The sequence below is a fragment of the Taudactylus pleione genome, unplaced genomic scaffold (genome assembly GCF_031769625.1).
Source record: "Taudactylus pleione unplaced genomic scaffold, aTauple2 ptg000101l, whole genome shotgun sequence".
In the NCBI taxonomy this organism is placed as follows: domain Eukaryota; kingdom Metazoa; phylum Chordata; class Amphibia; order Anura; family Myobatrachidae; genus Taudactylus; species Taudactylus pleione.
The window spans coordinates 400,898-472,986 of NW_028284503.1; the positions used below are offsets into that span (position 1 = coordinate 400,898).

At 46.4% G+C, this 72,089-nt stretch overlaps 2 protein-coding genes across 3 annotated transcripts; both read right to left on the minus strand.

Annotated features, from left to right (window-relative positions):
* Positions 1-293: 293 nt before the first annotated feature.
* USP18 (ubiquitin specific peptidase 18) lies at positions 294-41,159 on the minus strand. 2 transcript variants are annotated; one of them, XR_015878257.1, is made up of 12 exons: positions 41,115-41,159; positions 30,044-30,192; positions 28,956-29,052; positions 23,221-23,366; positions 22,967-23,046; positions 20,563-20,709; positions 19,644-19,736; positions 18,374-18,544; positions 17,313-17,444; positions 16,453-16,502; positions 6,498-6,598; positions 294-721 (listed from the first exon to the last, which is right to left on the minus strand). XR_015878257.1 is itself a non-coding variant. In XM_088470609.1 (11 exons), exons 2-11 carry the CDS (start codon positions 30,162-30,164, stop codon positions 6,550-6,552), a joined length of 1,086 nt encoding a protein of 361 aa, XP_088326735.1. In that variant the 5' UTR covers positions 30,165-30,192; positions 41,115-41,159; the 3' UTR covers positions 3,549-6,549. The 2 variants fall into 2 exon arrangements, 1 of the variants encoding a protein (XP_088326735.1); XM_088470609.1 differs by lacking the exon at positions 294-721 and having other exon boundaries at positions 3,549-6,598.
* Positions 41,160-66,864: 25,705 nt separating this feature from the next.
* On the minus strand, positions 66,865-71,225 carry TUBA8 (tubulin alpha 8). The gene is made up of 5 exons (XM_088470579.1): positions 70,866-71,225; positions 70,229-70,451; positions 69,555-69,703; positions 68,786-69,466; positions 66,865-67,225 (listed from the first exon to the last, which is right to left on the minus strand). Exons 1-5 carry the CDS (start codon positions 70,887-70,889, stop codon positions 66,932-66,934), a joined length of 1,371 nt encoding a protein of 456 aa, XP_088326705.1. The 5' UTR covers positions 70,890-71,225; the 3' UTR covers positions 66,865-66,931.
* Between the last annotated feature and the right edge of the window lie 864 nt (positions 71,226-72,089).

Below are 72,089 nucleotides of genomic sequence, written 5' to 3' on the forward strand. Positions count from 1 at the left end.
CCCCCCAGGCTGTGCTGTTACTTTATGCTATGGTCTCCCGCTGTGTATTGCACTTATGTTGTGCTACTCTGCCAATCATTGGGGTATCTACAATGGGTGCAGGGTGTGCAGTGCAAATGGGCCCCTGGGTCTAGGGGGGCCCCGCACCGCATGAACTCACGATAACTTATGTACAATATCCTGAAACCATGAACGGGCATCAGCTGCTTTCTTGCACCATAAACTGTTTGAAAAACAAAAATGTCACCAAATTGCTGCATATGAAACATTTTTATTAATCTTAATTCACAGTATACACGATGCAATATTGGTATTTCAAAGCAAACTATAAATACTCCGCAAACATAAATTAGAACAGCTGTATATAATAATATGGCTCCTCTGAGCCCCCCCCCTAATAAGCTCACACAGTGCTGAAATGTAAAATGTCCGATGTGCGCGCAAAATCAGTCCTGGACCCCGTGGAGCACCTTGATGCGCATTGGGCGGGCCATCCAGGCGCAGCCGAGGACCGCAAAGGCCATTTGCGGAGCACATCGAGTCAGCTTGGCAAAGAGGCCGATTTAGACGTCCCGTTTCCCACAAGGCTGCATGGATTGAGCCCCGCGCTGCGTGCACATGACAGGAATCCGTCTTATAAAAAGCATTATACAAATATTCAAACGTATCTGTGTGTTAATTGTACCAGAAGAAAAGTCTGCAAATAGTCACATATCATGTCCTGCGAAATGAAGACGACATAAAGTGCATCATTAATTAGTGCGCAATATTGAAGTAAACATGTGCCTTTAGGGTATGGTAATGGGGGCACCGGACATACGACGTAACATCCCAGAGTCCAGTGCTAGCACCGTTATAACACTGCCCTAACCTGAAGGCATTTACAATACATTGTAAGAGCTGCGCTGCCACCTTGTGGCTGAGCATGGTAGGGTTTGCCAGCTGGCAGAGTATTTTGGGACTTGTAGTCCTAAAGCAGCTGGAGAGCCACTATGGACTGTTTTATTGGTCAGCAATTACACAGTCACTGCTACTGAAATCCGTACAATGACTGGTATCTGCTGGCTCACATTGTAATATGGATTACAGCAAGTATTCCTTCACACACCAGTGGGCCCTGGAGTCGTCGTATTCACACCCTCACATACATATGCCGATGCGTGGGTAAGCTCGCCCTTACCTTGTGGGCAGGCTCACCAAGCGCCAAGCTGCCTCCACTCCTTCCCGCTTGCCCTACAGGATAGTCAGTGTGTAATATATATATATATACAGTACCAGTCAAAAGTTTGGACACACCTTCTCATTAAATGGTTTTTGTTTATATAAATTATTTTCAACATAGTAGATTAATACTGAAGACATCAAAACTATGAAAGATCACATATGGAATTATGGTGTAAATAAAAAAGTGTTAAACAAATCAAAATATGTTTTTTATATATTAGATTCCTCAGAGTAGCCCCTTGTGCTTGGATGACAGCTTTGCACACTCTTGGCATTCTCTCAGTCAGCTTCATGAGGTGTCTCCTGGATGGTTTTCCATCAGTCTTGAAGGAGTTCCCAGAGGTGCTGAGCACTTGTTGGCTGCTTTTCCTTCACTCTCTGGTCCAACTCATCCCAAACCAGCTCAGTTGGGTTTAGGTCGGGTGATTGTGGAGGCCAGGTCACATGACGCAGCACTCCATCACTTTCCTTCTTGGTCACGTAGCCCTGACATAGCCTGGAGGTGTGTTTGGGGTCATTGTCTTGTTGAAAAACAAAATGATGGTCCCAGTAAGCGCAAACCAGATGGGATGGCATGGCGCTGCAGAATGCTGTGGTAGCCATGCTGGTTAAGTGTGCCTTGAATTTTGAAGAAATCACCCACAGTGTCACCAACCAAGCACCCCCACACCATCACACCTCCTCCTCCATGCTTCACAGTGGGAACCATACATGCAGAAACCATCTGCTCACCTTCTCTGCGTCTCACAAAGACACGGCGCTTGGAACCAAAAATCTTAAATTTGGACTCATCAGACCAAAGTACAGATTTCCACTGGTCTTATGTCCATTCCTTGTGTTTCTTGGCCCAAACAATTCTCTTCTTCTTCTTCTTCATCCTCAGTGGTGGCTTCTTCGCAGCAATACGACCATGAAGGCCTGATTCACGCAGTCTCCTCTGAACAGTTGATGTTGAGATTTGTCTGCTACTGGAACTCTGTGAAGACTTTATGTGGTCTCTAATCTGAGGTGCTGGTAAGTAGCGGTTTCTGAGGCTGGTAACGCTAATGAATTTATCCTCTGCAGCAGAGGTAACTCTTGGTCTTCCTTTCCTGGGGCGGTCCTCGAGAGAGCCAATTTCATCATAGCGTTTGATGGTTTTTACAACTGCACTTGAGGATACATTCAAAGTTCTTAAAATTTCCCGTATAGACTGACCTTCATGTCCTAAAGTAATAATGGACTGTTGTTTCTCTTTACTCAGTTTAGTGGTTGGTGCCATGATATGGATTTCAACAGTAGTCAAATAGTGGTGTCCACTGTGTACTAACCCTACCTCTACACAACACAACTGATGGTCTCAAACACATTAAGAAGGCAGTAATTCCACAGATTGACTCCTGACAAGACACACCTGTTACTTCCAAACCATTCCAGGAGATACCTCATGAAGCTGATCGAGGGAATGCCACGAGTGTGCAAAGCTGTCATCCAAGCAAAAGGGGCTACTTTGAGGAATCTAAAATATAAAACATATTTTGATTTGTTTAACACTTTTTTATTTACAACATAATTCCATATGTGTTCTCTCATAGTTTTGATGTCTTCAGTATTAATCTACTATGTTGAAAATAATTTAAATAAACAAAAACCATTGAATGAGAAGGTGCGTCCAAACTTTTGACTGGTACTATATATATATAATATATACATACACACACATAATATATAATTACTGATGATGTTTATTTATAGTACTGGATACCATGACAGCTATAATACATTTTGATTGTATTACAGTTGACACAATCTCCATAAGCAGCAGTAACAATAAGTCAGCATCACCACCTAGTGGACACCTAGTGGTACTGCACCACCTAGATCACAATGTATGTACAGTAATGGTATCCAGAGCCGTAACTAGACTTTTTGGTGCCCTTTGCCAGAGAGAGCATTGGCGCGCCCCCCCCCAATTTTTTAAATAGGGACATAAGATAGTGCACCTGAAAAAGGGCCATGGCCTCATGGGGAAGGGCCAGGGAAGAGATAGGGGAGGCCAGGAGATGCTGGGGATAAATAGGGACATAATATAGTGCACCTGAGAGAGGGCCATGGCCTCATGGGGAAGGGCCAGGGAAGAGATAGGAGAGGCCAGGAGTTTTGGGGATAAATAGGGACATAATATAGTGCACCTGAGAGAGGGCCATGGCCTCATGGGGAAGGGCCAGGGAAGAGATAGTGGAGGCCAGGAGATGCTGGGGATAAATAGGGACATAATATAGTGCACCTGAGAGAGGGCCATGGCCTCATGGGGAAGGGCCAGGGAAGAGATAGGAGAGGCCAGGAGATGCTGGGGATAAACAGGGACATAATATAGTGCACCTGAGAGAGGGCCATGGCCTCATGGGGAAGGGCCAGGGAAGAGATAGAGGAGGCCAGGAGATGCTGGGGATAAATAGGGACATAATATAGAGCACCTGAGAGAGGGCCATGGCCTCATGGAGAAGGGCCAGGGAAGAGATAGAGGAGGCCAGGAGATGCTGGGGATAAATAGGGACATAATATAGTGCACCTGAGAGAGGGCCATGGCCTCATGGAGAAGGGCCAGGGAAGAGATAGAGGAGGCCAGGAGATGCTGGGGATAAATAGGGACATAATATAGTGCACCTGAGAGAGGGCCATGGCCTCATGGGAAAGGGCGCCAGGGAAGAGATAGGGGAGGCCAGGAGATGCTGGGGATAAATAGGGACATAATATAGTGCACCTGAGAGAGGGCCATGGCCTCATGGAGAAGGGCCAGGGAAGAGATAGAGGAGGCCAGGAGATGCTGGGGATAAATAGGGACATAATATAGTGCACCTGAGAGAGGGACATGGCCTCATGGGGAAGGGCCAGGGAAGAGATAGGGGAGGCCGGGAGATGCTGGGGATAAATAGGGACATAATATAGTGCACCTGAGAGAGGGCCATGGCCTCATGGGGAAGGGCCAGGGAAGAGATAGAGGAGGCCAGGAGATGCTGGGGATAAATAGGGACATAATATAGTGCACCTGAGAGAGGGACATGGCCTCATGGGGAAGGGCCAGGGAAGAGATAGGGGAGGCCAGGAGATGTTGGGGATAAAAGAAGAGGAAGCTACAAGTGAGAATGATAATAAACAGGAAAATTGACAGGCCCAAACAGTGCCCTCTGCCCTGCGGTGCCCTGTGCCATGGCACTGGTCGCACCACCCTAGTTACGGCCCTGATGGTATCATCCTCTGAGTTCTGGCGAGTCCTATTTTCCTACAATCTCCATAAGCAGCAATAAAAAAAAAAAAGTCAGCATCCCCACCTAGTGGACACCTAGTGGTACTGCACCACCTAGGTAAGAATGTATGTACAGTAACAATGGTGTAAGTTCATCCCCAGACGCCCGGAGGCAAGTTCTTATTTGGTTCCCCTCCATCACAGCCACTGAGACTGTATGGAGGAGTGAGACAGAGAGATGTGGGTGAGGGGGGCGCCGGACGTGTTACACTGACAAAGAAGCTGCTGAGGAGCAGTGGCACCAATGAGAAGGGACAGGCTATAGACAGATAGAGGCGGCAGCTGATGGTCCGACACGGAGCTCTGCACTAGTGTATGGCGGCTACCCAGGTGCCATGTATTGGGCGGCCATAACAGTACACTGTAGGCTTGCCTACCCTCCCGATTGGTCGGGAGCCTCCCGAATATTGGGTGCTGCTCCCGTCCCCCGGAAAGGCAGGCAAGCCTCCCAGCTGCCGCCTACCCCCAGAACTACTAGTAAAAACCCCCGCAGTGTGGGTGGGTGGGCCCGATGACTCGATTCGCGCTGAATCGCGTCATCGTGGCTCCGCCCCCTGCTTCACAGTGCCTTGTTTTTGGCATTGTGAAGAGGGGGCGGGGCCACGATGACGTGATCATGTGGTCACGCCCTGGCCCCACCCCCAAACGGCATCATAGGAGGGAGCTGAATGTCGGCAAGTATGGTACACTGCAGCTCTAAGTGGGATGAATACATTGTGGGCAATGGAGGAGGGGCCCCTTCAGTGCTGGAGCCCGGCGGCAGGCGCCTCCATTGTCTCCCATAGTTCTGCCCCCTGTAATGGTATCATCCTCTGAGTTCTGTGAGTCCTATTTTCCTGTCTATATACATGACGCACGCTGTGACTATAGCAGTCGCTCTAAAACAGTGGTTATCTGTATACATGTAAGTAAGTGGAGGTCGCTCCACCCCGTCTGCCAGGGAGACGATCTCACAGACGCTTTCATTGTAAAATGTATATTTTCAGCAAACTTTTTAAGCTGTATTTTGTCAAGTTTCCCCATTTACATTATTTACCTGAGTAATATGTGGGAAAAAGTTTCCTATTTTTATACACTTAGGCCCTCATTCAGAGCCGCTCGCTATTTGCGGTCGTTCGTTATAGAACAAGGGGTGGCTATTCAAATGAACCGTTCGCTAATTGCGGTCTGTTCACGCATCTAAGTCTGAACGAGCGAGCAAAACTTGCGGTTGTAATTTTGAAAAATATGCCCCCTTGCCGCTCGCACCATACGTCATGTCCGCTATTTATTAGATTAATCGAGTACATCGTACAGCGTATGAACTGCTCGCTATTCTTGTGGTTGGTTTTTTCAACCGCTATTTTGCGAGCAGTTCTGAGTAAAAAAAAAACAAGTGACGTGGTCAATGACGCTGCTGTATTAATTATGCACTCCCTTAAAACGCCCGTTTTGACCTTTAAGCACACCTGCGTTCGGATCTCCACTCCCCGTTTTCAAGCACCTTCCCTTGTTACCACCCACATACGCCTCCTTCTGTCACTCAAAATAGCAGGCATTCGCTATATAGCGAACAAACGATTTTCGGCCGCACTGACTGGTTCGCGCATGCGTATTAAAATCCGTACGCATGCGCAGATGTGCGAACATCGGTCAGAACGAACGAGCGGCCGCTTACGAGCGGCTCTGAATCAGGGCCTTAGAAAGGGGATGACCAGAAGCCCTGGGGAATTTTGCTGAGTATATAATATAATATACGTCTGCACTGGGATCAGGCAACAGGTCGCTCACTTTGGTGCCAATTTATCTAGGAAATAATTTTCTTTTTAAATGATAAATTTGCACCCAGGATATAATGCTGTAAGTGATAGCACCAGAGTCGCAAACATCGCCCTAATTAGTGATCTCCAGAACATGTCACACTGTATTACACGTGACCTGTATCACATGAGACCGAGGCTCACTACAGACCTGTCCATATGCTGTTAGTACATTCATATATACATACAGGTTAATATCTGGCTGGATAACACATGGCTCCCCCACACTGTCACAGTGTGTTACTTCATGTCGGACTGTACATAGACCAGCAGGCAGGCGGTGACCCCCCTGGAAGACAAGACAAGAGCGCATGTTATATACTCGCTAACCCACTGCACTTTATATAATAAACTTAGTTTATAAAAAGGAAAAATCACAATTATATAAGGTTAGCAGGTGTTGTCTAGACTCAAGTTACTGTCATTCAATCAGTATTGGTTTTATCAGGGAGGAAATTGTTATATTACACTCGCCAGGAATTCATAAGCTATTATCTGTATTGCTCTGCGGAATGTACAGTTCTCACCCGCCGGCGTCTATTACCTGGTCACAGATGATATAATTATCTCTCTGGGGACATCTGTGCTACTTTAATACTGCTACTGTATTAATGTAATAACACTGTACTACTATATAGTGTTTACTGTACTATTGTAATAATACTACTGTATAGTGCTCACTGTAATAACACTGCTACTATATAGTGCTCACTGTAATACTGTAATAACACTGTACTACTGTATAGTGCTCACTGTAATACTGTAATAACACTGTACTACTGTATAGTGTTTAATGTTCTAATGTATAGCGCTCACTGTAATAACACTGCTACTGTATAGTGATCACTGTAATACTGAAATAACACTGTACTACTGTATAGCGCTCACTGTAATAACACTGCTACTGTATAGTGCTCACTGTAATACTGTACTACAGTATAGTGCTCACTGTAATACTGTACTACTGCTAACTGTAATAACATGTGCTACTGTATACTGCTCATTGTACTATTGTAATAACACTGCTACTGTATAGTGCTCACTGTAATACTGTAATAACACTGTGCTACTGTATACTGCTCATTGTACTATTGTAATAACACTGCTACTGTATAGTGCTCACTGTAATACTGTAATAACACTGTACTACTGTATAGTGTTTAATGTACTACTGTATAGCGCTCACTGTAATAACACTGCTAATGTATAGTGCTCACTGTAATACTGTACTACAATATAGTGCTCACTGTAATACTGCTCACTGTAATAACATGTGCTACTGTATTCGGCTCACTGTACTAATGTAACACTGTGCTACTGTATTCTGCTCACTGTACTAATGTAACACTGTGCTACTGTATACTGCTCATTGTACTATTGTAATAACACTGCTGCTGTATAGTGCTCACTGTAATACTGTAATAACACTGTACTACTGTATACTGCTCACTGTAATACTGTAATAACACTGTTCTACCGTATACTGCTCACTGTAATACTGTAATAACACTGTACTACTGTATAGTGCTCACTGTAATACTGTAATAACACTGTTCTACTGTATACTGCTCACTGTAATACTGTAATAACACTGTACTACTGTATAGTGCTCACTGCAATACTGTAATAACACTGTTCTACTGTATAGTGTTTAATGTACTACTGTATAGCGCTCACTGTAATAACACTGCTACTGTATAGTGATCACTGTAATACTGTACTACAATATAGTGCTCACTGTAATAACATGTGCTACTTTATACTGCTCACTGTACTAAAGTAACACTGCTACTGTATTCGGCTCACTGTACTAATGTAACACTGTGCTACTGTATACTGCTCATTGTACTATTGTAATAACACTGCTGCTGTATACTGCTTATTGTACTAATGCAATAACACTGCTACTGTATAGTGCTCACTGTAATACTGTAATAACACTGTACTACTGTATAGTGCTCACTGTAATACTGTAATAACACTGTTCTACTGTATAGTGTTTAATGTACTACTGTATAGCGCTCACTGTAATAACACTGCTACTGTATAGTGATCACTGTAATACTGAAATAACACTGTACTACTGTATAGTGCTCACTGTAATACTGTAATAACACTGTTCTACTGTATAGTGTTTACTGTACAACTGTAATAACACTACTGTATAGCGCTCACTGTAATAACACTGCTACTGTATAGTGCTCACTGTAATACTGTACTACAATATAGTGCTCACTGTAATACTGTACTACTGCTCACTGTAATAACATGTGCTACTGTATATTGCTCACTGTACTAATGTAACACTGTGCTACTGTATATTGCTCACTGTACTAAAGTAACACTGTGCTACTGTATACTGCTCATTGTACTATTGTAATAATACTGCTACTGTATACTGTTCACTGTACTAATGTAATAACAATGTGCTACTGTATAGTGCTTACTGTGCTACTGTAATAATACTGCTACTGTATACTGCGCATTGTACTACCGTATTAACACTGCTACTGTAAACTGCTCACTGTACTAATGTAATAACGCTGCTACTGTATACTGTTCATTGTACTTCTGTAATAACTACTGTATAGTGCTTACTGTACTACTGTAATACTAGTGTATAGTGCTTACTGAAAATACTGCAATAACACGGCTACTGTATATTGCTTACTGTACTACTGTATAGTGCTTACTCTACTACTGTAATAACACTGCTACTGTATAGTGCTCATTGTACTACTGTAATAACACTGTACTGCTCATTGTACTACTGTAATAACACTGTGCTACTGTATACTGCTCATTGTACTACTGTAATAACACTGTACTACTGTATAGGCTTACTGTACTACTGTAATAACACTGTACTACTGTATAGGCTTACTGTACTACTGTAATAACACTGTACTACTGTATAGTGCTCACTGAAAATACTGTAATAAAACTGCTACTGTATAGTGCTCACTGTAATAATACTCTACCACTGCACACTAATAACACTGTACTACTGTGCTACTGTATAATGCTCACTTCAACAATACTGTACAGTGCTCATTGTAAGTCTGTACTAATGCTTACTGTAATAACACTGTACTACTGTATAGTGCTCATTGTACTACATAATAGCACTGTGCTACAGTATAGTGCTCACTGTTCTACTGTAATAGAGCTCACGGTTATATTCTTATAACACTGTACTATAGTATAGTGCTCACTGTACTACTGAAAAAAAACCTGCTACATTATAGTGCTCACTGTACTACTGTAAGAGCACTGTGCTACTGTATAGTGATCACTGCTATATTCTTATAACACTGTACTGAAGTAAATACTCACTGTACTATTGTAATAACACTACAGTGCTCACTGAAATAACACTGTACTACAGTATAGTGCTCACTGTTCTACTGTAATAACGCTCACTTCTTCTAACACTGTACTAAAGTATAATAGTCTCTGTAGTAGCACTGTACTATTGTAATAACACTACAGTGCTCACTGAAATAACACTGTACTACAGTATAGTGCTCACTGTTCTACTGTAATAACGCTCACTTCTTATAACACTGTACTAAAGTATAATAGTCTCTGTAGTAGCACTGTACTATTGTAATCACTGTAATAACACTGCAGTACTGTATAATGCTCACCGTAATACTGTAGTAATATTGTAATAACACTACTGTACTGCGCTCACTAATACTGTAATAACACTGCAGTACTGTATAATGCTCACTGTAATAACACTACTACAGTATAGTGCTCACTGTTCTACTGTAATAGAGCTCACTGCTATATTCTTATTACACTGTACTGAAGTAAATACTCAATGTCCTACTGTATAGCGCTCACTGTAATAACACTGTACTGTATAGTGCTCACTGTTCTACTGTAATAACGTTCACTGTTCTATTCTTATAACACTGTACTAAAGTATAATAGTCACTGTAATACTGTAACACTGCAGTACTGTATAGCGCTCACTGTAATAACACTGTACTGCTGTATAGTGCTCACTGTTCTACTATAATAATGCTCACTGTTCTAAACTTATAGCACTGTACTAAAATATAATAGTCACTGTAATACTGTAACACTGCAGTACTATATAATGCACACTGTAATAATACTGTACTACTGTATTGTGCTCACTGTAATAACACTGCAGTACTGTATAATGCTCACTGTAATTCTGTAATACTGTACTACTGTATTGTGCTCACTGTAATAACACTGCAGTACTGTATAGCGCTCAATGTAATACTGTACTACTGTAGTGTGCTCACTGTAATAACACTGCAGTACTGTATAATGGTCACTGTAATAATACTGTACTACTGTAGTGTGCTCACTGTAATAACACTGCAGTACTGTATAATGGTCACTGTAATAATACTGTACTACTGTAGTGTGCTCACTGTAATAACACTGCAGTACTGTATAATGGTCACTGTAATAATACTGTACTACTGTAGTGTGCTCACTGTAATAACACTGCAGTACTGTATAATGGTCACTGTAATAATACTGTACTACTGTATTGTGCTCACTGTAATAACACTGCAGTACTGTATAGCGCTCAATGTAATACTGTACTACTGTATTGTGCTCACTGTAATAACACTGCAGTACTGTATAGCGCTCAATGTAATACTGTACTACTGTATTGTGCTCACTGTAATAACACTGCAGTACTGTATAGCGCTCAATGTAATAATACTGTACTACTGTAGTGTGCTCACTGTAATAACACTGCAGTACTGTATAGCACTCACTGTAATAACACTGCAGTACTGTATTGTGCTCCCTGTAATAACACTGCAGTACTGTATAGCGCTCAATGTAATAAGACTGTACTACTGTAGTGTGCTCACTGTAATACTGCAATAACACTGCAGTACTGTATAGCACTCACTGTAATACTGTAATAACACTGCAGTACTGTATAATGCTCACTGTAATTCTGTAATACTGTACTACTGTATTGTGCTCACTGTAATAACACTGCAGTACTGTATAGCGCTCAATGTAATACTGTACTACTGTAGTGTGCTCACTGTAATAACACTGCAGTACTGTATAATGGTCACTGTAATAATACTGTACTACTGTAGTGTGCTCACTGTAATAACACTGCAGTACTGTATAATGGTCACTGTAATAATACTGTACTACTGTATTGTGCTCACTGTAATAACACTGCAGTACTGTATAATGCTCACTGTAATTCTGTAATACTGTACTACTGTATTGTGCTCACTGTAATAACACTGCAGTACTGTATAGCGCTCATTGTAATAATGTACTACTGTATTGTGCTCACTGTAATAACACTGCAGTACTGTATAGCACTCACTGTAATAACACTGCAGTACTGTATAGCGCTCAATGTAATAATACTGTACTACTGTAGTGTACTCACTGTAATAACACTGCAGTACTGTATAGCGCTCAATGTAATGTACTACTGTAGTGTGCTCACTGTAATAACACTGCAGTACTGTATAGCGCTCAATGTAATAATACTGTACTACTGTAGTGTGCTCACTGTAATAACACTGCAGTACTGTATAATGCTCACTGTAATAATACTGTACTACTGTAGTGTGCTCACTGTAATAACACTGCAGTACTGTATAATGCTCACTGTAATACTGTAATAACACTGCAGTACTGTATAATGCTCACTGTAATAATGTAATACTGTACTACTGTATTGTGCTCACTGTAATACTGTAATAACACTGCAGTACTGTATAGCACTCACTGTAATAACACTGCAGTACTGTATTGTGCTCACTGTAATAACACTGCAGTACTGTATAGCGCTCAATGTAATAGTACTGTACTACTGTAGTGTGCTCACTGTAATACTGCAATAACACTGCAGTACTGTATAGCACTCACTGTAATACTGTAATAACACTGCAGTACTGTATAGCGCTCAATGTAATAATACTGTACTACTGTAGTGTGCTCACTGTAATAACACTGCAGTACTGTATAGCGCTCAATGTAATGTACTACTGTAGTGTGCTCACTGTAATAACACTGCAGTACTGTATAGCGCTCAATGTAATAATACTGTACTACTGTAGTGTGCTCACTGTAATAACACTGCAGTACTGTATAATGCTCACTGTAATAATACTGTACTACTGTAGTGTGCTCACTGTAATAACACTGCAGTACTGTATAATGCTCACTGTAATTCTGTAATACTGTACTACTGTATTGTGCTCACTGTAATAACACTGCAGTACTGTATAGCGCTCAATGTAATACTGTACTACTGTAGTGTGCTCACTGTAATAACACTGCAGTACTGTATAATGGTCACTGTAATAATACTGTACTACTGTAGTGTGCTCACTGTAATAACACTGCAGTACTGTATAATGGTCACTGTAATAATACTGTACTACTGTAGTGTGCTCACTGTAATAACACTGCAGTACTGTATAATGGTCACTGTAATAATACTGTACTACTGTATTGTGCTCACTTTAATAACACTGCAGTACTGTATAGCTCTCAATGTAATACTGTACTACTGTATTGTGCTCACTGTAATAACACTGCAGTACTGTATAGCGCTCAATGTAATACTGTACTACTGTATTGTGCTCACTGTAATAACACTGCAGTACTGTATAGCGCTCAATGTAATAATACTGTACTACTGTAGTGTGCTCACTGTAATAACACTGCAGTACTGTATAGCACTCACTGTAATAACACTGCAGTACTGTATTGTGCTCCCTGTAATAACACTGCAGTACTGTATAGCGCTCAATGTAATAAGACTGTACTACTGTAGTGTGCTCACTGTAATACTGCAATAACACTGCAGTACTGTATAGCACTCACTGTAATACTGTAATAACACTGCAGTACTGTATAATGCTCACTGTAATTCTGTAATACTGTACTACTGTATTGTGCTCACTGTAATAACACTGCAGTACTGTATAGCGCTCAATGTAATACTGTACTACTGTAGTGTGCTCACTGTAATAACACTGCAGTACTGTATAATGGTCACTGTAATAATACTGTACTACTGTAGTGTGCTCACTGTAATAACACTGCAGTACTGTATAATGGTCACTGTAATAATACTGTACTACTGTATTGTGCTCACTGTAATAACACTGTAGTACTGTATAATGCTCACTGTAATTCTGTAATACTGTACTACTGTATTGTGCTCACTGTAATAACACTGCAGTACTGTATAGCGCTCAATGTAATACTGTACTACTGTATTGTGCTCACTGTAATAACACTGCAGTACTGTATAGCACTCACTGTAATAACACTGCAGTACTGTATAGCGCTCAATGTAATAATACTGTACTACTGTAGTGTGCTCACTGTAATAACACTGCAGTACTGTATAGCGCTCAATGTAATGTACTACTGTAGTGTGCTCACTGTAATAACACTGCAGTACTGTATAGCGCTCAATGTAATAATACTGTACTACTGTAGTGTGCTCACTGTAATAACACTGCAGTACTGTATAATGCTCACTGTAATAATACTGTACTACTGTAGTGTGCTCACTGTAATAACACTGCAGTACTGTATAATGCTCACTGTAATACTGTAATAACACTGCAGTACTGTATAATGCTCACTGTAATAATGTAATACTGTACTACTGTATTGTGCTCACTGTAATACTGTAATAACACTGCAGAACTGTATAGCGCTCAATGTAATAATACTGTACTACTGTAGTGTGCTCACTGTAATAACACTGCAGTACTGTATAGCACTCACTGTAATAACACTGCAGTACTGTATTGTGCTCACTGTAATAACACTGCAGTACTGTATAGCGCTCAATGTAATAATACTGTACTACTGTAGTGTGCTCACTGTAATACTGCAATAACACTGCAGTACTGTATAGCACTCACTGTAATACTGTAATAACACTGCAGTACTGTATAGCGCTCAATGTAATAATACTGTACTACTGTAGTGTGCTCACTGTAATAACACTGCAGTACTGTATAGCGCTCAATGTAATGTACTACTGTAGTGTGCTCACTGTAATAACACTGCAGTACTGTATAGCGCTCAATGTAATAATACTGTACTACTGTAGTGTGCTCACTGTAATAACACTGCAGTACTGTATAATGCTCACTGTAATTCTGTAATACTGTACTACTGTATTGTGCTCACTGTAATAACACTGCAGTACTGTATAGCGCTCAATGTAATACTGTACTACTGTAGTGTGCTCACTGTAATAACACTGCAGTACTGTATAATGGTCACTGTAATAATACTGTACTACTGTAGTGTGCTCACTGTAATAACACTGCAGTACTGTATAATGGTCACTGTAATAATACTGTACTACTGTAGTGTGCTCACTGTAATAACACTGCAGTACTGTATAATGGTCACTGTAATAATACTGTACTACTGTATTGTGCTCACTGTAATAACACTGCAGTACTGTATAGCGCTCAATGTAATACTGTACTACTGTATTGTGCTCACTGTAATAACACTGCAGTACTGTATAGCGCTCAATGTAATACTGTACTACTGTATTGTGCTCACTGCAATAACACTGCAGTACTGTATAGCGCTCAATGTAATAAGACTGTACTACTGTAGTGTGCTCACTGTAATACTGCAATAACACTGCAGTACTGTATAGCACTCACTGTAATACTGTAATAACACTGCAGTACTGTATAATGCTCACTGTAATTCTGTAATACTGTACTACTGTATTGTGCTCACTGTAATAACACTGCAGTACTGTATAGCTCTCAATGTAATACTGTACTACTGTAGTGTGCTCACTGTAATAACACTGCAGTACTGTATAATGGTCACTGTAATAATACTGTACTACTGTAGTGTGCTCACTGTAATAACACTGCAGTACTGTATAATGGTCACTGTAATAATACTGTACTACTGTATTGTGCTCACTGTAATAACACTGTAGTACTGTATAATGCTCACTGTAATTCTGTAATACTGTACTACTGTATTGTGCTCACTGTAATAACACTGCAGTACTGTATAGCACTCACTGTAATAACACTGCAGTACTGTATAGCGCTCAATGTAATGTACTACTGTAGTGTGCTCACTGTAATAACACTGCAGTACTGTATAGCGCTCAATGTAATAATACTGTACTACTGTAGTGTGCTCACTGTAATAACACTGCAGTACTGTATAGCGCTCAATGTAATGTACTACTGTAGTGTGCTCACTGTAATAACACTGCAGTACTGTATAGCGCTCAATGTAATAATACTGTACTACTGTAGTGTGCTCACTGTAATAACACTGCAGTACTGTATAATGCTCACTGTAATAATACTGTACTACTGTAGTGTGCTCACTGTAATAACACTGCAGTACTGTATAATGCTCACTGTAATACTGTAATAACACTGCAGTACTGTATAATGCTCACTGTAATAATGTAATACTGTACTACTGTATTGTGCTCACTGTAATACTGTAATAACACTGCAGAACTGTATAGCGCTCAATGTAATAATACTGTACTACTGTAGTGTGCTCACTGTAATAACACTGCAGTACTGTATAGCGCTCAATGTAATGTACTACTGTAGTGTGCTCACTGTAATAACACTGCAGTACTGTATAGCGCTCAATGTAATAATACTGTACTACTGTAGTGTGCTCACTGTAATAACACTGCAGTACTGTATAATGCTCACTGTAATAATACTGTACTACTGTAGTGTGCTCACTGTAATAACACTGCAGTACTGTATAATGCTCACTGTAATACTGTAATAACACTGCAGTACTGTATAATGCTCACTGTAATAATGTAATACTGTACTACTGTATTGTGCTCACTGTAATACTGTAATAACACTGCAGTACTGTATAGCGCTCAATGTAATAATACTAACGCTGCAGTACTGTATAGCGCTCAATGTAATAATACTGTATGGTGTTCGCTATGATGTAGTATTGCGGTCAGTAATACTATATTGTGCTCACTATAATAATACTATATGGCGCTCACTGTATTGTAGGTGTCAAACAGCAGATGTCATCCAGCTCACAGCGCCCGGTTGTCGCACTGTGTCAATACACAACAGACTGTAACACACTCACCAGTGGAAGGAGCTGTTGCCGTATGTGCACTTTACGTCATCCCAGGAGACCTGGAACACACAGAGGATGAGGAGAGAGCGTCCTGATCAAGTTATTGTTACTCTTCCCTATCGGAGAACAACTTGTTACTGTAACACACGGCCCCCGCGGGCTGCACGTCCATGCCTCATATAATAATCTACAGTATACTACGAGGTGTTATACATCCATAGTGGGTAATAGTATAAATACGTACAGATACAGATATTGGGCCTGGTGCAGGGTTATGCGCAGTGCCGATGTTTTAGTAAATGGAGCGATTTATTGCCACTGCGCATGTGTCGCAATGCATTACCATAGGAGCACGCTGCGTGTCTGTACTCGCAGTGTGATTGACAGGCGGGAGGGAGCGTTTGGGGGAGGCAACGGGGAGTGTCGGCTAAAAAAATGCAGGCGTCTCTCGACCGTTTCAGGGGCGTATTAGTTATGTGGGTGGTTCCTCCCGAATCTATATCTAGGAGAGAAGGAAGGCACTCAGGGACTTGCTGTGTAATTAAAGGTTATGTATTTAGAATAAATGCAGCACAATAGCAAGGCCACGTTTCAGTGGGGTCAGACCCACTTTCCTCAGGGTACTGAGCGCAATGTGTAACTCGGCGTGACAACAATGCGTTGTGCAGCGCTGTGTCGGCTTTACAAGTTTTAAACATGAGGCTTTGCCGACGGTTACAATGCTGCACATTGCATTAATAACATGTCGGCATGCCGAGTTTGACGCTCAGCACCCTTCTGATATTCGACCCTGTGAACGTCGATGAAGCATACCCAGCCCCCGAAGTGGAGCGACCCTATCATCGTAGACAGGAACAGCAGCCCCTCACCTTGCACACGCTGGAGTCATTGAAGAAATACCATTTTCCGTCCTTGCAGCAATTGATGTAGGTGCAGAAGTAACCGACACTGGCAGCTCCGGAATGTGCGATGACGGCAAACAGGCGGTAAGTATAGTGTGGCTGGAAGAGGAGGAAACCGCACAGGTTACAATTACTGAGCTCGGGGAGTGCAGAATGGAGACACAGACAGACCCTCAGTCCTGGGTGTATTATCCCTGAGACCCCACCTCCAGGAGGAATCGGTACGAAATACCGCCGGCCCTGTGGCCGACAGTTCGAATCCCGGCAGCAGCAGGCCGACAGAAGCAGAGTTCCCGGCAGCGGAAGCCCGCTATTGCTGGAAATCCCGATCGTTTCTAAGGTAAGTATCTACTAACCTAACCCCCTAACCCTCCTTAGGGGTGCCTAACCCTAACTTCCCCCCCAAGTGCCTAACCCTAATCCCCCCTCTAAGTGCCTAACCCTAACCCGCCCCTTCCCCGCTCCCTAACCCTAAGTCCCCCCCGGGGGTGCCTAACCCTAACCCTCCCTCCCCCTAGCCTAACCCTAACCCTCCCAGGGGGGTGCCTAACCCTAAGTCCCCCCCGGGTGCCCTAAACCTAACCCTCGCCCCCGCGGCTGTCCGCTGGCGGCGCCCGGCATCACTTCGATCGGGATGCCGGGCGCCGGTCTCCCGGCGTCAGGTAAATGACAGGCGTCTAGATATAGACGCCGGTCATTTATCCCACGCCAGGATAAAGCAATCGGGAAGCCGGCTGTCGGGATTAAGACAGTCGGTTTCCCGATTGCATCCCCTCCAGGATAGACTACATAACCCTGGGATGTTAGAAGTGGTGGAAGCTACAGTAAGGTCGGATGGCCCAGGCAATAGGAAAAAAGTGCAGGAAATAAGTGAGGCCTAGTAAAGGCCGCAGCCTCCACTAGTTTATAACGGCAAAATAAGAACAACCATAACAGGCCGAGCGACAGTTCCCGACGTCGTCCCATTTAGAGCCTGTAGTGACTCGTAGGTTATTCCCCACAATACAATCTATCAGCGTCTGCCGTACCGTAGTGTCGTCCTCTTCTGGCAGATGTTCTGGATCTAGGACCTCCAGCAAGTCTAGAACCGGCGGGAAGGACAAAGTCCTGTTTATCTTCAGTAAGCGGGAATCCTTCTTTTTGCTGAGGCGTTTCACGTGAATGTTTAGCGTACGCGGCAGCGACCGGAGCTGTGTAACCTACAAAATAAGAACTCGTTTACCGTACCTGCAAAAAAAAAAAAAAACATTTCACCCCCCACACCCATCGGTACTTAAGTGGTCTGTATCATTACAGAGTTGGCTTCTTATAGATAACGTCCTCACATGTTATTATATATACAGTAATCGTATTATTATTATTAGAGCGACAGGACAGACCCGATCTGGAGAGGAGGAGGACCTACCTGGAACGAGAAAGTGTACAGCCGCGGGAGAGAGGGGGCGGGACAGAAAGGTGGGGAAGGGGGCGGAACTGGACAGAGTGGGACGGATTAGTGGAGGGGCAGGGTGATACGGAGCGCGGGGGGACGGACGAGCAGAGCAATAAACAGAGGGGTGCAGGCCGGGACAGAGCATGGGGTGGGATGGGGGAACAGTGGACAGACTGAGGTGAGATAATTCAAGGATTGGGGCACAATGCCATCTCCATACATGGATACTATGAATTTGTTATTTATCAAGCTTTACAAAACTTTTACCTTTCGGAGATTTGTTCCGATAGCGAACGCCATCTTCGGCTATCATTAGGGCCTATTTATCAATTAATAATTGCGGGATATTCCCAAAAAAAGACAGCAGTGTACCCACAAATATTACATTTCCCCCTAATGTATATACAGAGATTTCTGCTTCAGTCTCCCATTTTCAATCGCATAAGTGGCCAATAGAGGTTTCATAGGGGCTGAATTATTGCGGAATTTACCAAAGTCCCGCAATGCGAAGCCCCTGAGCTTGGCCCTGGTAGGTGGCGCCACACTGACTGGATCATTTACCAGGAGAGGGATGCGGAAGATCTCTCCCTGGCAATGTCCGCCTGCGAATGCGCTACCACCATGGGGTACAGAAGAAGAAGGGATATGATCGCATTTTGTACGCCGCAGACCGGGGCGGGCTCCTCTCAGAGTCCCTGGATGTGATTTTTTTTTTTTTAATACATCCCGGTGATTTTTATTTCCTTATTGCCAAGAATAGTTGTGATAAGAAATGATAATTATTGGCTATATACATTATATTTAACACATAAAGCTGTGCATTAAGGTCACAATGTAGGGATTATCGTATATTGCCCACGACGTACCTTGACACTCCGGCTGTGTCGCTCACACTTGGGGCAGTAGTTCTTGTCCTCGTTCATCTCTTGGGGCCTGAAGTATTTCCAGAGAGCGCGCTCCTGATACACACAGAACAATGGCCACATCTGTTACAATGAACCTTTCACATAAACACATCCCCTGCCTTAGAAACCATTGTAAACCGCGATGCCCCCTAAACCTTGGCGCCCCAGGCAGATGCCTAGTTTGGCCTAATGGTCCATGTGCTATAAGGAGACGTATTTATGAAGCCAGTCAGTGGGGCTGGGGCTCATTCAGAGGTGGATGCTAATAGTGCAGCCGCCGCGTTTTTGAAATTATGCAAAAGATGCAGGAGGTGTCTTAAGTAAAACCAAAAAAATTTTGGCTGCCGGCTTTTGTGATCCGCTGCTGCGTCCGAGGATGCCGCCATCGGATCAGCTGCGTGACCATAGGCCATCTGAGTTACCCTCATGTTACTCGGGATGCCTGGTGACATTGCGCAGCCGGGAGCCAGTGAAACTGCGTAGAAGGATGCAGCCACCTGCTTCAGCGCACCCAAAAAACGGTGCAGACGCGTCTCCGATTCCTGGAATGCTGCCCGTCGCCGCTCCCAAACGCCAGCAGCATGGCGATCATGCTGCAGCATTTGGGGCCCTGCGAGGCAACATCGCAGGACCGGACCTGCACGTGCGCAGATCTGCAAACATCGGATAATCGCATGAAAATCGATTTAACGTCCACCTGTGAGAGACAGGTAGGTAAACGCCTTGGTACTTGTACTAAAGGAAGAGAGCCAATGGATAATCTGGTCACGCAGCGGTCAGCGTAAGACGGACACAGCGAGACGACCAAGACGCAATTGCAGCTGGTGTAGCGCAGCGAGCCCCCTCTCTGACCCCCCCTCTCCCCCCCCCACACACTCACCAGGGACAGTTTGCTCTGATATTTGGAGTAAGACACGGAGATAGAAATAGATAAGAGGTCGCTGTGGCTGGACCGCTGGTAAGAACACCGCTGGCACGTGACGCGCTCCTCCAGAGAGACGGAATAAAGGGACCTCATCGCCTCTCCCTACAACAAGAAGAAAGTTTCATCTTAGTCCCTCTAATTCTGTACAGTCTTTTGTCACATTTATGGGGGAAGCGATACAAACTGAACTAGGGGCCTGATCCAGCTTTGGGAATAGAGGCCATGATTCAGAGCCGGACGCTCTGACATAGCGCTCACTCTGAATCAGGGCCGGCCTTCTGGTTTTTTAGAACGGCCTCCTGGCCGCTGGCATAGCTGTGGGTGACCACCCACAGCTATAGCGAGCGGCCAGGAAGATGGTCGCGATGGTCTTGACCATCGCGACCATCGGGCTTGCGACGAGACCCTTGTGGTAGGGTCTCGTTGCCTCAAGCCCCAGAGAGATTTCGGCTCCAACAGAGCCAGAATCTCTCCACTGACATCACTCGTGATGTCAGTGGGGCCGCCCCCAAACGGAGGCGTTCACATGGGAACGCCTCCGTTTGGGCAGCCACTCCCCTGGCCCGCCCACCGGAGCGACGGTTTGCCCGTCGCTATCCGGGTCTCGCGCATGCCCGTCGTGCACATGCGCACTGGCCCACCATCGACCCGGTTGCGAGCGCACAGCGCTTGCGACCGGGTCTGAATCAGGCCCAGAGTGAGATATAGCACGTAACTGATCATCTTGGTGACACCAGGCTGCACTGCAGGGGGGGCAGATGTAAAATGTGCAGAGAGATTTAGATTTGGGAGGGAGGTGTCCAAACTGACATCTAAATGCAGTGTAAGAATAAAGCTGTGCAGTATTTGTGGGCTACATGTAAAAGCAGCCAGTATTTACCCCACATGCAAAATAAAATGTATGTATTTACACCCCTTGCATTGCAACATGGTTTGTCCTGGTTCACAGTCACAGTACGTGCTCTTTCTTATCCTCTGGAGCTCATTCAGACCCTCTCGCTAGATGCGTTCGCTCACTACCAGCGTATGCCAATCCAACGCACGCCCAGCAAGGCAGGCAATCGCACGGCTAGGCATTAGCATGCCCACTATGTCTTGGCGTGCGATCACTTTGTGTATGCAGACGCCCACCAGCCATTCATAAGACGCCCACTTGCGCACGTCATCTCCTGGAAGTGCATGAAAACATTGGTACATCAAGCACCATCGGTTGTGCTCGCAGCGCTTGAGGTTGACTATATCTTGCCGCAAGCACCGCGATCACTTCAGTGTGAAATACAACCAGGTGACGTGTACAATGGCGCTGCCTGTTAATTATGCACGCCTATGAAACGGCGTTGAAACACACAGGCACGCCTGCGTTCGTACCTCCACCCCCCCCCCCCCGTTTCTAGTGGCCTGCCCGTTACCACCCACAAACGGCCTCTCCTGTCACTCATTCCACTGGGCTGTCTATGCTGAGCGAGGGAGCGCTTCCCGATCTTTCGTAGTGGTTCGCGCATGCGCATTGCAAATATCGGCCAGCTACGAGAGATCGCATCCTAGCGAGCGGGTCTGAATCAGCTCCTCTATTCCCAAAGCTGAATCAGGCCCTAGGCTCGTTGGCGTCCATGTAATGAGCAGCCTTTGCTGTTGCTGGTACTCTTAGTACTGTGCATCTCTGTAATAACCCGGGTTATATCCAAGTAACTGACTGAGGGGGTGATTCCGCTTAGGACTGAATTGCAAAGCCGCACGCAGGCAGGTTTGCAATTCCGTTCTTGCTAATATGCAAATGTGTGTCTGACACCCCTTCTATGTATGACACCCCCTGTATGACACCCCCTGTATGTCTGACATCCCCTGTATGTCTGACACCCCCTGCTGCATTTGCGATCACAGCACTTCAACTGATGGTTACCATGGTGGACAGTGTCGGGCCGTTGGCCAGCTGAGTAAGCCTCAGCTTACTCAGGCTGCCCGGCACGTGAGGCCAGGAAACTGCATCCGTGGATGCAGCCCCTGGCCTTGCCACTCCTGGAAACGGGGCCGACGCGTATGGGTATGGGGTTTGGTGGCAGTCAGTTTGGATAGGTATGGGGAGCAATCAGTTTGGGAGTTGGGTGCCGACCAGTTCTAGGGTAGTTTGTGTGAGTTTGTGGTGTTAAATAGTTTTTTGAGGAGTAATCAGTTTGGTAATGGGGCGTCTAAGCCTGCTGTGGTAGTTGGTATACAGGGGTGGGAGGTGCAGCAGTTTTGGGGATACCAGTTTCTTGCCAGATTACAGCCCCCACATATTTCCTTGGCAAACGCTTGTTAGACACATATTTGGACATCATTGGAGCTAGGTTACTTTGTGCCCCTTCTCCGTGGTACGTACCAGGCGCGGATTTGGCAAGTTCTGTAGGAGCAGAGTCAGGAGTGTGGAGAAGACCTCAGCCACATCGTTCTGAGAAGATACTGCAAGACAAGAGGGTAGGGGGCTTATTCCTCACTGTACCCCTCTATTGTATTCTGTGCTGCTTCAGAAACCCACGGCGCCCCTCATTTTCCACCTCCAACTCTCCTGTCCCTCTCTGTACTCCAACTTCCCTTCTGCACCCCCCCTCCCCCCCCAAAAAAACCCCAACTCACGGGTGACATTGAGAGCCTGCAGACAGCGTAGGAGGCGGTACGGGGGAACTGAGTCTTCTTGGCTGTTCTGCATTTCTTCAAAGAGTGTAAGTAGCTCGTACGGGAGTCGTTTTTCTAAGGGTACGTTGTCGTCTGGACCCTCGATCCTGCCGGGTGAGGCGTAAAGGGAATAAAAAATAAATAAAAACAAACTAAACATAAACTTTCCCACAGTCAGATATATGGGTGTCAGCAGGGCTATAACTAGGGTAGTGCGACCAGTGCCATGACACAGGGCACTGCAGGGCAGAGGGCGCTATTTGGGCATGTCAGTTTTCCTGTTTATTATCATTCTCACTTGTAGCTTCCTCTTCTTTTATCCCCAGCATCTCCTGGCCTCTCCTATCTATTCCCTGGCCCTTCCCCATGAGGCCATGGCCCTCTCTCAGGTGCACTATATTATGTCCCTATTTATCCCCAGCATCTCCTGGCCTCTCCTATCTCTTCCCTGGTCCTTCCCCATGAGGCCATGGCCCTCTCTCAGGTGCACTATATTATGTCCCTATTTATCCCCAGCATCTCCTGGCCTCTCCTATCTCTTCCCTGGTCCTTCCCCATGAGGCCATGGCCCTCTCTCAGGTGCACTATATTATGTCCCTATTTATCCCCAGCATCTCCTGGCCTCCCCTATCTCTTCCCTGGTCCTTCCCCATGAGGCCATGGCCCTCTCTCAGGTGCACTATATTATGTCCCTATCTATCCCCAGCATCTCCTGGCCTCTCCTATCTCTTCCCTGGCCCTTCCCCATGAGGCCATGACCCTCTCTCAGGTGCACTATATTATGTCCCTATTTATCCCCAGCATCTCCTGGCCCCCCCATCTCTTCCCTATCCCTTCCCCATGAGACCATGGCCCTCTCTCAGGTGCGCTATATTATGTCCCTATTTATCCCCAGCATCTCCCGGCCTCCCCTATCTCTTCCCTGGCCCTTCCCCATGAGGCCATGGTCCTCTCTCAGGTGCGCTATATTATGTCCCTATTTATCCCCAGCATCTCCTGGCCTCCCCTATCTATTCCCTGGTCCTTCCCCATGAGGCCATGGCCCTCTCTCAGGTGCACTATATTATGTCCCTATTTATCCCCGGCATCTCCTGGCCTCCCCTATCTATTCCCTGGTCCTTCCCCATGAGGCCATGGCCCTCTCTCAGGTGCACTATATTATGTCCCTATTTATCCTCGGCATCTCCTGGCCTCCCCTATCTCTTCCCTGGCCCTTCCCCATGAGGCCATGGCCCTCTCTCAGGTGCACTATATTATGTCCCTATTTATCCCCGGCATCTCCTGCCCTCCCCTATCTCTTCCCTGGCCCTTCCCCATGAGGCCATGGCCCTCTCTCAGGTGCACTACATTATGTCCCTATTTATCCCCGGCATCTCCTGGCCTCCCCTATCTCTTCCCTGGCCCTTCCCCATGAGGCCATGGCCCTCTCTCAGGTGCACTGTATTATGTCCCTATTTATCCCCAGCATCTCCTGGCCTCCCCTATCTCTTCCCTGGCCCTTCCCCATGAGGCCATGGCCCTCTCTCAGGTGCACTATATTATGTCCCTATTTATCCCCAGCATCTCCTGGCCTCTCCTATCTCTTCCCTGGCCCTTCCCCATGAGGCCATGGCCCTCTCTCAGGTGCACTGTATTATGTCCCTATTTATCCCCAGCATCTCCTGGCCTCCCCTATCTCTTCCCTGGCCCTTTCCCATGAGGCCATGGTCCTCTCTCAGGTGCACTGTATTATGTCCCTATTTATCCCCAGCATCTCCTGGCCTCCCCTATCTCTTCCCTGGCCCTTTCCCATGAGGCCATGGTCCTCTCTCAGGTGCACTGTATTATGTCCCTATTTATCCCCAGCATCTCCTGGCCTCCCCTATCTCTTCCCTGGCCCTTCCCCATGAGGCCATGGCCCTCTCTCAGGTGCACTATATTATGTCCCTATTTATCCCCAGCATCTCCTGGCCTCCCCTATCTCTTCCCTGGCCCTTCCCCATGAGGCCATGGCCCTCTCTCAGGTGCACTATATTATGTCCCTATTTATCCCCAGCATCTCCTGGCCTCCCCTATCTCTTCCCTGGCCCTTCCCCATGAGGCCATGGCCCTCTCTCAGGTGCACTATATTATGTCCCTATTTATCCCCAGCATCTCCTGGCCTCCCCTATCTCTTCCCTGGCCCTTCCCCATGAGGCCATGGTCCTCTCTCAGGTGCACTATATTATGTCCCTATTTATCCCCAGCATCTCCTGGCCTCCCCTATATCTTCCATGGCCCTTCCCCATGAGGCCATGGCCCTCTCTCAGGTGCACTATATTATGTCCCTATTTATCCCCAGCATCTCCTGGCCTCCCCTATCTCTTCCCTGGCCCTTCCCCATGAGGCCATGGCCCTCTCTCAGGTGCACTATATTATGTCCCTATTTATCCCCAGCATCTCCTGGCCTCCCCTATCTCTTCCCTGGCCCTTCCCCATGAGGCCATGGCCCTCTCTCAGGTGCACTATCTTATGTCCCTATTTATCCCCAGCATCTCCTGGCCTCCCCTATCTATTCCCTGGCCCTTCCCCATGAGGCCATGGCCCTCTCTCAGGTGCACTATCTTATGTCCCTATTTATCCCCGGCATCTCCTGGCCTCCCCTATCTCTTCCCTGGCCCTTCCCCATGAGGCCATGGCCCTCTCTCAGGTGCACTATCTTATGTCCCTATTTATCCCCGGCATCTCCTGGCCTCCCCTATCTCTTCCCTGGCCCTTCCCCATGAGGCCATGGCCCTCTCTCAGGTGCACTATATTATGTCCCTATTTATCCCCGGCATCTCCTGGCCTCCCCTATCTCTTCCCTGGCCCTTCCCCATGAGGCCGTGGCCTCTCTCAGGTGCACTATATTATGTCCCTATTTATCCCCGGCATCTCCTGGCCTCCCCTATCTCTTCCCTGGCCCTTCCCCATGAGGCCGTGGCCCTCTCTCAGGTGCACTATATTATGTCCCTATTTATCCCCAGCATCTCCTGGCCTCCCCTATCTCTTCCCTGGCCCTTCCCCATGAGGCCGTGGCCCTCTCTCAGGTGCACTATATTATGTCCCTATTTATCCCCAGCATCTCCTGGCCTCCCCTATCTCTTCCCTGGCCCTTCCCCATGAGGCCGTGGCCCTCTCTCAGGTGCACTATATTATGTCCCCATTTATCCCCAGCATCTCCTGGCCTCCCCTATCTCTTCCCTGGCCCTTCCCCATGAGGCCGTGGCCCTCTCTCAGGTGCACTATATTATGTCCCCATTTATCCCCAGCATCTCCTGGCCTCCCCTATCTCTTCCCTGGCCCTTCCCCATGAGGCCATGGCCCTTTTTCAAGTGCACTATCTTATGTCCCTATTTAAAAAAATGGGAGAGGGGGGGGCGCTAATGCTCTCTCTGGCACAGACCCAGGTTTATGAGTTGTTGATGTATCTGACAACATGTAATTTGAATTAAAAAAAGAATATGTCCATATAAAGAGGATACTTCCGGTGCAAATAAATATTTATATCCTGTCGGCAGAGAACTCTCCATCCCTGCATATTAAGGTGTCCAACAAGTAATGGGTGGTGACACTTTGGCTGACTCATAAGAGGGTAAACCACCAATATTTTCTATGGAATATTTTTTATATTTGCTTTGTTAATATAGGATTTCTTTATTTAAACTCTTTACAATGCACCTGTAGAGGTTACTTGTACCTAGACAACGGATCAAAAAAAGAACTAAACTGACATTTGTTTAAGCCTCACTGATAATAGGAACTAGGAGTCGGAACGAGGAGCCAGTGAGAGTACCCACATTTTAACCGGCAACTAATTCTACATGTGAACGCCACCAGCTCAGTGGCAAGCGGAAATGCGACTGAAATCTATACAACTCTTAGGGCTCAATCCAATTAGGTGCGAATTGCAAGTAGCGAGATAGTTTCTTGAAACTCGCAGACTTCACAGCGAAGCGCGCTCCCTGAGAACTCTCCAATCCAATTAAAAATGCCTATTCGCACTACTCGCAGCGTAGGGGTGCGAATTGACTGCTAAATGAGATTTGATCGGAAATGCATGAAAATGTGGGGAGACCATCCTGGATCCCCCAAAATGGATAATATCGTTAGCCGGACCCAATAGAAGGCTGTTTGTGGGCATTAGGAAGGTACTGTAGGCTTTTAAATGGTGTGAAATTGCTGGTTTGTGGGGAGGTATTAAATGCAAGAAAATTATAAAAAATTTACTTTTTTTGTTTAATCTTAAAGAACTAACCGAAAAAAAAAAAAAAAAAAAAGGTAATTTTGGGGTGCTTTGACGGCATCTTGAAAATGCGAAAAAAATAAAATAAATACATAAATAAGTAAAATAAATATATAAAATAAAAAATATAAAAATAAACTAATAATAAAAAATATATATATTTTTTTCGACTTTGATAAATTATTGTAATTTAATTTGGGGTGCCTAAACTAAAGAAAAAGTTGATTTTAGGGTAATTTGAGGGCAATTTTTTTTTATACCCCCCCCCTCTAAAAAAAAAATAATACAATATGACATGTAATTATTGGACTAATTAAGTTAATTGGAAACTTCCAAATGCCTAATTAATCATTAGGGAGGGGGGTGTCCAAGGGGTTCAGCGCAGTGTCAAGACATTTTAACCTTAAAATACAGATTTTTCTTTCCATCCCTCAGGGAGGTACGAGTGGAAAGTTGCGAATTCAGTCTGATTCATTGCGAGTTGCTAATTGGATTGCAAAATGAATTCGCTATGCAAATACGAAGTGAAAATAGCAACTCACCCCTCACAATTCGCACCTAAAAGGATTGACTCCTTAAATGGCCAGTAGTTGCTAAAAAAGCACGCAGCTGGCATTGCGCGCATCTCTAAATCTGGCACTTTGGTGCTAACTGCAAATATATGTTTTATGTGGGTGTGCGCCTGTGGAGAATCTGCAGCTGGAAGGCCTCCAAAAGGGGTATAACAAACAGCACTACTGTAGTGAGAGACTGCGTGCGAGGGTGGCGGCTTCAGGAATGTGAGGGACGGGAAATTTCTCAGAATTATATCACAGAGAATCGTTATTACACTTTTTAGTACAAAATCGTCAAAATGTAACACTTGTAATACCTCAGCAGTTAACCGCTTAGTGCCTGGAGATGAATTGCTTTCTATATACGGTATATATAAGTGTAATACAGGTACGAATAGGTTCTCACTATGTGGTCATTATATGGGTCACATGATTCATATCAAATACACACCAGTATTTTAGACACTGACGACGTATAAGTCACACGTCAGGCTCCCACGCAGTTATGGATGCGGCATTTACAGAGACGGGGATGGTGTGGCTGGGAATGGGGGTCAATGACTTTCGTTAGTTTTATTTGTCTTTAGTTGTTTGTTATGCAATTTTTATATGGCTAAATTGCATTTTATCTGTTTAAAACAGAAGTGAATGTGATACTTGGATAATTAGGGCCTAAATTATCAACGACTTTTATCATATGCAATGATGCTCTAGCGAATCAGCTCCCAGCTGTCACCTGTTTTAAAAATGACAGTTGGGAGCTGACTGGCTGGAGCACCATTTATCACACACAATGAAATGTATCACTAATTTTGGTGATAAAACTCGTTAGTAAATGGGGGCCTAAACGTGTTGCCGGTGAGCCTGAGCCCAATAAACGGTGGAGGCAGCGTTCTCACCTGCAGAGAATGTCCGTGAAGTCCTTATTCATGTACAGCGTCTGCAGCAGCGGGTTGAAGCAGCCGGCGAGGCCGATATTGCGGAGTCCGATAGCCCCTGTCGGTGTAGTAAAAATGACGGTTTATGGACGTAATAGCCCGGGGTATAATAGTTCTCACACTTCCCTGGCAGATCAGATGTACTAATGAGGAATTCTATCGCATCTACAAAAACTCCATAGCAGCACTTCACGATGCAGACCTGGGGTGACTAGCGGAGGGCGATTAGCGGCACTGAGCCTGCATTAGACAGGTCGCTGTATGGTGTACTGGGATCCCAGAACCTGCCCTTTGGGTTTCCTTACGTCAGATATAAACCAATTCTATAGGAGTCTCTTTTGGGGAGATCCCAGATTAATGGCTCAGGGACACTTGGAAATAAATGCCTATTTTTAAGTACTTCCATCCGGGAGATTCCACGGGGAAGCTGCTGCGAATCGGGTCATTGCGGCTCTGCGCACTGCTGCACCAAGCTGTTATTTGCGGCCATCATCAAAACTTCCTGGGCTATGGAATTTGTGAGTCTCCTGGAGACTCTGATAGATGACCCCCTACCTATACTTGCAGGGCTGTATCTAGGGGTCCGAGCACCTCTGGCAAAGTAGGGACTGGCGCCCCCCTGTTGGCAGTTAGTAAACAGACAGCGTGGTGGCTGTACAAGCTGTGATCGCCCTCCCTTGTCATCCCGCGCTGATGCTTCTGACTGAGAGGTCAGCAGCCCCCGAGTACCGACACTCCCCACCACCACCGGCTGGCGCCCCTGGCGAGTGCCATCCTGGCCAATAGGAAGATACGCCCATACCTATACTTGCTCCAGGTGCCGCCTTTATCTTTCTGGCCATGTATCCAGAGAGGTGGTGCATGCGCAGTAGAGAGAGCAGAAACTTACTGTGCTGGCACCATCTTTCCGAATACATCCCTGTAAAGCTGGCATCACCCAGAGCAAGTAACTGGTGAATCTCTCCTGTGTCCACCCTGCACCCTTTATACATATGCCACTGGAGTGGAGGTAAGTGTGTCCTTGTGTGGGCGCCATAGATGTAACTCACCATTTCTAAACCTGCCAGTAGAGTAGGACAGACATTTGCTGGGGGGCTGAGCCTCGCTGACGTCTTCCCATGTCTCCTCGCTCCCCACCATCTGCAGAACCACATAGCCGTCCTCGCACATCCTTCCCCAAAGTCATTATAGGTCCAACCTAGCGCACAGGAACAACAATTATGTGAGGCAGAGAAGAATTTATATACATATATACAGCGTGTATGAGGAATAGATGACATCACGTATGACACATAAATGACATCACGTATGATACATAGATGACATCACGCATGATACATAGATGACATCACGTATGATACATAGATGAAAGGGGAACTTCAATACTTGTTATTCACACTTCCCTGTGTAATATAGTGTATGGCTTCGCAATGGAATATGTAGTCGCGATATAAATCGCTGGTAATAAACAATAAATTAATAAATAAATAATGACTGCATTTTACTCTTAATGACTCATGATGTGGAGATCACAGAATTTGTTAATTGATTAACTTGGAAGGAATAAATGTCTGCAAGGATTCTGCCCTCAAGGGACAACCCCAGTCCTATAAGTATATTAAATGATATATAATGTATATGGCAGTCAGGCAGATCAGATGGGATGAGAAAGAGTTAAGTCACATTGTAAGTCACATTATAAGTCACATTGTAAGTCACCCTGCCCTCCTCCGGGACACTCACCCAGCCTCCCTGCCCTCCTCCGGGACACTCACCCAGCCTCCCTGCCCTCCTCCCGGACACTCACCCAGCCTCCCTGCCCTCTTACGGGACACTCACCCAGCCTCCCTGCCCTCCTCCCGGACACTCACCCAGCCTCCCTGCCCTCCTATGGGACACTCACCCAGCCTCCCTGCCCTCCTCCCGGACACTCACCCAGCCTCCCTGCCCTCCTGCGAGACACTCACCCAGCCTCCCTGCCCTCCTCCCGGACACTCACCCAGCCTCCCTGCCCTCCTCCCGGACACTCACCCAGCCTCCCTGCCCTCTTACGGGACACTCACCCAGCCTCCCTGCCCTCTTACGGGACACTCACCCAGCCTCCCTGCCCTCTTACGGGACACTCACCCAGCCTCCCTGCCCTCCTCCCGGACACTCACCCAGCCTCCCTGCCCTCCTCCCGGACACTCACCCAGCCTCCCTGCCCTCCTCCCGGACACTCACCCAGCCTCCCTGCCCTCCTCCCGGACACTCACACAGCCTCCCTGCCCTCCTCCCGGACACTCACCCAGCCTCCCCGCCCTCCTCCTGGACACTCACCCTGCCTCCCTGCCTTCAAACGTGCCCTCAGTACTCATCTATTTACCCTAGCCTGCCACCCCTCCTCCTAAGTCTCCAGCCTCTGTAATACCCAACTCTGTTTCCTTCTCCCAATATGTGCCCACCCATAGCCCCTATAGAATGTAAGCTCTTGTGAGCAGGGCCCTCACTTCCTCTGTGATCTCCAGGTAATTATGTATTCTGTCAATCATAATTATGTATATTTGTAACTGTTCTGTCTTTTTGGAGGGGAAGATGTACTGAGAATTGGAGAAAGATAAAGTGGTGAGAGATAAAGTACCAACCAATCAGCTCCTAACTGCCATGTTACAGGTTGTGTTTGAAGAATGACAGGAGCTGATTGGTTGGTACTTTCTCTCTCTCCACGGCCTAGTACATTCCTCCCCTGGTGTGGTATGAAATGTCGACAGTCAGGATATCATGTTGAGGATGTCATCACTTAATGTGTCGATATTTACGATGCTAACATTTTTAGAATATCGACTCTAATTGCCGCCTAACTCTATTTGCAGCCTAAACCTAACCCTAATTCATTGATGCATTAGGGGGCGCACACACACCAAAGGTCCAAAACACCGGCTGACAAAAACTATCCCCTCCGATATTTTCTGCTATGGCAGATACATCATACTTACCTACTCCATACTTGCCTACCCTCCCGATTTGGTCGGGAGCCTCCCGAAAATCAGGTGCCACTCCCGACCTCCCGGGATGGCAGACAAGTCTCCCGGCTGCCGCTGACTCCCCCTGTCCCACCGCCGCCCCCGTCTGCTGGCCATGCCCCCCCAGTAATGCCGATCTGGCTGCTCCCTCCCGGATGGGGCAGCCAGATAGTCGGCATGTATGACCTACTCTCCCGGAGTATGCGTCAGACTCCCCCTTTTTTCTGGGTAGTCCCCCGCACCCACGGGAGAGTGGGTGGATCGCCCACATCCCACTAACTTCCTAGTGTAGTAGGAAGGTCGGGAGATAATTGCCGGGAATCACGGGTCCGTAGGGAGGGGGCGGGGCTGAATGGCATCAATCAAGTCATTCCAGCCCCGCCTCCTCTGCACACAGGGGCGCCGAGAGGGGGGGGAGCAGGTACAAATTACCCGTGCCCGGGTTTCCTGAGGGGCCCGGCGGGGGCCCAGGTCCGACGCTGCCCCCCCTCCCTCACAGCAGCCCAGCATACAGCGTGTGCTGAGCTGCAGTGGGAGACTGCTCGTGGCCACTGAGCAGCAGCCACAGCAGTCTCCTATACCTGTGCGGGGGAGCGATCACACTGATTGCACCCCCCCTGGCTTTGCGCCGGGCTGAGGGGGCTCAGAGCGCCCCCTCACCAGCACGCAGCGCCGCTGAAATTCCCCCCCCCCGAAGGGGGCATGGCCACGCCTCCTGCGATTAGGCTATGCCCCGTTACCCGGGCCCGCTGCAGCTCTTGGCGGGCCTGTCCGCACACACCAGCTAATCGAGGCATTTTAACACGATGGGGGCGTCACAGGACTCCTGGAGCCTGATGAAGGTCACGAGCCCTGTATATTGTGTTTTGGGGGCTTGATCGTGTGTTACACCCCTGGTTTTTGTCACCCTGACAGCTGCTGGGCAGCCCACAGCCGCTCCCAGCACAGTATGGGTGACGCAGATTGTCGTTCCCCCCCCCCACCCAGAGGCAGTAATGACCACTGGTGGTACTGGGGGACAAAGCCCCCAAAAAGTGGGACCTCTCTCTGCACTCTGGGTTTCTGAACCCTCCCCCTCTGCGGGCTGCTGCACGGGGGCTCTCCGCTGTGCCCAGGGCACCCCGACAGTGGCGAGTTAACTCTTTGAAATCCTCTATGTTTTCTATAGCAATTGCTTATGGATACTTCTGCTACAATGGTGCATCCAATACATCGCCAGCCCTGAGACTATCACACATTGCTTACACACATAGGTACCTGTTACTGTATGTTACTGTATATTTCTAACATGTCTCATTTACCTGGTATTATAAGGGCAGAGTGGTGTATATACATAGGCACAGTGGTGTATATACAGAGGCACAGTGGTGTATATACAGAGGCACAGTGGTGTATATACATAGGCACAGTGGTGTATATACATAGGCACAGTGGTGTATATACAGAGGCACAGTGTGTATATACATAGGCACAGTGGTGTATATACATAGGCACAGTGGTGTATATACATACGCACAGTGGTGTATATACAGAGGCACAGTGGTGTATATACATAGGCACAGTGGTGTATATACATAGGCACAGTGGTGTATATACATAGGCACAGTGGTGTATATACAGAGGCACAGTGGTGTATATACAGAGGCACAGTGGTGTATATACATAGGCACAGTGGTGTTTATACATAGGCACAGTGGTGTATATACATAGGCACATTGGTGTATATACATAGGCACAGTGGTGTATATACATAAGCACAGTGGTGTATATACATAGGCACATTGGTGTATATACATAGGCACAGTGGTGTATATACATAGGCACAGTGGTGTATATATATATATACATAGGCACAGTGGTGTATATACAGAGGCACAGTGGTGTATATACAGAGGCACAGTGGTGTATATACATAGGCACAGTGGTGTATATACATAGGCACAGTGGTGTTGGTGTATATACATAGGCACATTGGTGTATATACATAGGCAGAGTGGTGTATATACATAGGCACAGTGGTGTATATACATAGGCACAGTGGTGTATATACAGAGGCACAGTGGTGTATATACAGAGGCACAGTGGTGTATATACATAGGCACAGTGGTGTATATACATAGGCAGAGTGGTGTATATACATAGGCACAGTGGTGTATATACATAGGCACAGTGGTGTATATATAGAGGCACAGTGGTGTATATACAGAGGCACAGTGGTGTATATACATAGGCACAGTGGTGTATATACAGAGGCACAGTGTGTATATACATAGGCACAGTGGTGTATATACATAGGCACAGTGGTGTATATACATACGCACAGTGGTGTATATACAGAGGCACAGTGGTGTATATACATAGGCACAGTGGTGTATATACATAGGCACAGTGGTGTATATACATAGGCACAGTGGTGTATATACAGAGGCACAGTGGTGTATATACAGAGGCACAGTGGTGTTTATACATAGGCACAGTGGTGTATATACATAGGCACATTGGTGTATATACATAGGCACAGTGGTGTATATACATAAGCACAGTGGTGTATATACATAGGCACATTGGTGTATATACATAGGCACAGTGGTGTATATACATAGGCACAGTGGTGTATATATATATATATACATAGGCACAGTGGTGTATATACAGAGGCACAGTGGTGTATATACAGAGGCACAGTGGTGTATATACATAGGCACAGTGGTGTATATACATAGGCACAGTGGTGTTGGTGTATATACATAGGCACATTGGTGTATATACATAGGCACAGTGGTGTATATACATAAGCACAGTGGTGTATATACATAGGCACATTGGTGTATACATAGGCACAGTGGTGTATATACATAGGCACAGTGGTGTATATATATATATACATAGGCACAGTGGTGTATATACAGAGGCACAGTGGTGTATATACATAGGCACAGTGGTGTATATACAGAGGCACAGTGGTGTATATACATAGGCACAGTGGTGTATATACAGAGGCACAGTGGTGAATATACATAAGCACAGTGGTGTATATACATAGGCACAGTGGTGTATATACATAGGCACAGTGGTGTATATACAGAGGCACAGTGGTGAATATACATAGGCACAGTGGTGTATATGCATAGGCACAGTGGTGTATATACAGAGGCACAGTGGTGTATATACAGAGGCACAGTGGTGAATATACATAGGCACAGTGGTGTATATGCATAGGCACAGTGGTGTATATACATAGGCACAGTGATGTATATACAGAGGCACAGTGATGTATATACAGAGGCACAGTGGTGAATATACATAGGCACAGTGGTGTATATGCATAGGCACAGTGGTGTATATACATAGGCACAGTCGTGCCCTTATATTAAGGCTGCGTGTAAAAAACTGCAATTCTCCCATAGAGAATTCCGGAGGGGGGGGGCATGGTATTTAAGTGGGTACACCTCAAAAGCTGTTTGAGGTACCGAGCTGAAATTTGGCAGGGATGGGTAGAATTGTCGCTCGGTGCTGCATGCCAAATTTCAGGGCAAAACATAAAAAATGAGGATTTGGGAGTAATCTAAAGTTCCAACTTTTCTGCTGTACTCTATGTTTTTTTTTGGGAAGGCATAACTCAGGGTAGGGGGCGAATTTAGACTTGGGGGTTTGTTTTATTAGGTAGCTATTGTGCCAGGGTAGGGCCTTTTGGGGTTCAGGTAAGTTAGAAAGTTACAGTTTTTTAAACTATTACCTCAAGAATGCGCCATTTAGTAGATAGGAGTTTTCAACTTGTTGTGCAGCCGCAGTAGGAGCCTCCAGCAGCAGGTGTACTCACTGTGGCTTCACTTGGGTGTACCAAGATGGCCGTCGTTTGCCGGGGCCGGATCCGGGGGGGAAGGAAGCCGGCGTTTGCTGCGGCCGGGATTTGGGGGAGAGGAGATAGGGGTTAGCAGGCATTAGCTGCGGCCGGGAACCGGGGACGGTAGTGCGGCGGCAGTGTGGGCGGCATTGGTGCAGGCATTAGGACATGCTTGCCGACATTTAGCTCCCTCCTTCCGGGAGGGAGCTGTCGGGCTTACAGGGCTGGGGGCGTGATGCAGACAAAGGGGGCGGGGCCTGGCATATGATGTGGCGTTGGGGGCGGAGCATGGGGGCGTGACAGCACAATTGCGTCATTGTGGCTCCGCCCCCTCTTCACAATGCCGTGATTAATGGCATTGTGCAGCCAGGGGCGGAGCCACGATGACGCGATTCAGCGCGAATCGCGTCACCAGCCCCTGCTGCTGGGGCTTTTCTACCTATAAGCGTGCGGGGGGGGGGTGCGGACACATCGCCGGGGCCAGGAGGATTGCCTGCCTTCCCGGGAGGTCGGGAGCGGCACCCGATTTTCGGGAGGCTCCCGACCAAATCGGGAGGGTAGGCAAGTATGCATTAGGACCCGGGGGAGGTAGCAGCACACAGATGCCGGCTCGGATCTGGAATATCCGTGATACCTGCATCTGTGTTTAAAAAAAACAAACACAGAAGCAGGGACGGGTCAGTGTTTAAATAAATAAAAAAACAGGTGTAAAGAAAATGGCGTGAACCCCCTCCCCCAAAACAACAACCAGCACCGGGCTTTGAAAAGCCAGTACTGGTTGTGATAAATACAGGGGACAAATACGCAGGGGTCCCCTGTATAAAGCACAACCAGCACCAGGCTTTTGAGAACAAGTCCTAGTTGCCAAAATACGGGGGACAAATGACATAGGGGTCCCCCGTATTCAGCGCAACCAGCAGTGGGCTCTGAGCCGGCCCTTTTTCTGGAAATACAGGGGGAAAAAATGCATAGGGTCCCCCTGTATTTACCAGAACCAGCACCGGACTCTTTCTAGCGGCGGGGTGATGCCACAGCCAGGGGAGCCCTTTCACCGGGCCCCCCAGTCGCAGCATCATCCCTGACCCCTAGTCAGCCCAGGCCAGGGAGTCCTGGGGAGCTGGGGACCCCCCAATAAAGAGGTCCCCCCTCTCCAGGGCACCCCAGGCCCAGGCTGATAGCCCGGCCTCTATCCCCGGCACTCCTGGGCGGTGGGTGCCAGTTGATTGTGTAATGTTGTGCAAGTAAAGTTAAAATATTGTCTTTTTCTGTGGAACTACAGTTCCCAGCAAGCCTCCCCCGCATGCTGGTACTTGGAGAACCTCAAGCATCAGCATGCGGGGCATTATTGGCCTGCTGGTACTTGTAGTTCTACAGCAAAAGCAATATAAAAAAAACACAGAACACGCACACTGTTGACAGGTACAACTTTATTAAAACATACATGCACACACACATGTACTCACACACGCACACACTATCTCATATACTCACCTATGTATCCCTGAAGCCAATCTGCCCTCTTCTCCAGTAGGTAGTCCAATGGAGTACCTGTAATAAAAATTCCGCACTCACCTCCTCCTATGCGTGGCTCTGTCGTCTTCAGACAATCCAGGGTCCTGGTAAAAAAAAAAAAAAACGGAGGTACCCGGACCCTCGCACGTTAGTAGTGTCCTCTAAGAACACTACTACCGTAATGACAGCTCTGCCCGGCATTTCAGTTCAGAAATCCCAGTGCGGAGCGCTCATTGGCTGAGAGAGGCGAGCCTTCCGCCTCTCAGCCAATTAGCTATTCTCATCATTGACTTCAATGGTGAGAACCGAGCGTGCCCATTTAAAAAATGGCGCCTCAGCGCCATTTTTGAAATTCAAAGATGGCCGCCGCAAGTCGATCACGGCTCGCGACGTCATCGCCCCGCCCCCTCGGCTGGCTTAAATACAGCCAGTGCGGGGCACCGTCCACTCAGTCGTCGGCCGGGAGGCAGCAGAGAAGAGCTGCCGAAGACGAAAGACGCAGCGGAAACCCTGGATGTGCGGCGGCTGGGAAAAAGAGCTTAAAGGTCGCCGCGCTCCAGGTGAAGACGGCGTAGAAGCCTGGGGGGAGCGGCAGCCATGAAAAAGAGCTTAAAGGCTGCCGCACTCCACGTGAAGGTGCGGCATAATAAAATACTTTGAAAAAAAAACGGTGTCTGTTTTATTTTAATATTTGTTTTGCAGGGGTACTATGGGTACCAGCAGGCCCTTAGTGCCCCACCTGCTGGTACTTGTGGTTCTCCAAGTGCCAGTATACGGGGATACCTGCTGGGACCTGTAGTACTACTGCAAAAGACAATATTTATATTTTCATATGCACCACACAACACAATCAACCCGGCACCCAACGCCCAGGAGTGCTGGGGATAGCCCAGGGCTATCAGCCTGGGCCTGGGGTGCCCTGGAGAGGGGGACCTCTTTATTGGGGGGGGACCCCAGCTCCCCAGGGATCCCCGGCCTGGGCTAATTAGCGGTCAGGGGTCATTTGTCCCCTGTATTTAGCACAACCAGCACTGGCTTTCTAAAGCCCAGTGCTATTTGTTGCTTTTGGGGAGGGGGGGTTATGCCATTTTTTTTTTTTCATACACAGGTTTTTTTATTAAACACAAAGCACAGACGGGTCTCACTGACCCGTCCCTGCTTCTGTGTTTCTTTTATTAAAACACAGATGCAGGTATTACGGATATTCCATATCCGAGACTGCATCTGTGTTCTGCTACCTCCCCCGGGCCCTAATGCCTGCTACACTGCTGCCGCTAATGCCCGCTACCGTCTCTGGTTCACGGCCGCAGCTAACGCCCGCTAACCCCAACCCCCCTCCCCCGCAGCCCGGCCACAGCACACTTTACAGATTCAACCCTGCGCCACCGCCCAGGGGTGCTGGGGATAGCCCCGGGCTATCAGCCTGGGCTGCCCTGGAGAGTGGGACCCCTTTATTGGGGGGCCCCCAGCTATCCAGGAATCCCCGGCCTGGGCTGACTAGGGGTCAGGGGTGATGCTTCGGATGGGGGGCCCGGTGAAAGGGCTCCCCTGGCTGTGGCATCACCCCCCCCACTAGAAAGAGTCCGGTGCTGGTTCTGGTAAATACAGGGGGACCCTACACATTTTTTCACCCTGTATTTCCAGAACCAGGGCCGGCTCAGAGCCCAGTGCTTGTTGCGCTGAATACGAGGGACCCCTATGTCATTTGTTCCCTGTATTTTGGCAACCAGGGCTGGTTCTGACTAGCCCAGTGCTGGTTGTGCTTAAGTACAGGGGACCCCTACGTCATTTTTCCCCTGTGTTTAAACACAACCAAGACTGGCTTTTAACAGCCTTAATGGGACATGTGAAACTGTAAGGTTTTTTGTCTATGGAATCTATCTATCTCATATCTATCTATCTATCTATCTATCTATCTATCTATCTATCTATCTATCTATCTATCTATCTATCTATCCCATATCTATCTCATATCTATCTATCTCATATCTATCTATCTAATATCTATCTCTCTATCTATCTTATATCTATCTATCTATCTATCTATCTATCTATCTATCTATCTATCTCATATCTATCTCATATCTATCTATCTATCTATCTATCTATCTATCTATCTATCTATCTATCTAGCTCATTTCCAATTATAAAGCACAATGAAATATGTCGGTGGTATATAATTAAATGTTAATATATAATTATTATCTATTTCTACAACATATTTATTTGTACAGTCTATTATTTCATATATGTAGCAACTGTAAAACAAATTCAGTATATAGGAAAATGGTAATATTATATAAAGCCAAATAGTTCATATCTATCGGTCTACCTAGTATACAGTATATGTAGTATTGCTTTCATACATTTCAAATATCTCTGTCATATCTATTTATTTTGTGTGCGTACATATAATATATTAACTATTTCTGTTACATATCTCTGTGTCCAAACAAGCTATTATTTCACATCTATAGCTATGCAAAGTAGATTGCACTAAAATGGGGGGGGGGATTATATATATATATATATATAGCTACATTAAATATTGTTAAAACAATTGATAAAAATTTAGAAAGCAGCGTACAGTGCGCTGACCCTCGTCCGGTTACACTCATCTCACTCCTAATGACCTCAATCATTACAAATAAAAATACATACATATATATATATATATATATATGTATATATATAATGATCCGGCACTCCTTAAATAATAGGATACTTAACTGGTTGCCCCCCGCTAGTTAAGATGCATAAACTTCATGTCCTGATGAAAATGCTGTAAATTGTCATTGAAACATTGACGCTTGCAAGCTGCGTCTGCTGTATTATTTTAGCGTGGAGTGCCGCACCTATATATGAATCACAGGGGCTCTGCACTCACCATAATAACTAACAATAATACACATAATAAATAGTGGGGTTTTAGTTCATGAATTGATCAATGCATTTAAGCTTGAAGCCCCCGTCACAGGACCCCACTTTACTGCAAGTCCCTACTGTATTGCTCAGAATTATAACATGTTTATTATGTTTATTATTATTATTATTGTTAGTTATTATGGTGAGTGCAGAGCCCCTGTGGTTTCTATTTAAACAATGTGGTCACATACCATTTTGCACCCCAAATCTAGGAATGGTGAGTGCCGTGGATTAGTGCTTTTTGTTTATTTTGATTAATTTTTATAATTCATAATTTTTGTGATCACATTTTCTCATGCACCATTTTTTAACCTGTTTAATCTAACTTGTGTCAGCTGTTTGCCTAGGTGCTTCGCAACAGGTGTGCTTGGTGACTGTCTCACGTTTAAAAGCAAAGTTGCGGTGAGCTTTAAACCTTGATAGCATACCCTGAGTGTAACACTAATGTGGTGGCTGTGTCCATGTTATCATTCTGAGCAATAGAGTAGGGACTTGCAGTAAAGTGGGGTCTGCAAGCTTACATGCATTGATCAATTCATGAACCAAAACCCTTCTTGATAAAAGCGCTCCGACGCTGGAACGCTGACTATCTGCACCAGTCGAGTCTGATTTATTTGCTTATATATATATACACACAATGAGACACCGAGCACTGTCTGCGACTTCTCCGTTACCAGAAATATACAGTCGGAGCAGTGATGTGTGTAAGTGAAAGTAAGGGCAGGACGCAGAAATGAAAGTAATATAGTAAGTGTGTATATTGCTGCTCTGTGTCACCATGTAAGTGTCTGCTGCATGCAGTGAGGATATATTATATTTATTATGCTATATACTCACAGCTCAGGGTCTGTCTTCTGCAGCCTGCTCAGGACCAGTCTCCCCTACGCTGAGAGAGATCCTTATATACCTGCTGCAGACACACAGCGCACAGCCAGCAGGGGCTCCCATCCTCTAGTTTCATTTCTCTCTCCTAACTCAGGAAAATGAAACTCACAACTAGGCAGAGAGCAGATGTCTGACTGCAGTGAGCCCCCTGATCACAGACATCTTCCCCTAGATCTTACCACCATCTCCCTCACCCAGCTCTGGCCATCCTGGTCTCAGGGATGATGGCGGGCAAAGGGGGCAATTTTCATGGGCATTTTCCCAGCTTTCCTCCCTCAGGAGGGTCTATGTACTAAGCCTTGGGGAAAGATAAAGTGGATGGAGATAAACTACCAACCAATCAGCTCCTAATTGACATTTTTCAAACACAGGGGCAGATAAATTAAGCTCTGGAAAGTGATAAATTGGAGAGTGATGAACGACCAACCAATCAGCTCCTAACTGTCATGTTACAGGCTGTGTTTGAAACATGACAGTTAGGAGCTGAGTAGCTGGTCGTTTATTCCTCTCCAATTTGTCACTTTCCAGAGCTCAGTACATCTGCCCCTGTGTTTGAAAAATGACAATTAGGAGCTGATTGGTTGGTACTTTATCTCCAACCATTTTATTTCTCTGCAAGGCTTAGTACATAGAATAGACCCCTACATACCTGAATTATCTAAATGAACAACCCATATTACAAGTATGCAGGTGATCCTAATATAGACAACAAACCAGACTGAGCTATCCAGTGTGCCGAGGAATAGACTGTAAGCTCCCATAGTGCAGGGACGGATGTGAAGGATATACAGGGGGTTATGGAGTATTCTCCGATTTTACAGAACCGCCGGGATTTCACCGAGATTGCTGTAAACTTTAAGGTGGCCATTTATAAGGCTGCCTTTATGTATGGGCATTTTTAATATTGTAAAAATAAATTGTAAGAAAATGTGGATGTTATTTGGGGGTACAGTACAGGAATTATGCACTAACGCTGAGCAGGTGCCAAACGTGATGATGATGGAGCTGATGATGATGGAGCTGGTTGATTTGAAGACTTTATTAATGATCTGAAGGTAATACTATATACTGACCGAGCACCAGGCACGCACTAATTTGGAACGTATTACACTGATTGTACCTTATTTCTGCTGGGAGAAATCATCACAATCTTTACTTGGAGAGGAAGAAAAATAAGAAGCCGGATCACATGAGCCCATTATCACTTTCCTTGTGGTGCGCAAAACTCACGTCATTTGTATTACATACCTAGAATTTGCTACGTTTAATGCACTCAGTGGGGTGTCCTTGTTATATATATATATATATATATATATATATATATATCATACAAACTCAGCACTCACCATTATAATCCAGGGAATGTTAGTTACAAAGTATTGCAATAGTTTGCCAAGCTGACCAACCACATCACGGTCTTCCCATTCTGGCCGGTGCCTGCGCTGACTTTCCAAAATATGAGCATTTGGCTCTCGGTATCACATAGATTTAAATACACATTTTGCTTTTCCAATAGGTTTAGGTGCTGGCTCACTGACTTAAAGAGAAATGTATGTGCGGCACTCAGAGGCTTCAGTAATACACATGATAAAAGTCTTCCTGTGAGCAGCGTTTCCGTGTCTACACGCATTCATCCTGACGCACAAACTTTGCTTCTAAATTATAGAAGTTCTATTTTAATATGCTAGTGCTGGCAATGGGGTAACGTTATTTTTGGTATAAGGGAGTGCTGGATAGATAGATAGATAGATAGATAGATAGATAGATAGATAGATAGATAGATAGATAGATAGATATGAGATATATAGATAGATAGATAGATATGAGATAGATAGATATGAGATAGATAGATAGATAGATAGATAGATATGAGATAGATAGATAGATAGATAGATAGATATGAGATAGATAGATAGATAGATAGATATGAGATATATAGATAGATAGATAGATATGAGATAGATAGATAGATATGAGATAGATAGATATGACACAGATAGATATGAGATAGATAGATAGATAGATAGATAGATAGATAGATAGATAGATAGATATGAGATAGCTAGATAGATAGATAGATAGATAGATATGAGATAGATAGATAGATAGATAGATAGATAGATAGATAGATAGATATGAGATATATAGATAGATAGATAGATAGATATGAGATAGATAGATAGATATGAGATAGATAGATATGACACAGATAGATATGAGATAGATAGATAGATATGACATAGATAGATAGATAGATATGAGATAGATAGATAGATAGATAGATAGATAGATAGATAGATATGAGATATATAGATAGATAGATAGATAGATAGATAGATAGATAGATATGAGATAGATAGATAGATATGAGATAGATAGATAGATAGATATGAGATAGATAGATAGATAGATAGATATGAGATAGATAGATAGATAGATAGATAGATATGAGATATATAGATAGATAGATAGATAGATAGATAGATAGATATGAGATAGATAGATAGATATGAGATAGATAGATATGACACAGATAGATATGAGATAGATAGATAGATAGATATGAGATAGATAGATAGATAGATAGATAGATAGATATGAGATAGCTAGATAGATAGATAGATATGAGATAGATAGATATGAGATAGATAGATAGATAGATAGATAGATAGATATGAGATAGATAGATATGAGATAGATAGATAGATATGAGATAGATAGATAGATATGAGATAGATAGATATGACACAGATAGATATGAGATAGATAGATAGATAGATAGATAGATAGATATGAGATAGCTAGATAGATAGATAGATATGAGATAGATAGATATGAGATAGATAGATAGATAGATAGATAGATAGATAGATAGATATGAGATAGATAGATATGAGATAGATAGATAGATATGAGATAGATAGATAGATATGAGATAGATAGATAGATAGATAGATAGATAGATAGATATGAGATAGATAGATATGAGATAGATAGATAGATATGAGATAGATAGATATTAGATAGATAGATAGATAGATACGACATAGATAGATAGATAGATAGATATGAGATAGATAGATAGATAGATAGATATGAGATATATAGATAGATAGATAGATATGAGATAGATAGATAGATATGAGATAGATAGATATGACATAGATAGATATGAGATAGATAGATAGATAGATAGATATGAGATAGATAGATAGATATGAGATAGATAGATAGATATGAGATAGATAGATAGATAGATAGATAGATAGATATGAGATAGATAGATATGAGATAGATAGATAGATAGATATGAGATAGATAGATATGAGATAGATAGATAGATAGATAGATAGATATGAGATAGATAGATAGATAGATATGAGATAGATAGATAGATAGATAGATATGAGATAGATAGATATGAGATAGATAGATAGATAGATATGAGATAGATAGATAGATAGATAGATAGATAGATAGATATGAGATAGATAGATATGGGATAGATAGATATGAGATAGATAGATAGATAGATAGATAGATAGATAGATAGATATGAGAGATAGATAGATAGATAGATAGATAGATATGAGATAGATAGATAGATAGATAGATATGAGAGAGATAGATAGATAGATAGATAGATAGATAGATATGAGAGAGATAGATAGATAGATAGATAGATATGAGAGATAGATAGATAGATAGATAGATAGATAGATAGATAGACAGACAGATAGATAGATAGATAGATAGATAGATAGATAGATAGATAGATAGATAGATAGATAGAGAGATAGATAGATATGAGATAGATAGATAGATAGATAGATAGATAATACTTGCCAATTCTCCCTGAAATAGCAGCAATATCCCTGACTCCCAGAAGAGGATGGGATAATTAGTATAATGTCCCTGCATTGGGTATAAGGCACAATGATCCCTATGGTTACATGTATTGTCTGATAAGTAACAGTGTGTTTTCATCAACAAAAAGATCTTACTAACTGCTTTGGGCTCATTCACATAAACTTTTGGAAAAACAATGCGAATTGTGCTAAACAGATTAAAACGTGTTTTTTTTTCTTTAATCTAGTACATAATTATTATTATTACTATTAATAATAAATTACATAATTTTGAAACAATGGTTTGACCGTACATTGAAGGGATGATATGACATGTATATATACTGTATATATGTATACATTACTTTGTAAGGTGCTGCGGAACACTTGTGGCGCCATATAAACAAATGATAATAATAATAATACACACATACAGTATAATTTATATGCGAGCTATCTATAATATATTGTGGGGCAGATGTACTAAGCTCTAGAAAGTGATAAATTGGAGAGTGGTAAACTATCAACCAATCAGCTCCTAACTGTCATTTTTCAAACAGAGCCTGTAACATGACAGTTAGGAGCTGATTGTGTGGTAGTTTATCGCTCTCCAATTTATCACTTTCTAGAGTTTAGTACATCTCTCCCATAATGAATGTGATATTAGATGAACTTCTAATTCTCTTCACATGTAGGTATTTATTACAGACTTGCATATACAGGGCATTGTATTATAATAACGTGTTGTAGCCATGGTGACCGAGGTGCAGGCGGGTCTGCCTATGACACCTTGCCCATTGGCACCTGGGTGCGGGGCTGTGCCAGGGGAGGAGTGTGATGCAGAAATAGGAGCACTGAGGTTTCTTTTCTTGCAGTCGGTGACTCCTTCTGTGGAAATGACAGAAATAACATCAGATCATCAGGGGGAGGGGGGGTATATTTATTTATTTGCTGGATTTTGGCCATGTGCCTGCACCAGACACAGCGACTGTCAGGCGTGACCCCAGGAGGAGGTCAGACCCAGACGGTGGACAGGTTACATGGGTAGGGGCGAAGGGGCGTTTGTAGGGACTACCCAGAGATCGCTCACCGTAAATCCATATCTACCATTTGCATTTCCCCTTTACCCATTGTCACACTAAGGGGTCTATGTACTAAAGTCTTGGGGAGAGATAAAGTGGACGGAGATAACGTATTATCAGCTCCTAACTGTCAAACACAGCCTGTAAAGTGTCAGGAGCTGATTGGTTGGTACTTTATCACTTTCCAAAGCTTAGTACATGGATTGAATCGCCCACTTAGGGGTCTAACGTAATGCCGGTTTGCACAGAAAAACTTGTGATGTCGCGTAAACGGCAACTGACTGATATGTACTCTGTCGATCATCGCAGCCATGCTGAGTGCCACATCGTTAGTAACTGACTGATATGTACTCTGCCGATCATCGCAGCCATGCTGAGTGCCACATCGTTAGTAACTGACTGATATGTACTCTGCCGATCATCGCAGCCATGCTGAGTGCCACATCGTTAGTAACTGACTGATATGTACTCTGCCGATCATCGCAGCCATGCTGAGTGCCACATCGTTAGTAACTGACTGATACGTACTCTGCCGATCATCGCAGCCATGCTGAGTGCCACATCGTTAGTAACTGACTGATACGTACTCTGCCGATCATCGCAGCCATGCTGAGTGCCACATCGTTAGTAACTGACTGATATGTACTCTGCCGATCATCGCAGCCATGCTCAGTGCCACATCGTTAGTAACTGACTGATATGTACTCTGCCGATCATCGCAGCCATGCTTAGTGCCACATCGTTAGTAACTGACTGATATGTACTCTGCCGATCATCGCAGCCATGCTTAGTGCCACATCGTCAGTAACTGACTGATATGTACTCTGCCGAGCACCGCAGCCATGCTGAGTGCCACATCGTTAGTAACTGACTAATATGTACTCTGCCGATCATCGCAGCCATGCTGAGTGCCACATCGTTAGTAACTGACTGATATGTACTCTGCCGATAATCGCAGCCATGCTTAGTGCCACATCGTTAGTAACTGACTGATATGTACTCTGCCGATCATCGCAGCCATGCTGAGTGCCACATCGTTAGTAACTGACTGATATGTACTCTGCCGATCATCGCAGCCATGCTTAGTGCCACATCGTTAGTAATTTAATTCCCCCCTATGAGCCTGATTTAGGGTTAAATACAACAGGAGTGGGCAATTCTGCACCTCGGCAACACCAGGAGGGGATCAAATATAAATTGTGCAGACAGATATAGAGCTGGAGAGTTGCAACATCCTAACGGAACTCATAGGGCGGAATTCAATTGTTTTTGCTGCCCGGATCTCCCGTCTAAAGGCCCCCATACATCAGAGATTGATTGCAGCAATCGTGCAATTTGCAATCGATTGTGTATAAAAATCTTTCCCTTTTTCAATCGATTGCAAATTGCAGAATTGCCACAATCGATTGTGTATAAAAATCTTTCCCTTTTTCAATCGATTGCAAATTGCACGATTGCTGCAATCAATCTGTGATGTATGGGGGCCTTAAAGTGATGGGAAATCGCGGGCCGCTATTCAATTGTTCAATTGCTCCAGCTTTCGCGCTGATCGCACCCAAAGTGGTAGGGTTTAGCCGCGTAAATCGGCTAACCCTGACCAAAGTGCTGGGTGCAATCACGAAAAGGGCTGGAAACAATTGAATTCCGCCCATTGGGTCATATCCTCGCGCCCCATTTAGAAACACCGCAGGTATGCGCGCTCCCGATACCCACGGTATTCAATTCCAAAAATACTGGTCGCAGGGTTTTCAGTTCTGAAAACCCCACGGTGCGTATTTTTTACTGATAAAAAAAACCCCAACACTTACCTTACCGGGGGTCTCCAGTAGTCTCTGCGGCTCCCGGCGGCCTCCCCTATCTCTTCTTACGGGAGAGAGGGCTGGTGGGAGGAGCAAGGGCTGCTTGGAGATGTAGTTCTCCCAGCGCCCATTCAGGGGGGGCCACACTAACACTGTGGGGGCACACTGACACCGGGACACACACACACACTTACATACACCACACACACTAACATACTCACCACTGCTGCAGAAGAGCCAGCTCCCAACGCAGGATGAAGAAGACAGCGCTGCTGGAGGTAAGTAATTAAGGACTAATTAAGCTAATTGGATTCTTCCAATTGCTTAATTAGTCCTCAGGGGGGGGCGCTGCGGGGGGGTGTCAGAGCAAGTGTCAGTGATTTAAGCTAAAATCAACGATTTTAGGAGAAATCACGCTTGCTCAGGAGGTGCGTGGAAAAAAACATCCTGACGCGTGTTTAATAAAAAAAAACGTACCTGCAGCAAAAACCTCGCAGGTGCGGGTTTTTTGCTATTCTCGCAGCCTATTGAATATGCCCCTATGTCACAGCCTAAAACAAAACTGCCCGGTATCTGTGCGCCACGTGCAAAAGTGTCCGCTATTCTCCCCCAGGGGCAAGAACTAAATATTTGCAACACTATTTGGCTGTACCAGAGGTGTAAAAGGAAATCAGGGGTCCCACAGTAAATGCTTAAGTCGGCCACAAAGTTTCTTGCGTCTGTGTTCACTAACTTTTGCGCTTTGTTTTGTCATTATGAAGAAACCAAACGCAGCTATGTGACTGATGAATTACAGTAGCCAAATGACATGCAAATATATAATTAGGATGGATGATATATATGGGAAGACTCAGGAATCCAAACGCCGCAGACTAGTGACTGCGCCCTGCACGCAGGCTCTTCCAGCTCTCGCTGAGAAGCAAAACATCCTATTTCCTCTGTACGTTATGTTATCAGCGCAGAGATCTGTCAGGCACAATGTGTAACATACCAGTATCTATACATCATCCATAGGAGGGGGGAGGGGTTCTCTTCTTCCTGTCCAATACTTCTGGTAACAAGAACGGACGGATAATTATAGTTGTTTTACAGTAACTGTCGCTTTCTAGAGCTCATGAGAGACACAAAGGAGTGAAACGCGTGAGTGTTTTGCAGTGTACGAATTACATCATATACTATAAGTCACTATAAGTTCAGGTTTAGACAACTTACGCTCAAACCGTTGCTTCAAAACTATGTCATAAATTATTATTATTATGTATTAGAATAAAAAAGTTGCTTTCTTAAAATCTGCTTAGCTTAAATTCACATATTTTTTACTTCAAATATGTATATATAAAACAATATATTTATACAGTACAGTATGTGTGTATATATATATATAAATATATATTTTTATTTTTTTTATTATGCTTCCAGCTGTCAACGCCCGTGATTATGGAGTGTAATTTTACTCCGCTAAAGTCTCTTAACCTTATATAATACTTCTATACAGGTGACCTAGTTTCCGCATTAGCATATATATCGCTCACGTCCATGACTACGAGATGGGCTGGCTATAGTATTCCTTTGATCATGAACACATATGAATTACACAGATTCTGGGCAGATTGCATCAACTCTAAAAAAAAATGCGGTCAAACCTTTGAAAATGCCGTTTTCGGAGGTTCGACCGGGTTTTCCATATGCACCCAGCACCCGTGTATGACGCTGCCTAACAGGAGCCTATGATTTTCCTACCTGAGAGGGTTCCAATAGCTTGCGCATGCGCGGAGGGGCTCCAGGGTCATAATCCCGGAAGTCGCCACACCGCAAAGGACAGCTCTTATCGGCAGAGCGGTCCTTTCCTAAAATCTTCATGGATATGGCGTCAACAAAATCCGGTATGTATGCGATCATTGGCGAGATGTGATGCTTGATGCATCTCGCTCTTTGTTTGTGGCTGGCTGACTTCAAGTCAGCGTTTCACCCGGTTATAATCATCCACAGAACCTGCGTAATTGGTGTGTGTCCCTGACTAGAGGTATGTTATAGTGACCCTACTCACAGATGGCGCGTGCAAATTGTAATACAGCCTTCAAGTGCGCCAATAAGTTTCTTCATTCCTGCCTTCAGTCATCCGCCGACCATGTCCGATGACGGTCTGATTGATAGAGCTGGGAAGGGGCGTGTTCAAGCTGAACGCTAAATGTGAGTGTAAACCATACCTGCCAACTCTCCCTCATTGTTAGGGAGACTCCCTGAAATAGCAGCAATCTCCCTGACTCCCTGAAGAGCCCAGCAATCTCCCTGATTGCACCTTACCCCCATTATGTAGCTGTTCTAGATCTCAGATGTAGCAGTACACGCCCAGCACATCTATGACATGCCTCTCAGATGTAGCAGTACACGGCCATCACACCTACGACACGCCTCTCAGATGTAGCAGTATACGCCCATCACATCTACGACACGCCTCTCAGATGTAGCAGTACACGCCCACTTTACCGCCGCTCTTGGTGCTGCTTTCACAATCTTCCCTGACATGCTTTTCAAAAGTAAGTATGGTGTAAGGACAAAGCTGCCAGTGTTTACTCAGATACGTTCCAAGATGTACAATGAGTGAAGGCTGGACGACATCCCTGACAGCAGGATATAAGCAGGAGCTGTTATACGTAGCACTGAGCCACGGGGGGCACCTACTGTATACAGCAAGCCCCCCCCTGCAGTTACACTATAAACCCCGGCAGCAGGGGTGGGGGACGCATTTCGCCCTGAATCGTGTCATCGTGGCCCCACACCCTGCTTCACAATGCCATTATCTCAGCATTGTGAGGAGGGGACGGGGCCATGATAATGCGATCGCACGGTCACGCCCCAATGATGCGTCATTGTCGGGTCATGCCCCCTTTTGCCGCAACACGCCCCCCCCGCCTTGGAAGCCCAGAAGGAGGGAGCTAAAAGTCGGCAAGTATGCCTTACACACGCAAACAAGCTGCCCCATAGCCTTACACACGCAAACAAGCTGCCCCATAGCCTTACACATACAAAGTGCCCCCATAGCCTTACACACGCAAACAAGCTGCCCCATAGCCTTACACACACAAACAAGCTGCCCCATAGCCTTACACACACAAAAAAGCTGCCCCCATAGCCTTACACACACACAAACAAGCTGCCCCCATAGCCTTACACACACAAACAAGCTGCCCCATAGCCTTACACAAGCAAACAAGCTGCCCCCATAGCCTTACACACACAAACAAGCTGCCCCCATAGCCTTACACACACAAACAAGCTGCCCCATAGCCTTACACAAGCAAACAAGCTGCCCCCATAGCCTTACACACACAAACACGCTGCCCCATAGCCTTACACACACAAACACGCTGCCCCATAGCCTTACACACGCAAACAAGCTGCCCCATAGCCTTACACACGCAAACAAGCTGCCCCCATAGCCTTACACACGCAAACAAGCTGCCCCATAGCCTTACACACACAAACAAGCTGCCCCATAGCCTTACACACACAAACAAGCTGCCCCCATAGCCTTACACACACAAACATGCTGCCCCCATAGCCTTACACACACAAAGTGCCCCCATAGCCTTACATACACACACACACTGCCCCATAGCCTTACACACACAAAGTGCCCCCATAGCCTTACACACGCAAACAAGCTGCCCCCATAGCCTTACACACACAAACAAGCTGCCCAATAGCCTTACACACACAAACAAGCTGCCCCATAGCCTTAAACACACAAACAAGCTGCCCCCATAGCCTTACACACACAAACAAGCTGCCCCATAGCCTTACACACACAAACAAGCTGCCCCCATAGCCTTAAACACACAAACAAGCTGCCCCATAGCCTTACACACACAAACAAGCTGCCCCCATAGCCTTAAACACACAAACAAGCTGCCCCCATAGCCTTACACACACAAACAAGCTGCCCCATAGCCTTACACACACAAACAAGCTGCCCCCATAGCCTTACACATACAAAGTGCTGCCATAGCCTTACACAAGCAAACAAGCTGCCCCCATAGCCTTACACACACAAAGTGCCCCCATAGCCTTACATACACACACACACACACTGCCCCATAGCCTTACACACGCAAACAAGCTGCCCCCATAGCCTTACACACACAAACAAGCTGCCCCCATAGCCTTACACACACAAAGTGCCCCCATAGCCTTACACACACAATGTGCCCCATAGCCTTAAACACACAAACACGCTGCCCCCATAGCCTTACACACACAAACACGCTGCTCCCATAGTCTTACACACACAAACACGCTGCCCCATAGTCTTACACACACACACTGCCCCATAGTCTTACACACACAAACACGCTGCCCCCATAGCCTTACACACACAAACACGCTGCTCCCATAGTCTTACACACACAAACACGCTGCCCCCATAGCCTTACACACAAACACGCTGCTCCCATAGTCTTACACACACAAACACACTGCCCCATAGTCTTACACACACACACTGCCCCATAGTCTTACACACACAAACACGCTGCCCCCATAGTCTTACACACACAAACACACTGCCCCATAGCCTTACACACACACAAACAAGCTGCCCCCATAGCCTTACACACACAAAGTGCCCCCATAGCCTTACACACACAAACAGGCTGCCCCCATAGACTTACACACACAAACACGCTGCTCCCATAGTCTTACACACGCAAACAGGCTGCCCCATAGCCTTACACACACACACACACTGCCCCATAGCCTTACACACACAAAGTGCCCCCATAGCCTTACACACGCAAACAAGCTGCCCCCATAGCCTTACACACACAAACAAGCTGCCCAATAGCCTTACACACACAAACAAGCTGCCCCATAGCCTTAAACACACAAACAAGCTGCCCCCATAGCCTTACACACACAAACAAGCTGCCCCATAGCCTTACACACACAAACAAGCTGCCCCCATAGCCTTAAACACACAAACAAGCTGCCCCATAGCCTTACACACACAAACAAGCTGCCCCCATAGCCTTAAACACACAAGCAAGCTGCCCCCATAGCCTTACACACACAAACAAGCTGCCCCATAGCCTTACACACACAAACAAGCTGCCCCCATAGCCTTACACATACAAAGTGCTGCCATAGCCTTACACAAGCAAACAAGCTGCCCCCATAGCCTTACACACACAAAGTGCCCCCATAGCCTTACATACACACACACACACACTGCCCCATAGCCTTACACACGCAAACAAGCTGCCCCCATAGCCTTACACACACAAACAAGCTGCCCCCATAGCCTTACACACACAAAGTGCCCCCATAGCCTTACACACACAAAGTGCCCCATAGCCTTAAACACACAAACACGCTGCCCCCATAGCCTTACACACACAAACACGCTGCTCCCATAGTCTTACACACACAAACACGCTGCCCCATAGTCTTACACACACACACTGCCCCATAGTCTTACACACACAAACACGCTGCCCCCATAGCCTTACACACACAAACACGCTGCTCCCATAGTCTTACACACACAAACACGCTGCCCCCATAGCCTTACACACAAACACGCTGCTCCCATAGTCTTACACACACAAACACACTGCCCCATAGTCTTACACACACACACTGCCCCATAGTCTTACACACACAAACACGCTGCCCCCATAGTCTTACACACACAAACACACTGCCCCATAGCCTTACACACACACAAACAAGCTGCCCCCATAGCCTTACACACACAAAGTGCCCCCATAGCCTTACACACACAAACACGCTGCCCCCATAGACTTACACACACAAACACGCTGCTCCCATAGTCTTACACACGCAAACAAGCTGCCCCATAGCCTTACACACACAAACACACTGCCCCATAGTCTTACACACACAAACACACTGCCCCATAGTCTTACACACACAAACACGCTGCCCCCATAGCCTTAAACACACACAAACACGCTGCCCCCATAGCCTTACACACACAAAAAGTGCCCCCATAGCCTTACACACAAAAACACGCTGCCCCCATAGCCTTACACACACAAAGTGCCCCCATAGCCTTACACATACAAACAAGCTGCCCCCATAGCCTTACACACACAAAAAGTGCCCCCATAGCCTTACACACACAAACACGCTGCCCCCATAGCCTTACACACACAAACACGCTGCTCCCATAGTCTTACACACACACACTGCCCCATAGTCTTACACACACACACTGCCCCATAGTCTTACACACACAAACACGCTGCCCCCATAGTCTTACACACACAAACACACTGCCCCATAGCCTTACACACACACAAACAAGCTGCCCCCATAGCCTTACACACACAAAGTGCCCCCATAGCCTTACACACACAAACACGCTGCCCCCATAGCCTTACACAAGCAAACAAGCTGCCCCACAGCCTTACACACACAAACACACTGCCCCATAGTCTTACACACACAAACATGCTGCCCCATAGTCTTACACACACAAACATGCTGCCCCCATAGCCTTAAACACACACAAACACGCTGCCCCCATAGCCTTACACACACAAAAAGTGCCCCCATAGCCTTACACACACAAACACGCTGCCCCCATAGCCTTACACACACAAAGTGCCCCCATAGCCTTACACATGCAAACAAGCTGCCTCCATAGCCTTACACACACAAAAAGTGCCCCCATAGCCTTACACACACAAACACGCTGCCCCCATAGCCTTACACACACAAAGTGCCCCCATAGCCTTACACATACAAACAAGCTGCCCCCATAGCCTTACACACACAAAGTGCCCCCATAGCCTTACACACACAAACACACTGGCCCATAGTCTTACACACACAAACACGCTGCCCCCATAGTCTTACACACACAAACACACTGCCCCATAGCCTTACACACACAAACACGCTGCCCCCATAGTCTTACACACACAAACACACTGCCCCAGTCTTACACACACAAACACGCTGCCCCATAGTCTTACACACACAAACACACTGCCCCATAGCCTTACACACACACAAACAAGCTGCCCCCATAGCCTTACACACACAAAGTGCCCCCATAGCCTTACACACACAAACACGCTGCCCCCATAGCCTTACACACACAAACACGCTGCTCCCATAGTCTTACACACGCAAACAAGCTGCCCCATAGCCTTACACACACAAACACACTGCCCCATAGTCTTACACACACAAACACGCTGCCCCATAGTCTTACACACACAAACACGCTGCCCCCATAGCCTTAAACACACACAAACACGCTGCCCCCATAGCCTTACACACAAAAAGTGCCCCCATAGCCTTACACACACAAACAAGCTGCCCCATAGCCTTACACACACAAACAAGCTGCCCCATAGCCTTACACACACAAAATGCCCCCCATAGCCTTACACACACAAACACGCTGCCCCCATAGCCTTACACACACAAACACGCTGCCCCCATAGCCTTACACACACTTAAACACGCTGCTCCCATAGTCTTACACACACAAACACACTGGCCCATAGCCTTACACACACAAACACGCTGCCCCCATAGCCTTACACACACACAAACACACTGCCCCATAGCCTTACACACACAAAGTGCCCCCATAGCCTTACATACACACACACACTGCCCCATAGCCTTACACACACAAAGTGCCCCCATAGCCTTACACACGCAAACAAGCTGCCCCCATAGCCTTACACACACAAACAAGCTGCCCAATAGCCTTACACACACAAACAAGCTGCCCCATAGCCTTAAACACACAAACAAGCTGCCCCCATAGCCTTACACACACAAACAAGCTGCCCCATAGCCTTACACACACAAACAAGCTGCCCCCATAGCCTTAAACACACAAACAAGCTGCCCCATAGCCTTACACACACAAACAAGCTGCCCCCATAGCCTTAAACACACAAACAAGCTGCCCCCATAGCCTTACACACACAAACAAGCTGCCCCATAGCCTTACACACACAAACAAGCTGCCCCCATAGCCTTACACATACAAAGTGCTGCCATAGCCTTACACAAGCAAACAAGCTGCCCCCATAGCCTTACACACACAAAGTGCCCCCATAGCCTTATATACACACACACACACACTGCCCCATAGCCTTACACACGCAAACAAGCTGCCCCCATAGCCTTACACACACAAACAAGCTGCCCCCATAGCCTTACACACACAAAGTGCCCCCATAGCCTTACACACACAAAGTGCCCCATAGCCTTAAACACACAAACACGCTGCCCCCATAGCCTTACACACACAAACACGCTGCTCCCATAGTCTTACACACACAAACACGCTGCCCCATAGTCTTACACACACACACTGCCCCATAGTCTTACACACACAAACACGCTGCCCCCATAGCCTTACACACACAAACACGCTGCTCCCATAGTCTTACACACACAAACACGCTGCCCCCATAGCCTTACACACAAACACGCTGCTCCCATAGTCTTACACACACAAACACACTGCCCCATAGTCTTACACACACACACTGCCCCATAGTCTTACACACACAAACACGCTGCCCCCATAGTCTTACACACACAAACACACTGCCCCATAGCCTTACACACACACAAACAAGCTGCCCCCATAGCCTTACACACACAAAGTGCCCCCATAGCCTTACACACACAAACACGCTGCCCCCATAGACTTACACACACAAACACGCTGCTCCCATAGTCTTACACACGCAAACAAGCTGCCCCATAGCCTTACACACACAAACACACTGCCCCATAGTCTTACACACACAAACACACTGCCCCATAGTCTTACACACACAAACACGCTGCCCCCATAGCCTTAAACACACACAAACACGCTGCCCCCATAGCCTTACACACACAAGAAGTGCCCCCATAGCCTTACACACAAAAACACGCTGCCCCCATAGCCTTACACACACAAAGTGCCCCCATAGCCTTACACATACAAACAAGCTGCCCCCATAGCCTTACACACACAAAAAGTGCCCCCATAGCCTTACACACACAAACACGCTGCCCCCATAGCCTTACACACACAAACACGCTGCTCCCATAGTCTTACACACACACACTGCCCCATAGTCTTACACACACACACTGCCCCATAGTCTTACACACACAAACACGCTGCCCCCATAGTCTTACACACACAAACACACTGCCCCATAGCCTTACACACACACAAACAAGCTGCCCCCATAGCCTTACACACACAAAGTGCCCCCATAGCCTTACACACACAAACACGCTGCCCCCATAGCCTTACACAAGCAAACAAGCTGCCCCACAGCCTTACACACACAAACACACTGCCCCATAGTCTTACACACACAAACATGCTGCCCCATAGTCTTACACACACAAACATGCTTCCCCCATAGCCTTAAACACACACAAACACGCTGCCCCCATAGCCTTACACACACAAAAAGTGCCCCCATAGCCTTACACACACAAACACGCTGCCCCCATAGCCTTACACACACAAAGTGCCCCCATAGCCTTACACATGCAAACAAGCTGCCTCCATAGCCTTACACACACAAAAAGTGCCCCCATAGCCTTACACACACAAACACGCTGCCCCCATAGCCTTACACACACAAAGTGCCCCCATAGCCTTACACATACAAACAAGCTGCCCCCATAGCCTTACACACACAAAGTGCCCCCATAGCCTTACACACACAAACACACTGGCCCATAGTCTTACACACACAAACACGCTGCCCCCATAGTCTTACACACACAAACACACTGCCCCATAGCCTTACACACACAAACACGCTGCCCCCATAGTCTTACACACACAAACACACTGCCCCAGTCTTACACACACAAACACGCTGCCCCATAGTCTTACACACAAACACACTGCCCCATAGCCTTACACACACACAAACAAGCTGCCCCCATAGCCTTACACACACAAAGTGCCCCCATAGCCTTACACACACAAACACGCTGCCCCCATAGCCTTACACACACAAACACGCTGCTCCCATAGTCTTACACATGCAAACAAGCTGCCCCATAGCCTTACACACACAAACACACTGCCCCATAGTCTTACACACACAAACACACTGCCCCATAGTCTTACACACACAAACACGCTGCCCCCATAGCCTTAAACACACACAAACACGCTGCCCCCATAGCCTTACACACAAAAAGTGCCCCCATAGCCTTACACACACAAACAAGCTGCCCCATAGCCTTACACACACAAACAAGCTGCCCCATAGCCTTACACACACAAAATGCCCCCATAGCCTTACACACACAAACACGCTGCCCCCATAGCCTTACACACACAAACACGCTGCCCCCATAGCCTTACACACACTCAAACACGCTGCTCCCATAGTCTTACACACACAAACACACTGGCCCATAGCCTTACACACACAAACACGCTGCCCCCATAGCCTTACACACACACAAACACACTGCCCCATAGTCTTACACACACAAACACGCTGCCCCCATAGCCTCACACACACACAAACACACTGCCCCATAGCCTTGCCCCCCCCCCCGCCCTCCTCAAAATGCAAACAAATCATGTTTTTCTGTAAAAAAAAATAAAAACACAGAAAAGTGGCTGATTCTGAACGGCTCCCACCCCTGACTACATGCATTGCGCCGTAGGGCGAGCGGCTCTGTTGTAACTGACGGTGTCACTGTGACCGTCCTTCTCATCCTTACCACAAATATTTAAAAAGGAGGTCTCAGAAATTGGGGATTTTTTTTAAGTAACTAATTAGGTAACTTAATCGCATTTAGAATATTTTTGATAAAATGACCCCCAGTAAGTGTCCCCCATAGCAATACCCCCTCCCTCTGTAATGTTGATGGCCACAGATATTATCGTGACCCCTCACTGTTGTGGCATATCCCGGTTAGCTTTGATGCCCCCAGTGGTATACTCCTCCCCCCCCCACAGTAATCTTAGGTCCTTCAGTAATGATACCTACCCCCTCCTCCGCAAATTATAGATTCCCCTATTTGCCCCCCCCCCCCATGTATGCAGAGCGCAGCAAAGCATGTGACAGGCAGCTAAGGGGACCGATCAGTCCCCACTGAGCAGGAACCTCGGAGGGGCTGATGATCATACATTAGCCGGCTCTGAGTGTGCCCCCCAGCTACCAGTGCAAGAGAGGGGAACTTCAGTTCCCCTGCAATCACTTTTGCTGCTATCAGAACCCTAGCCTCTATGCCGGTTGCAAGGCATTCTGGGGAACACAACCCACACACGATGCCTGCGGTCACAGGGGCCGCTGACATCATAGCCCGGCCCTTGAGCTGCCCCTGTATAGCACACACACATCCCACAGTCACTCCCATCAGTCCCTGTCCCAGTGGAGCTTACACTCTATATTCCCTATGACATGGACACACACACACATTTTTTTGGTCACAAACCAAATAACATGTCTCTCAGTGTAGGTGTTGGGTCGTTTGGGACGACCTTTGTGCTTTTCACTCACTGGTGTCGTCTTGTCACTAAATACTTGGCCGTTTTACTAGATGTTGACAATAATGGAGTCCGATAACAGTATGTTATAGAACGTTAGCTGGAAACCCCCGTCCTTTCTCACAGCAAAAAGATTACGCTTCAGGGTTACTTTACGTTCATATGGAATGTATCGGTAAAACACATGTATGTGACTGAACGTGGGGTGGGGAGGGGGTTACTGTGATTTGATTATCATACACACCAGATGTACTCTGACTGTACGAGGCGCAGTCTGTGTTCCTGAAGGAATTCCTGGGAAAGTTGGAGCCGGGATGCTCTGCGTGCCATATACTACTTGGGACTGACAGATTTTATGGTAATCTGTGACCTGCGCACGTTATGTTGCACTTATTTCTTCATTTTCACATACAGGGGAAGATTCCGTTAGCAGCGAGGCTCCAGAGTGCGCAATTCTGCTTAGCGCAGTAAATAAAACTTCCCTGGTCTTGGCTCACACTTACACGGGGCACATGCAGGGAGGGGTTTTCTGCCCTAATAAATTCCTAGTGAGATGGCTGGATAGGGGGAGCGGCGTGATGGGACAATCCTCAGCCAATCGTACTATTATACCCACCCTGCGTCACGCCGGTATTGCACTGTGGGGGGGGGGCAGCAATGAGGCTATTCACCACAGTGGTCACCTGCACCTCTCCTCCAAAAAGAAGAAGTGTGCTTTAGATTTGGGGGCAGGGGCAGATTGGAAAGTTATGATGGCACTGGGGAAAAGAAAATGAAATTGCCATACAATAAATGTTGAAAAAGTGAAAAGTGAATGGTGATAAGGTACCAGCCAATCAGCTCCTAACTGCCATTTTTCAAACACAACCTGTGACATGGCAGTTAGGAGCCGATTGGCTAGTACCTTATCACCGTTCACTTTATCTCCTAACACAGCTTAGTAAATAGACCCCTTACTGAGAACGCATGATAATAAATGCAGGTTACAGAGATTATAATTCCGTTTAAAAAAAAAAAGATTAATACAAAACGGAATAAAAACAAAAATATATACGTTTAAGCCTCTATCACAGCATTACAGAGGCTCTGAGAACACATAACGTGCTATGTACAGAGACGGGAGGGGGCCGCTGCTGGAATCGGACACGCCCCATGTCACGGGGGAAGTCAGCAGTGTCTCATAAACAATATTCAAACTGTGTTCTGTGTTCACCCTCTTACCATGTGGGCGAACGCCGGTAAAAACTAATTTAATGCTATCAGAGAGGCTAAGCATAGCAATATACATTGATTATAACGTGATACGTTATGATTTATCTTACAGCATTGAATTGTTCTGTATTGTGAAAGGAATTTTATTTATATATATATATATATATATATATATATATACATATATCTGATAAAAGTGTAGTGGCTGCTAGGTAATGTTACTATGAATGTATTAGTATTGCTTTGGGATTATACGATCACCGCGTCAGGTCTTTATTAATGTTTAATCCTGTTTTATCACTGTGTTTGTTCCCAATTGTAAAGTGCTGCGGAGAGTCCCGCCATCTGGAGCCTCGCTCTCTAAGAGCTAAGGGTATATATATAAATTATATTACAGGGACGGTTATAGCCTTTGTATGACATTTCCTGACGATAAAATGAAGGCGTTGTCCCTGGTACCCCGGCAGGATGACCAGCGAGATCCGTGACACAGTATATGTTATTGCCCATGAATATAGACGCCTCTGGGAACATTAGGGCTGTATCACTGGTTATCATACATTATACACTTATATGTACATTATAATCCCGGTGGCGGCTCACTGTAGCAGGTCAGCCAACCAGATCTGTGCCAGGAATGCAGCAGAATATGGGAACCTGAAAGTTTTATCTTTTATCAAAGCAAGGGGGATATTTACTAAAGTGCGTTTTTTTTTTTTTTTTTTTAAAGTGGAGATGTTACCCATAGCAACCAATCAGATTCTACTTAACATTTATCTAGTATCTTCCAGAAGATAATGGGTAGAATCTGATTGGTTGCTATGGGCAACACCTTCACTTCTAAACACCCGCACTTTAGTATTTGCGGGATAGGTATACAATCGGGAAGCCGGCTGCCGGAATCCCGGCTGCCGGCTACCCCACCGCTTTATCCCGTCGTGGGATAAATGACCGGCGTCTATATCTAGACGCCTGTAATTTCTCCGACGCCGGGAGACAGGCGCCGGCATCCCGATCGAGCGGATGCCGGGCGCCGCGAGCGGACAGCCGCGGGGGGGGAGGGTTAGGTTTAGGGCACTCGGGGGGGACTTAGGGCTAGGCACCCCCTCGGGAGGGTTAGGCTAGGGGTAGGGAGGGTTAGGCACTCCCCCAGGGGACTTAGGTTTAGGCAGCGGGGAAGGGGGGGATTAGGGGTAGGCACCCATAAGGAGGGTTAGGGGGTTAGGTTAGTAGATACTTACCTTACCACGATCGGGATTTCCAGCGCTGTCGGGCTTCCGCTGCCAGGCTCTGCTGTTTTGTCGGACTGCCGCTGCCGGGATGCGAACTCCCGGCCATGCGGCAGCCGGGATATCATACCGATTCCGCGGAATATACCCGTGGAAACACCACCCCAGGATGTGAGTACGAGGAGGGGGGGGCGTACTAGATGTCAGTGAGATATGCTGCCACCCCCCATTTTCCACCAAAAAAAGCAGCCTCCATAGCTTTCTATGGTGGATGCCAAAATGCCAGATGTACTATTCCGGAGTTTGTCCCCGGTAGCTAACTCCATCTTCTGGTTGGCGTTATCCATTGTAGCCTACACATGGCATACATTACCTGGCAGTCTGCGCCCGTGCAGTCAGACAGCCAGTGTTCAGTAGCGTTAGCCATGACTTTATTCGTAACACATCGTAGGGACGGCGTCTGAACGGGCTCCCTGTCCCTGGATAGGATTTCCCGGCAACACGAAATTTGTTACTGCAAATGAATGTCGATATCGTACCTAACCCAGAAACATGACACAACACATACACACTGTGATAAGAAAACCTGCAGATGACCTCTCCAATAGTGAATTAACACTAATATATATATATATTATCCTTTATTTATATGGCGCCACAAAGGTTCCGCAGCGCCTTACATAGTACATAAATGAGCACACAAGAAAACAGTTAATAGTAATATAAAACAATGTAGGACAAGGACATGGTTTATACACAGAGCTGCATAACACAGCAGCAGGGCCTCAGCAACCAAGTGTTATGGTGCATACACACGATCAGATTTTTCCTTCAGATATGAACGATAACGATTTAAAAATCGTTCAGTCGTTCATATCTGAAGGAAAATCGTTCATATCTGACATGCCTGAACGATGGACGATCAACGATGCGCGTTCCCGATGGTCAGATAACGATTTCTGACATCTGATGGGTTTGCAGTCAGACTTGGACGATTCCATTCATTTTAATGCAGTCAAAAATCGTTCAATCGTTCAAATCGTTCAAAACTTTGGTAAAATCGTTCAAATCGTTCAATCGTTCATCTGACAAATCTGACAAGTCTGACAAATCTGACCGTGTGTATGCTCCATTAGGCGCCAATTGGGGAGTTAGGAGTAAAAGATACTATGAGAAGGGGGAGGAGAAGCACGTGAGGGACGAGGGTCCTGCTCGTGAGAGCTTACTATATATTTATCATCTTATCCATTATACAATACCATCAGGGAGGCGTCTGATTGGCTCCAAATTTACTCTGCAGCAGGACAATGACCCCAAACATACAGCCAGAACTATCTTCAGTGTAAAGAGGAACAAGGAGTCCTGGAAGTGATGATATGGCCCCCACAGAGCCCTGATCTCACCATCACCCAGTCTGTCTGGGATTACAAGAAGAGACAGGAGGATGTGAGAAAGCTACATCCACAGGAGGAGATCTATGGTTGGTTCTCCAAGATGTTTGGAACAACCTCCCTGCCGAGTTCCTTCAAAAACTGTGTGCAAGTGTACCGAGAAGAACTGATGCTGTAGGCAAAGCGTGGTCACACCAAATTCTGATTTGATTTAGATTTATCTTCTGTTCATTCACTTTGCATTTTGTTAATTGATAAAAAATAAACTATTAACAATTCTATTTTTGAAAGCATTCAGTATTAAACTGTCCTGTCAACCCTTAAAATTGGGCATAACATGGCTAGCTGGGACCTGTAGTAAACCAGTAAGGAAGAATATTCTAATATTAACCAGAATTCATTAACCCCCCATGCACTGTCTAAGGGATGTGAGGAATAGCCCCCGTGCTATCTGCACAGGGCTGGTTGTCCCTACAGTGGGGGGTCTGATTGTCACTACAGTGGGGGGACCCCACGTCGAGTGTCCTCCCAGTTATAATGCCACCAGGCAGCCCTGGCTTGTTAAGACTGGTGCTGGTTAATGGAATATCAGTGGCATCTGCATCCCCCTGGATTATTTCCACTACAAGCCTAGGCTTAAAGGACTGGGGCTGGTTATCATTATGGGGGGACCCTAAGTCATTTTCTTTTTTCTTAAAGAGAGAAGCCTGCACAGATCCCAGGGTCCACATTTAATAAGGACCCCTGGGACCATATTTTATTAGGGTCCCCACATGTTTGTTGCCCATGGGCCCCCCACAGACCTCAATGCAGCTCAAGTTTACTGTATATAGGCTGTGGGGGAAATACCCTATTTTAGGAATTTATTCCCCCCCTACAGGAAACAGTCAGGAAGCCGATGGACGGAATCCCGACCGCCGGCTTCCCGACTGTATAATCTCAGAAAGGGTTAAATGACAGGCGTCGAAAACCAGACGCCTGTCATTTTCCCTACGCCGGGAGCCTGACAACAGGAAGGTAAGCCGGGCGACGGGCGCGGACAGCCGCAGGGGAGGAGGGTTAGGTTACGGCTCCCGGGGGGGACTTAGGGTTTGGCACCCCCCCGTGAGGGTGGGGTTAGGCTAGGGGAAGGGGTGTAGGCACCCCCAGGAGGTTAGGCACTACCCCCTGGGGGACTTAGGTTTAGGCGGCGGGGAAAGGGGGGTTATGTTTAGGCACTTAGGGGAGAGGTTAGGGTTAGGCACTAGGGGGGGAGGTAAGGTTAGGCACTAGGGGGGGAGGTTAGGGATTGGCACTAGGGGGGAGGTTAGAGTTAGGCACTAGGGGGGAGGTTAGGTTTAGGCACTAGGGGGGAGGTTAAGGATAGGCACTAGGGGGGAGGTTAGGCACTAGGGAGGAGGTTAAGGATAGGCACTAGGGGGGGAGGTTAGGCACTAGGGGGGGAGGTTAGGGATAGGCACTATGGGGGAGGTTAGGGTTAGGCACTAGGGGGGAGGTTAGGCACTAGGGGGGAGGTTACGGTTAGGCACTAGGGGGCGGAGGATAGGGTTAGGCACTTAGGGGAGAGGTTAGGGTTAGGCACTGGGGGGGAAGGTTAGGCACTAGGGGGGAGATTAGGGTTAGGCCCTAGGGGGGAGGTTAGGGTTAGGCACTAGGGGGGAGGTTAGGGTTAGGCACTAGGGGAAGGTTAGGCACTGGCGGGAGGTTAGGGTTAGGCACTAGGGGGCGGAGGATAGGGTTAGGCACTAGGGGCGGAGGATAGGGTTAGGCACTTAGGGGAGAGGTTAGGGATAGGCACTGGGGGGAAGGTTAGGCACTAGGGGGGGAGATTAGGGTTAGGCACTAGGGGGGAGGTTAGGGTTAGGCACTAGGGGGCGGAGGATAGGGTTAGGCACTGGAGGGAGGTTAGGGTTAGGCACCCCTAAGGGAGGGTTAGAGGGTAGAATAGGTTAGGGTGTACTTACCTTTCGACAATCGGGATTTTCACTGCTGCTGGGATGCCGCTGTCGGGATGCGGCCGTAGTGAATCATACTGAATTCCCCCACCCCTCCATGTATCTATACAAGGGGTAGAGATACATTATCTCCATTAAAGGAATAAACCCACATTTGTGATTTTAATGCTATAAAGTATGTGACGAGCTCACTACCGCAGAACGCCCGTTACCTCTGTTACTTTGGATTAACCATTATAACAATGAGATGTACAGTACCTCCTCCTGAGAAGATAATCCTAATGTCAGCAATCATTTCATAAATCAGGGTAGCAGATACATTTTCTATTATTAAAGACTGACATAGGGGCAGATGTACTAAGCTCTGGAAAGTGATAAATTGGAGAGTGATAAACTACTAGCCAATCAGCTCCTAACTGTCATTTTGCAAACACAGCCTGTGACATGACAGTTAGGAGCTGAGTGTTTGGCAGTTTATCACTCTCAATTTATCATTTTCTAGAGCTTAGTACAGTACATCTCCTCTGTAGTATGTTGATGACCAGCTCCCCACATGGTCAGCCATAAATCACGTGTATTAAAGTTATATTCCTATTTTCCGCATAAAATTATGCAATTTTCCTACTTTTGGGTATTTAGAGAGACATTGGGGCTGATAGTGTAGGGGATGCACACGCCCTCATGGCACTGGCCACACCCACACAGCACTGGCCACACCTCCGCCACTACTCACAACAGGCTCTTGATCATTTTCATGTGGCCCTTAATCCGGCCCCGCCCCCTCGCCAGTGTGGGGCAAACCTCGTCCCCTGGGCTGCAATGATGTCAGTGACCTTCGGCCTCCTCTCTGGCTCCCCACCAGTACTAATTACCAGTTGGGGAAAGGCAAAAATGTTTATTTTATTTTATTGCTTGAATGCAGATAAGTTAAATTTGGATCCATAAAGCAGATATGTTAAAAAAAAAAAAATCTGAACGTAGGGACCTAGGACCTCATTCAGAAGCGGTCGTTAGATGCAAGCTGTCGCACTGAATCAGGGCGGCCGCTTGCCTCCTGAAAGGCCGGCCGCCTCCTTGTCGATCGTTAAGCTGTGGGTTACCAGGTTGATGCTCGCGATGGTGATCACTATCGCGACCATCGGGGCTTACGACCAGACCCTAAGGTTGGGTCTGGGCACTCGTAAGCCCCAGGGAGCTTCCTGCTCTGATGGAGCAGGAAGCTCCCCACTGACATCAGCAATGATGTCAGTGGGGCCGCCCACAAAACGGTAGGCGTTCGTAAAGGAATGCCTCCATTTTGGAAACCACCCCCCCGGCCCGCCTACCAAACGGGGGCAGCTGTCGATCAACATCAGTTTCTCTGTCGCTCCGGGGCTTGCGCGCGAGCAGTGCGGCCGCTGTGCGTGCACGGGCCAAACCATCGAGTCGGTTACGAGCGCATAGGTGCACGCGACAGACTCTGAATGAGGTCCCTAGAGCCATAAGGCAATAATGCTCTGCTCCGTGCCACTTTGCTACACACCAGCAGCCCCAAATCGCCTTTTCCCGTGACTACTGGTAGTCCTAACATAAAAAGCCGTGATTATTTACCCTTCCGGTTCTTATACTACCGGCTCTAACAATAATAATTTGCTTTCACAATAAACGTTCAGCCCTTAAGGATAGTTTGTGTAAGTTTTATTGTAGATGACACCAATAATCTGGATGACGCCCTCCGAGTCGCCAGGAGTTACACCTCTCCTTCTTCAACCTCTTCTTCAAACGAATCCATTCCGACCTCCTCGTAGTCTTTCTCCAGCGCGGCGACGTCCTCGCGGGCCTCTGCGAACTCCCCTTCCTCCATGCCCTCGCCCACGTACCAGTGCACGAAGGCGCGCTTGGAATACATCAGGTCAAACTTGTGGTCCAGTCGTGCCCAGGCCTCGGCGATGGCGGTGGTGTTACTGAGCATGCACACTGCTCGCTGCACTTTGGCTAGGTTCCCCCCGGGCACCATGGTGGGCGGCTGGTAATTAATGCCAACCTGCGAGAGGAATGAATAAATACATCAGTCAGTATTCTATACTATCCCATACTACTGCACATATTACGTCAATGGTGGAACGGGCAATTGTACTGCAAACCAACTTTAGTCCCATGTTAATAAGGAATTTCTGTTGTTTACTGTCCCATCAAGGGGAATAAATATTGGAGATAAATATACATCCCCCCCATATAGACTACATTTATCATAAAGGCAAATGAGGCAGATGTCCAGGGCAGGACAGTTTATGGGGCAGCGTACAGGAAAGAGGGATCTGAATGGACCAGAGTTAAGGCCCCTAACGATTTGGCTGATTCTGCCGTATCGGACGACAAATCGTCAATTTCGTGCAGTGTGTATGCATTACATCGTGTAGAGCGCCCGCCCATGAGGTCATCAGCCGCATAGCCTCATCTATTGTACATGAAGAAAGATAAGGCGATGCAGCTGATGATCCATGCAGGGGGGCCGGCATATTGGGCAGGGCCGTAACTAGGGTACTGCCACATGTGCCATGGCACAGGGCACCGCAGGGCAGGGGGTGCTGTTTGGGACTATCAATTTTCTTTTTATTGTCATTCTCACTTGTAACTTCCTCTTATTTTATTCCCAGCATCTCCTGGCCTCCCCTATCTCTTCCCTGGCCCTTCCCCATGAGGCCATGGCCCTCTCTCAGGTGCACTATATTATGTCCCTATTTATCCCCAGCATCTCCTGGCCTCCCCTATCTCTTCCCTGGCCCTTCCCCATGAGGCCATGGCCCTCTCTCAGGTGCACTATATTGTGTCCCTATTTATCCCCAGCATCTCCTGGCCTCCCCTATCTCTTCCCTGGCCCTTCCCCATGAGGCCATGGGCCTCTCTCAGGTGCACATATTATGTCCCTATTTATCCCCAGCATCTCCTATCTCTTCCCTGGCCCTTCCCCATGAGGCCATGGCCCTCTCTCAGTTGCACTATATTATGTCCCTATTTATCCCCAGCATCTCCTGGCCTCCCCTATCTCTTCCCTGGCCCTTCCCCATGAGGCCATGGCCCTCTCTCAGGTGCACATATTATGTCCCTATTTATCCCCAGCATCTCCTCGCCTCTCCTATCTCTTCCCTGGCCCTTCCCCATGAGGCCATGGCCCCTTTTCGGGTGTGTAAACTCCCTATTTCAAAAAAATAGGGGGGCGCCAATGCTTATTCTGGCAAAGGGCACCAAAAAGTCTAGCTACAGCTCTGATATGGGGCGGGCACCGGATCGCTCAGTGGGCACGGACTGTCCGATACGTCGGCCCGTAAGCGCTGGGATCATGGGTCTCATCGCTGGGTACACAATCATTTAGCGTGCACCCAGCTTAAGAGCAATCATCTCCTGTTGGCCCAAGTGGCCAAGTCCTCCATCGTCATCTACATGCTTAGCTCAGATGTTGACCGTAAAGAATCCTATATTCCAGCAGTGAGTGGGGATTCAAAACTATTGTTCTGGGCTCATCGATTTGTTACGAACCATTGTAGTCAAGGAGACATGTCCCAACTAACACCGGAGGCCCTAGGGGCAAGTTCCAGCTTCTCACCTTAAATCCTGTAGGACACCAATCCACAAACTGGATCGTTCTCTTGGTTTTAATGTTGGCAATTGCCACGTTGACATCTTTGGGCACCACGTCGCCGCGGTAGAGCATGCAGCAGGCCATGTATTTCCCATGACGCGGGTCACACTTCACCATCTGGTTGGAGGGGTCGAAGCAAGAGTTGGTAATCTCGGCCACCGACAGCTGCTCGTGGTACGCCTTTTGGGATGAAATGATGGGTGCGTAAGTGACCAGAGGGAAATGGATGCGCGGGTACGGGACCAGGTTTGTCTGGAATTCTGTCAGGTCCACATTGAGAGCCCCGTCAAAGCGCAGCGAGGCGGTGATGGAGGACACGATTTGGCTGATGAGTCGGTTAAGGTCAATGTAACAAGGGCGCTCAATATCCAGGTTCCGTCTGCAGATGTCGTATATGGCCTCGTTGTCAACCATGAAGGCGCAGTCTGAGTGCTCCAGCGTGGTGTGTGTGGTCAGGATGGAGTTGTACGGCTCCACCACTGCAGTGGAGATCTGGGGTGCCGGATATATGGCGAACTCCAGCTTGGATTTCTTCCCGTAGTCCAGAGACAGGCGCTCCATGAGTAGCGAGGTGAAGCCGGAGCCCGTGCCACCTCCGAAGCTATGGAAGATGAGGAATCCCTGCAGTCCCGAGCAGGAGTCGCTCTGAAATATGAAAGAAATACATTGCGTGTGACACACCAGGCACGCCTGCATTATTTCCGTCACCGCATTGGCGTAGCGCGGCCCTCACCAGTTTCCGGATGCGATCCAGCACCAAGTCGATGATCTCCTTGCCGACGGTGTAGTGTCCGCGGGCGTAGTTGTTGGCTGCGTCCTCCTTGCCGGTGATCAGCTGCTCTGGGTGGAAGAGGTGGCGATATGGCCCAGCGCGGACCTCATCTGGGGGGCAGAGCGGAAAGTCAGCTCGGTTAACCAGCCTGGACATCACTATAGAATGATCTACAGAACTCTCCCCACCCCAATATGCTAAAAACAGAGAACATGGGGATCACTGCACATAGAACACCTGGTATTGACCTAGTTGTGTAACTCGAGAGACTCATGATGGGATAACTTATTGAATTAAATAAATTACACTTATGAGGCATTTGGCCGGCTTTCTGCAAGAAGAATACAGAAATGATGTCCACAGAGAGAGAAAACAGTAATACAGGCCAAACCGCCCATTAACGTAAACAATATTTACAGAAATTCACGATCGCTATGTAAAGATCTCTATACTTCCATTTGTGGGTGCAGTCTGCACAGAGCCTATGCTACACAGGATGGCAGCAGTATGACCAGTGCCACCTGCAGGTGATGTCCAAGTACTGCACCCACCAAAAAAAACCAAAAAAACATTTTAAGAGACACTTTTTTTGAATGATTCTCTGTCAACAGTTGAGATATTCTCATTGCGCCTACCTATTACCGATGGCTCCAGGTCCACCATGACGGCGTGCGGCACGTGCTTCCCGTTGCCAGTCTCGTTGAAGAACGTGGTGTAGGAATCGTCCGAGCTGCCCGGCTTAGTCTTATCCGACATGGTGCCGTCTGGCAGGATGCCGTGCTCCAGGCAGAACAGTTCCCAGCATGCATTGCCAATCTGTACGCCGGCCTGGCCGATATGCACCGATATACACTCTCTCTACATGGGAGGGGAAGGGAGAAATACAATGTAACCATAGGAGCAATCTATCATTTTCTATCGCCATTTGTAGAGATGATGAGGATAACGGCGTGATAAGTAACTGCCACATTCCCACCGCTGCAGAAACAAATGCATCACTTCCCTATGCCCTGATACCGTGTGCGTGCACGCTGTAATGTAGTTATTATGCACACCCCATACAATACATGGTATCGCTGCACACGCGGCTTTCATTTACACAGTACATATAACACAGGTGCCGCGTCCCTGAGTGTCGGAATGCCAGACATACATGGGAAGGTTAGAGCAGGCCTCAGGCTATAGGGAAGCTATAGCCTGAGGCCTGGCCTGTGCACACTGGAATAAGCGCAGCTGTTACATTACGCACCCCCACTCCCAAACAGAACATACTGATTTGCTTCTAATTCCCCACATAGTGGGTGTAAAACGGTCTCCTCTTCTCTCCAAAGCAGGGTCCGAGCAGAGATTTCCCGTCCAGCCGCTGCACAGACGCCTGGGGGGTTGGGGGTTAGCTGGGGTTTAGTTTCAGGACTGAGGGCTATAAACAGCCACCAATTACATGCCAGGGACACACTACCGCCAGCACGAAGGCTGGGAACATGCTTGTACTTTTACTGTCATTTTCTGTAAATGATCAGTAAAATCTGCGGCCTGCACTTTTCCGGACACTCATTTATCTGCAGGTCTGTACTTACTATACCGGGGAGAAGCTGCTTGGGAGAGACTAGAATATAACAGGTAATGGGAGACCGCCACCTGGTGGCCATATTACCAAGATAAACTAGTGCAAAACGTTTTCAGCTGCACCAGGCACCGACCATGCGGATGAAGAGTCTCTAATAGGGGATAACTATTATTAATAGAAGATGTATATTGTGTTCCAAATAAGTTGTTTTTCTTTGTTAAGTCCATTTTGCAGCTATATATAATATATATATATATATATATATATAGTTATAATGGCTGCATTATTTATATAATGTCGTGTCTACGACTGTTTATCCTTATATAGGTCATACTGTAGGTCCTCTGTCTAAAAGGCACATTTATCAATGGTATTTTAAACATTTAATTCTGACAATGTATGATTTAGGATGATTATACATTTGTTCATGTTACAAAGGTTTTTTTAGTGTTTTTTTCTAACATAAGTTTTGCGTCAGGCTCCGCGCCAAACTCCACGTAAGCAAAATCTAACGTGACGCATGTGCTACAAAGTCCTTTAGGTGACTTATATATGTCATACATTTGTCAGACGTCTCCCTGAGTGTCTTTATAAAACAGAGGAAATCCTGAACATAAAACACGGCAGATTAAGCACAAGAGTCGCCATTCCGCCGATAGGAGGCTGCAGTAGATGTTTGTACAGCTCTCACAGAGCGAAGCTCATTAAAAACACAAACGGGACTTTAACTCATTGACTGCTGGATCCCAGGGGACACGGCATTAGAGGCCGACTCGGCAAATCGGCGTGTTACCCTATAATTGAGTGTGAAGTAGTGAGACTGAACTGTGCGCAGTTGTTGATCTGTGAGCTAGGTGCCCACAATGGGTATTAAAATAAGATAATTATAGTCGATGTGGCAGAGGGAATAGCGGCAGGGTGGGTCTGGT

Bases quoted from the DNA above. Each gene is read 5' to 3' on its own strand.
- TUBA8 (XM_088470579.1), bottom strand. From the start codon at position 70,889: ATGTGGGGAATTAGAAGCAAATCA. The intron at 70,452-70,865 runs GTATGTTCTGTT...CCTCCCATGTAG, and splicing joins GGGGAATTAGAAGCAAATCA to AGAGAGTGTATATCGGTGCA. The intron at 69,704-70,228 runs GTAGGCGCAATG...TCTGCCCCCCAG, and splicing joins CCTGGAGCCATCGGTAATAG to ATGAGGTCCGCGCTGGGCCA.
- USP18 (XM_088470609.1), bottom strand. From the start codon at position 30,164: ATGTGCGAGGACGGCTATGTGGTTCTGCAGATGGTGGGGAGCGAGGAG. The intron at 20,710-22,966 runs GTACGTACCACG...TTCTTGTTGTAG, and splicing joins ACTTGCCAAATCCGCGCCTG to GGAGAGGCGATGAGGTCCCT. The intron at 16,503-17,312 runs GTGAGGGGCTGC...TGTGTGTTCCAG, and splicing joins ATGACTCCAGCGTGTGCAAG to GTCTCCTGGGATGACGTAAA.